Source organism: Ammodytes marinus (genome assembly GCF_949987685.1).
Source record: "Ammodytes marinus genome assembly, chromosome: 12".
In the NCBI taxonomy this organism is placed as follows: domain Eukaryota; kingdom Metazoa; phylum Chordata; class Actinopteri; order Uranoscopiformes; family Ammodytidae; genus Ammodytes; species Ammodytes marinus.
The window spans coordinates 2,259,518-2,331,606 of NC_137216.1; the positions used below are offsets into that span (position 1 = coordinate 2,259,518).

A 72,089-nucleotide genomic window follows, 5' to 3' on the forward strand; every position below is an offset into this window, starting at 1 on the left:
TGACATAATTGATGACACTTTATGACAACAGTCATAACTATTCATAATGTTCATGACAGATGTCATGGTTATGTAATGACAATGTTATGTCAGTCTTATGCATACCCAAACCCATACCAAATAAAGTGTTACCCAGTTTAGTTTAGGCTAATAGAAAGATCAGAAACTATGTATTTTAAAGGAATGGGTGCAGTCATATACTTGTCATTGGTGTTCTCAAGGAACATCAATTACCTTTTTTTTTTGCTCATTTCCAAAAAAAATAAAAAAAGGCAATTCTACAAGAAGATGTCTGAAAGACTCGACAGCAGGCCGTTTAAGATGCAAGCTTTCTTTTTCATCATTACCCAGGGTGCAAATGTACTGTATGTGAAAGTAAACTGGAGAAAGTGCTTCCTGGGAGTCAAGGAATATCTACAACTAAATGTATAATGTAACTGTTAAATTACTGACTTTTGACCTCAATCTCCTTTCTCAACTGGAGGGCAATGATGCGTACACATCTTACTCTGTTCATAGTTTTGTTATAATTATAAAGCCATAATGGTTTATTACCCACTGTTCATATGCACATTACTCTGCACTGCTTTGAGCACTTCTGGTAGATGTCTCAGTACTTGTACTTAAAGCTGCAGTTGAGAGTTTCAGCCGTTGGGATCCCAACGGCTGTTTTCCCAACGCTCTACCTGCTGTAGTTCCTCCCTCTGAACGACAGCTATGCGCGTTCATGTGAATTCAGTTACATTGACAGGAGACAAACACCATGTCCGATTCAGAGGTGATTAAACATTAGTAATGATAACTACATACGTACATATTGAGCATCTACATCTTACTCACAGACAGACCATGTATGCTAGCTTAAAATCATTGTAAGTGTGCTGGTAGGCCTAACAAAAGTAGCTGTAACAGCCAGGCAAGATAGCAAACTAATTGTAACAGAGCGGAGAGGTGTGTGTGTATCTACTATCTAAGCTCATGCTCTGACCGCAGCTGGGAGGGGCTGCTCGGGGCTGCTGCGCGAGGAGCGGGCTGCGTGTCAGTGCTCCCGCTGCTCGTTGAGAAGAGGTGATACTTGCTTTGGCGAAAAAAGTCACCAATAACACCAGAAAAAAAGCTAGATTTGTCGCTTGTCGCTGTTTTGAAAAAAAAAGTCGCCAGGGGGGCTGAAAAGTCACTAAATATAGCAACAAAATCGCTTTGAGTTGGCAACACTGAGCACAGGACGAGGGCTATATAGGGCCAGCGGACGTCCTGCTGCTAGCGGCAGGCAGCCTAGGGGCAGAGGAAGGGGACGAGGTCGCGGTCGGAGAGGTCTTGATGTGATAGGGCAAGAAGACATGGCCGGTGTACTTTTTTTCGAGCTCTCTCCGTCTCCCTTTCAGCAGTTAACTTTTCAACATTCGTCTTTCCTCGTTTTTTTGCTGTCTTAGCGGTGTTAGTTGTTGGTATCCTGGGAATGGTAAATTGAGGGTTCGTTTGTGAAGACATTGCTACTCGCTGTCCGCCGTAGTAGCCCAGTACCAAACAGTAGGCTAGTGTCAGACTGCTAGGGTCGTGAACGCTCTCGCAACTGACGCATCAACGTCGTTGCCAAGGTCCCACAGCCAATAAGAACGGAGAATCTGACCTCGCTCTGATTGGTCAAAATTAACATGAGCGGTGGCAATTTTGGGGGGCAGCACACAGAGGCAGGGGGGAGCAAAGTGATAAAAAATATTTTCAGACCACTTCACCTACATATAGCTGAATGGCAATTATGACAGTTTTGCCAAATATTACAGTAAAAAAAACTCTCAACTGCAGCTTTAAATGTTACCAATTGTTTGTTGCAGATTGTTTTCCCTGTTGACCAATTATTAAATCTACTGGATTAATTTATTGTATTACAAATATAACTCTTCAACCAATTCCTAACTATTGAATCCAGATTGCTCTGTGGGAGATTCAGTGGTTGTAGGATCAATTCTTTATACAGCAGGGCTCCAACATGAACCTAATATCTGTAGAGTGGGCTAGATATTTTCACTGGTCATACCAGTGCACCTGACATTTATCAGGTCCTATTAAATGTAATACTGGATGTAGTGCTGCACGATTAATCTAGTAGCAATCGCGATGTTAGCTAGTGCACTTACATAACCGCACAAATGGCTGCGATTGCGATTTATTGTAAAAACCTGGATGGAAAGAGAACAACGCAGCAGGATAACAGCTAGTGAAGAGGACATTTTCACTGTCGGCACTTCTCAGCATCAAGGAAGGCTATATGAACATGTTTAATAAGAAAAACATGTAGTGTGAGACTCAAGGTAGCAGCTGTCCCCCAGCAGGATGTGACGCTGCCTGCCTAAACATACCACCGTGTCCCCCCGTCCAGGAAGGTTAAAGAGGACGCGTGTCCCTAACAGAGGCTGGCCTGCAGAGCAGCTGACTTAATGAATGGGACACTCATCAAGCATGAGACACGTCGCCAGCTCAACATCTGTCAGAGCAGGAATGGATCACTGACCAACACAAGTTATGCATGCAGTGCTGTGGCAGGGACATGGACATTCATCTGTGGTGTCTCACACACACGCACACACACACACACACACATACACTGGGATGACACAGCTTCCCTCTCACTCTCTCACTCTTTTTGTCTTATTGGTTTCACATTGTACTCACTCTTTCTTTATTTATTTGTCTCCAGTGGTGGACTAAATATTTAGATTGCTCACTTCGTCAAGATCAGTTAATATCTTCTCACAATCCACTACCTGCCCGTACTGTGTGCACGCTGGAACAAAAGCAAATGACATACACAGCCAAGCTAGCTATGGTGGGCCCTTTGTTTACATAACCTCTGTTTAATTACCCGTTTACAGAGCCTAGGCTGTAACCCTGGTTAGTTTCAGCATACACACAGACAGATAGCAGATTGTGAGGAGATGTTCACTGATTTTGATAGATGTTGTGTGAGGTTAATTGTCTGGATGACATATTCCTTGCAGTGATTTGCCCGTGTCCTACTGTCCAAATCTTGTCTGTATAATCCAAACCTATACATCCAGTTGAACACATCCCAACTCCGACACCAATCTAAAAAACATTATCATCTTTATTGGAATTACCCACCAATGTTAATACTGGGATACCAAGACATATAGAAACATTTTTGCAACACTGGATAGATGTTTAATTGCAGCCTATGGCTTATACTGTATGGGTTAATTGGTTTTCATTTCATTTTGAATAAATATATGCATTAGTGCATATGTACATAGGCTATATGAATATTTTTGTGAAACAGACTTTCAAGCCAAAACATTATAACGTCACACAGTAATGTCCTCAGTATACAGGAGTTGTCTTCAAGGCCTTTTCAGTTCAGTTTCACTACATCCCTATACAGTACAACTCCACAAAATACACAGAGAAACACAGCAACATCTGCACTGCAAATATACACTGTGAATCCAACACGTCAAGCTTCTTCATCTCAAAACAATGGAGGGAAATAACTGTGAGGATTTTGGCTTTCTGAATAATTATTTAACTGGTCAGTGGAGAGAATTACATTTGACTTGTTGCTATGATAATAGTAAGCTATTGTGGACATAGGTGGACTACTTCATTATCAAGGGGAAAAATAAGAATACATATTCTATTTCGATATGAACATGGAATATGAGACTCAGTGCTTTGTTGCTCCTGATCAGCAGTGATTGGACTAAACTGATGTTTCTCTCAGGGAAGTTCTGATGGAGATTAGTCCGGGTATAACAGGAACCCGGAGAACGTGCTGTATTTGTTGTTGTTCCCACCGTGCGCCTTGCCGCCGTCCAGTTTGACGTAGATCTCGTCCCCGGAGTCCAGATGTAGGACCACGCTGTTGCTGGCGTAGTCGTAGTTCTGGTCCGCGTCCTGCGCTATGGCACTGGCTCTGACCTGAGAGAGAGAGAGAGAGAGAGAGAGAGAGAGAGAGAGAGAGAGAGAGAGAGAGAGAGAGAGAGAGAGAGAGAGAGAGAGAGAGAGAGAGAGAGAGAGAGAGAGAGAGAGAGAGATTTGACCCAGTGTTTGCCACCGCCCTGCAGGCAGACGCACCTGCTTCATAGAGCAGGACCGGCCAGGCAGAGGTGCACCCCGGACCCGTAATACTATACTACTACTACTACTACTACTACTACTACTAATAATAATAATAATAATAATAATAATAATAATAATAATAATAATAATAATAATAATAATAATAATAATAATAATAATAATAATAATAATAAAAAATCGTGGATGGATTTTTAGATTTTGTGACTGCATAATTGCTCTCCATGCGCACAGTGGAGTGCTGAAATACAAACGACCAGATAACATTAATTAATTGGTTTAATCCGACAGTTCAAACCTACACACGGGGATATTTAGCCTACCTGTCCGTTTTTGCATAGATCTGCCCACATACTTGTCCCGTCTCCGCCGCGCATCAGCACATGATAGGTGAAGTAGTAAATTCCAGACGCTTGGCAAGTGAACTTTCCGGTTGTCGGGTCGTAGTGGTTCCCCAGGTTTGTGACAACGTCGTCGAACCTTAACACTTCGTATCCCTCGTGAGGGTTTTTCAGACCGACATAAAACGCAATCTTTGTCCCGCCGATAGCAGAGCCCAGCTCTGCATCAGTGTCGCTCCGCGCTGTGCCCATCACTACCCCAGGACCCCCGCTCCTCCCAGAGTCTCCTCTGTCCCCTGGCGGCCCTCTCGGACCAGGGGGCCCCGGTTCTCCTGGTGGGCCCCTCGGCCCGGGCTTCCCCGGTCGGCCCACCTCTCCTTTAGTCCCGTGAGCAAAGGCCGGGGACGGGACGGCGCTCAGGTCCTGCATGGCCTCCAGCGCTGCGGCGCTCGGTTTGCTTTGGTAAGGGTCACAGATCATCCGACACGTTCCCATCATCTCATAGTGTGCGTCGGTTCGGAACGTGTGGATCAGCAGCGGAATGGCGATGAGCAGAGTCAATACCATGACGACACCACACACAGCGGGCACCACTCTCCGTCTCTGGAAGCTCCGAGAGGCACGCGCTAAAAAGTCCGTTTTGCTTTGGGACGTAATGGTGAAAGGTGATGGAGAGCAGAAAGGCACGGGGAAAGAAGAGCGGACCAAAGCCGAGTCCCTCAACCCAGAAGAAGTGAAGAGAGAGAGAGAGAGAAAGAGAGAGTGGAGCCTGCAGCGTTTAGCGTGGTGCCACTGTCACTCTGCTTCACACAGCTGACAGCAGAAAGATGCGTTTTGGCACATGAGTGGACGCGGCGGATCTCCGAGCAGAATGAAGCTTCCAGCGCTTTTTGTTCGTCTGGAACAAGCGAGAGAGCTTCTGACGTAACAAGTTCAGGGCCTGTTGCAATTTGGATTAAGACTGCGACAATAATCATGCTATCTTTATGGATGAATGATAAATCCCTCATGCTATCTTTATGGATGAATGATAAATCCCTCTGCACAGCCTCTACGGAGCGGGATCAGGAAGCATTACTGACACCTGGGATTTCCAGCAGACTGTGAGATATTTCCTCTTTTTGTCCATCATTTTGAGAAAAATCATTTTACTGTAATGTCTATAAGACGGGCTAAATGAATGAATTTACGTGGATCATTCAAATGTACAATCAAGTTGTCCCTTAATTTTAAACCAACTCTTCTTGAATTTTACTCTCTCTCTGTTTCATTGAAACATAACTAAAACTAGTAGAGAGTCTTGACCTGTGCAACATTAACTGTTTCCTTTGTGCTTTGGAGACATTTCTTGGAAAAAAAGGAACGGAACCTTTGCTTGTTTCAGTTCCTTTTTTTAAGTTGAATTATTCTGTATTAATGTTTGGTTGGAACGACTTTGGGAATCGCACAATAATAATTTCTATGTAGGCTTCCTGTGCTTACTGTGCAAAGGGCAATACATATCTTGAATCTTGAATTGCACATGATTATTAAAGACTATAGAATAAATGTCAATTATAGTGTTTTTCAGAGTTTCATTGATACCAGAGACTTAAAGTGGCTACGAGTAACTTTGTCGGTTGGCGGCCCCTTTGGACAAAAGCGCTAGTATTTTTATTACGCCAGCTGTCGTAAAGCTGTTTTCTAGCACGTGCCGGTGTTACGCCGAAAGCTGTGACCTGACAGAATGTGTGACCCTATGTAACAGTCAGTTTTATAACATGTAGCGCCTCCTCTTGTTTTCTGTCCGCTGATAAGTATGTCAGTACGCTGAGCATTATTTCTTGCCCTGTGAATATAATGGCTAACTTTCTACGGAGTAGTAATGTATTGCGAAACGTTAAGTTTAGTTAGGTTGCTTCTTCTACTGTGTACGGCTGAGGACAGCCCTATTATAAACAGGGGGGAATATGTAACAGTCGGTTTTATACATGTAGCGCCACTAGGTGGCTCCTCCCTTTGTTTGTTGTGGAATGTAATGTTGAACATGAAGAAGAAGAGCATGTGCTTCTCCGCACTGCTAAAAGTAACTATGCAGCCTACGAGTGAAGTCTCCGTTTTATATGCTTTATTTTATAAGGAGTTGGTGTAGGCAGGAATCTGGGACTATGTTCCTGAACCAGGGCTGTACGCTTATTTTTTTAGGTGGTAGCACTGGTGCTAGCAAGCAAAAAAATTCAGTAGCACAAAAATAAATTTGGTAGCACACAAAGTATGATCGAAAACTTGCATAACCTTAACCCTTGCATTTCGCTCTAATTACCTTTGAGCATGTCATCTTGGTCTCATTTGAGATTCTCAACTCATATTATATCCTAGTGTGTGTAGTAATAATTATGGAAAAATGAATAGGGGTGCACTGATTGCAATTTAGAAAAAAGAATCTAACCTGCCAATTGCTTGTTAATTAAAACCAAACTTTAAAACATTAAACATAGCCTATTAAATAAATAAGTATACATATTGGTACAATTTAGGATAAATTAAATAGGTTGTTGTGAATGTGTTGGGAGTAGCTTTTCAGTGGGTTATTTAAAACTTTGTAAATAGACTAGGCTACTGTTGACTGCTCGCTGCAGCTGAATGAGTTGCCTTTCAAGCTAGAAAAAAGCGCTAACTTCCTGCTCTTACCGGCTTCAAAATAAAAGTCAACTCACGTTTGGCCAGTAACAGGCTTTTAATGTGAAGGCGCACAGGAAATGTTCTGTTTGTACACGCGCTAACTTAACTGCGGTAATGTGCCGTCTCCTTCCGGTAATTGCCGTTGGTGAAGTTTTTATAGCCTACCTAGACTCGCTGCAGGAGCACAGATCCCGAGAGCACATATCTTTCACCAGCCAAAGTGAAGGGTGGACTCAATAACTTACTTGCCTAAGACTCATTTACCCGCAGTGTTAATGTAGAGCCCTCTAAGCAGTGTTGTGCAGCGCTCCTCTGTGTTTCAAAGACAGCCTCTCCTCATTATCAACCTGTCGCAGGAGTGCGAATGGATTTGTATTCATCATCGCACGTGATCAATTTCAGTAGCAAATGCGATCAAAACTGTCGCACTGTACAGCCCTGTCCTGAACGCATGTCTGCTTAATAGATATAGTGCCGTAGAGACCTGGCTTGATATGGTCAATGTGGAATTAAAGTACCGTGAGGAGAATCCCACAAATTGCCACCGAGTCTTCATGCTAACCGGAGCTGTTGCTATCAGACCATAACTACAACCCTTCCCTTCACCGTTACACCTAGAGAGCGCTGTTCTTATTAATTAACCCAGTCTCATAGTGAAATATAGCCTATGTAAAAACGTTGGTCCATTGCGCAAATTGTAGAAGTTTCTCAACATTGGCACTGAAATGGTCAGATTGTTAAAAAAAATGTAAAGGTGAATAACCAACCCAGTTACCCATCACAGTGAAATGTGTAGGCTATACTTTTTCCACTGTTCAATCATTTAAATTGGAAGCAAACAACTTAATAATCTCTTATTGCAGGGCTGTTTTTGGGTTCAGGGATGTTTGAACTGTGGACCAACATAATTATTAAAACATTTCACAGTGAGACTGGGTCGTTGTATGCCTAGAGTCTATTGAAATCAGTTAAGAAATAAGAACAGCGCCCTCTAGGGTCACACATTCTGGCAGGTCACAGCTTTTGGCGCAACAACGGCCGAGTGTCAAATGATTAGGACGCAATATAGTGCATGTCCGTGTGTTGAAAGTGTGAGGGCACGGACTCTTTTCGGCTCTGTGAGAGTAGTTAGTAGTGACACTGCATCAACTAATGCCAGTCAGTGCCACACACACCTGATTGCAATGAGTTGATGCAGGTATACTAACCACTCGCACGGAGCTGAAAGATTCCATGTCCTCACAGAAAGCAAATTAACAAGAGACGGCAGTTAGTATGGATCACGATGAGGTAATGTGTTTATGTTGTTGTAAATAATGACGATGAATAATGGTCATCTGATGATGGTGAAGCAAAGGTTGCGTTCCGAATCGCATACTTTCTACTATATAGTATGTAGAAAAAAGATTTAGGATGTCCCGATTCTTGTGGCCAGATTTAGGATGGTTAGAATACCCGGATGGTCTACTTCATGCGGCCAAGATTGTTAGTGTTGAAAAGTGCATCCTATTTGGGCGATTCTGACCCACAATCCAGTGCGCACGTGAAGTGACGTAACATCGACGAAGCCTATAGGTCCATGTTATGAAAACAAACGGGGATGCGACGGATATAAAAGCAAGAGGCAAGATCAAGGCGCAATGTTATGATGAAAAAAGAGAGAAAAGTACGTCCCAATAGTATGCCTACTGCATCCTAACTAGATTCTTTTTATCGTCAGATGTAGTATGTAGAATAGAAAAAAGAAAGAGTATGCGATTCGGAACGCAACCAAAGTAAACTTTGTTTTAGTAGGCTACCGCTCATTCATTTAGGACTAAACACTGCAGTCTAGTTCACTCCCGTGAAATTGTGTACAACACGTTGCTTGGCAACGCCCTCCCGCCCGTCTATCACTCTCCCATTTAGCTTTTCTTCATTGCAATAATTTTTTTTTCTTTGATGGTTCAGCCCCGTTATCAGTCATTATGACGACAAATAACTGTCTCAAACAAGGCTCCCGCTCCCCTTCCCTCACCTGGATGGATAGGCTTCTCAAAGCGTTGCTGCGCTACACTGAAATCTGCTACCAATACAAATATGTGACCTTAGAGCATGCATGCGCAAACCGAAAATCGGACTGGGTGTGCGACCAGACCAAATGCAGAAATAAAAACTATATAAAAACGTCTTTCTTTGCACTGATGGTCTCGTTTGCTGTTAAAGGTAATTTATGATTATCAGAGGAAACATGAGGCTGTTTAAAAGATATTTAAATGTTACTCGTAGTGGCTTTAAAATAAATAATGTATTTGTCCTTGTGGGATCACTCAAGTGCTGTTCAGATTTGCTTTGACACACATGCTTTACCTTTTGTTTTTCCCTAATGGTGCTCTGCTGACCAAGTCCCAGGCCATACCTCCTGTTAACAACAGCAGGCGTATGAATATTGTGTGATAAGTTGCAAAAGATCAACATGTTGCTGAATTAGAACATCCAGTAAGAGATTAAAGGCAGACAGACAGACCCGGCCTACCTTTGTGTTTTTGCTACACATTTAGTTTCCTTACATCTCTGGTCATCTGGGCTCTGATTTGTGTCCCTCTCTGAAGGGCTCTCCATGCCTTGCACTGCCAACTTTAGTCAGAAAGAGCCTCTATAGTTGGAACCATCAAACAGTTGGCGAGTGCCGATTTTCTGTTCATCTCATGTGTTTCAGAGGCACGGTTTGCCTTCTGTTGTCAGGATCTGCTAATCCTTATTCCACACATCTAGGACTTAACTTTTTCTCATCTCTCCCATACACACACACACACACACCTACACACACATACACACACACACACACACATACACACACACACACACACACACACGTGTGGTAGGATGGCGTCGTACTATGGCTGATCCTGCACTCTGAACCCCTCCTAGGTGGAAAACTTGAGAGGGGATATGGGAAAAGACAAATTTGAATGTGTAAAATTGACTCAATGTACTAACTTAACTTAACACATACACACAGAAAGCCACCGAGCACCCATAGTACCACACTCGAGGGACCAGAAAGATCATTCTATGTTGGTAATTAGCATGGATTGGATAAAAAGTCTAATCAAACTCACTCTCAGCTGGATTTTTATTTAATTGAATAATACATTCATTGTGTGTTAGTGTGCAGAAGGATTTGATGTCTTAGAGCAACATATTCCCCATTGATAAGCAGAGCTAATGGAGGATGACGAAGGCTTTGATTCAGTAACACACATCTTCTCTGTAGTCCAGGATCAGTTTTAGATTATACAACCAGGAATCATCACAACGTGAAAAAAAAGTTCCTTCATTTTGGAACTAAATGATATCTATTACATCATACTACATTCACTGGTTATTAGCTACACTGTTACATAAATGCACACAGTCAGAAACCAGGCACTGCTCCTGAACCGTCTCTAGCTGTACAGGTGGTTTTACAGCAGTATGCTATACTTGTGTTGAGAGGTTGTGGTTGTTTTACCATCCCTCCTCTTCATACTGTCTGTTACACAACACTGTCCATGAACAGGATCCCAATCCACAGTCCTCGTCCTGTGTACATCTTCATTCTCAGGTTGAGCTGAAGTTAAAATGAGTTATGCTGCTTGTCAGATCTTCTAACAGTGTAATCCCCTCCCTCCTCACCATCCCACCTCAGATGTTAGGGAATTATCTCTGACCATTTCTCTAACTCTGGGAAATGGACAATCAGACAATCATAGCAACTTCACGCACTGATAGGCCAAGAGTTCAGAGGTGAGGGAGTGAGCAGGACTGGAATTTCTCTCTCAAGCTCTCCTCTCTATTTCTTTACGTAAGTATTTCCAATCCCTTTGTTTGCACAATTCATCAAATCAAATCAGTTGTATTTATATAGCCCAATATCACAAATAGAAATTTGCCTCAGTGGGCTTTACATTCCATACAGTAGGCTGTGACACCCTGCCCTTCGACCGGCTGAGAAAAAATTCCCAGTAATCGGATCCACACCGTCTCGTCTCCACCAGGGAAGAGGACTGGAAGAGGACAAACAGACAGCCAGTGAGCGAAGCAAAATGAACATAAAGTGAGTGAACTTGCATGCGAGTAGAAAGAGTAGAAAGATGTGAGGCAATAGCAAGCGGGGAGCGTCCGTTCCTAGGACGGCTGCTTCCACACAGAACTCGGAGTCAGTCGAGTAGCATGGAGAGTGCTTGGTAGACAGAGGGAGAGAACCCCCGGGGGCATCGCTCAGCCAATCATGGAAGATAGACAAAGAAGCCCAAATGTTAGGGAAATGGATGGATAGATATTCTATAAACAATTATCAGTTATGCGCAGTGTTTCCCGCACGTTCACGCTGCTGTATTTTCTCCGCCGCTGCTATAAAAATCCTTCTGCTCCTCATTTTCAATTATTATAATTTTTTTTTTGGTATGTAGCTCCTTTTAGAAAATGGGCAGCGCGTAACGTAAATTGCGCAGCACGCGGCACATCATCACGTAGCCAACACATGAGCCAACATCAAAGAAGAAAAATAACCTAACAGCGAGTGAGGCAGTTGTTGGCAGTAGTACACGGTTGAAAAGTTTCATTGATTCTAGCAGCGAGTGAAGCGGAAGAGCGAAGAAAGTAGAGCTGCAACGATTAATCGACGAATCGATTATTAATCGATTATTAAAATAATCGCCAACTATTTTGATAATCGTTTTGAGTAATTTTTTAATAGAAAATTTCCAAATTCTCTGATTTCAGCTTCTCAAATGTGAATATTTTCTGGTTTCTTTAATCCTATTATGACAGTAAACTGAAATATCTGTGTGTTTTGGACATAACGATACATTTGAGGACGTCAACATGGGCTTTGAAAAATGTATCAACATTTTTCACCATTTTCTGACATTTTACGGACCAAAACACTTATCTATTAATAATCGATTAATCGAGAAAATAATCAACAGATTAATCGATTATCAAAATAATCGTTAGTTGCAGCCCTAGAAGAAAGAATGAAAGAGAGAGAGAGAGAGAGAGAGTAAGTTGCTAAAATGTGTCGCTACATGACCACCAGTGTTAAAAACCCTCTGAGCCCTATCGTAATTTTATTTTATTTTATCTATAAACCGCAACCTCTGTTCCGTTTTTCCTCTAGTAGACTACATTGTGTGTGTGTGTGTGTGTGTGTGTGTGTGTGTGTGTGTGTGTGTGTGTGTGTGTGTGTGTGTGTGTGTCGCTCTTTTTGGATCACTCATAGCCTTTACAGAAGCTTATATCCAGTCAGGAGCTTGTAGCCTAGGTATTTTCGGGAACTTTGAAAAATGAATCCATCCTGTTAGATCCGATGTTGTTCTTTATTGCCATATAAAATCCATTTTCATTGCGTATTTTAGTTTGGGATTTATGCTAATCGCCTGTAAGCATGTGGTCATTAGCATAAATGCAGGGAAAAAGCCTATGGACTTTTTAAAAGAGCATGAATAGTTTCTATTATGTATAACTTATATTTATTTTATAATTTTCTCATCACTTTTTGACTCCCAAGACTAAGAAGAAGTGTTTTAAGCAATAACAAGCTTAATACATTTGCCTTTTTGTGTCATATCAATAAATAATTGTGAGATATTTTTTGCTTTTTTTTACTGTCAAATTGATAATTTCCTACATTCAAACGACATCACTGCAGCACACATATTCTGATAGTCCAGGTTGTGACCCAAATAAATGATAGCTTGACAGCTATGCATTATAGGGGTGATGAATACAATCTCAATAAGAGAATAAATCCAGGCAAACCAAAACATCTCAAAAATGGCTTGGGGCTCAGAGGTTACAGTTTTTGCCGATTGCTTACACACATGTTGCAGACTTTGGCCCAATGTGTCAAAACTTAACACACAGCCCGAATAGGACAAAGCACATGGAGATAAACTTCTAACTTATAAGGCAAAATGAAGCTCTTGAAACAAAACCTAACAATCCCATTTCAAAACTGTTTTTAGCACCAAAACAATACACACATGCACCTTTGAATTACTCTTTCCTAGCAGCAACAACACACAGATGGGCTTTATGCAAAACACAGCTGTATTCAGTACTTTGGATGGTTTTTGACTTTAAAAGTCTCATACAGATTTTTTTTTGTGAAAGATTGATCCACTACAGTTGATCTAGACACATGAAAACAAAATGTAAACGCTTCAGATTTTTTATTTTATTTTGCCATTTCAGGTTTTTGCAAAAAAAAAAAAAAAACACAAAGACAAAGACAAACACAAAGACACACAAGAAATGGTACGACTAGAATGCTCTACAAAATATAGTGTTGTAGGGGAATGATTGGAAGAGATTTAGGCAATGGATCCTGTCTCCTGTTGGCATCTGGCCACATCACCTCTGACACCTCATCCACGTCACAGGCAATGTCCTCCCTTGCCAAGCAACGGGGGAAATATCGCCTTGAGTGCCGTATCCAACCTCTTGAAGAATTTTTTGGAAAGATTGATCCACTATATTTTCAATTAGACACATTAAAAAATACAGAAAAGCTTCTGAAAAAAAAGTGTATATTGCAATTTCATGGTTTTGGCCAACAAAAGAAAAAAACACAACAAATAGGTAGGATCACAGTTCAACAAGCAATTCCGTGTGTCACTATGAACTCTGAAACAATTACACTAAAATAAAAATAAATAAGTGTTGTAAGGAATGGGGCGAGTGGATTATGAATCCTTTGGATACCGCCTCCCGTTTGCGTCTGGCCACATCGCCTCATCGACATCACATGCAATATCATCCTTTGAGAACCAACAGCGAAAATATTCCTGATATCCAGTCTAAATGACCTAATTATGGAGCTATTGTGTAGTTGGGCTGGACTCTCTGCCCAGGCTCCTATATTGATAGGCCATGATCTATATAACATGGTCCACTATAGTGACCCTGTCTCCATCTGTTGTCTCCTTTGTCCTTGTCCTCCTACCGCTCTCTCTTGTCCTCTTGTCCTCTTCCCCTGACTCTTACTGTCTCACAAAGAAGCTGAGCTCACCTGAAGTCTATTTGTAGTGCTAAGGCTCACACTGATTTGTATTCAATTAGTTTTATTTTGTATATTTCATGTGTGTAAGTCTGTGTGATTTTCCAAATTTGGTTGTGTTTTGTATTTTACATAGCCGTGTTTTCCCGATGATTGCAGGAGATTTCATTTTTGAATAATGTGTCTTATGTCAAAAACTGTGTGTAGTGTTTTGCAAGAAGTGTTTTGGAGAATTTCAAACACAGTGCAAAGCATAGTTTGTGTTTGTGGGGTTGGTGCTTGTGTTTAGGGCATGGTCACCAAAGTTAGAGGTTGTGATGTTTTGGGCCTAGCAACCACTATTAGTGTGTAAGCATTAGGCAAAAACTGTAAAAGGCTGGTACAAGCTCTTACAGTTTTTACCTAATGCTTACACACTAATAGTGGTTGCTATGCCCAAAGCATCATAACCTCTAACTTTGGTGACCATGCCCTAAACACAAGCAACAACCCCACAAACACAAAATAGGCTTTGCACTGTGTTTGAAATTCTGCAACACACTTCTTGCAAAACAATACACAGTGTTGTACATAAGACACATTGTTCAAAAAGGAAATCTCCTGCAATCCTTGGGAAAACACATCTATTTAAAATACAAAACACAACTAAACTTGCAAAAGCACACAGATTCACACACATTAAAAGGTAACACTTTACAATAAGGGTACATTAATTAATGGTTAGTTAATGCTTAATAAGGTTTAACTAACCATTAGTTAACTGTTAACTAATGTGTCTAGTAAGCATTTACTAATGGTATTCATGTTAACTAAGGTATTAATTACTACATTATGTACTGTTTATAAATATCCTATATTAACCTTAGTTAACCCATTAATTAAGCTTGAACCAACAGTTGATTAATATAATAATAAGCATTAATTAACTGTTGACAAATGTCATTTTTGTAACATTACTTAAGCACAATTAACCATTTATTAATGCTCTTTGTGACCCTTATTGTAAAGTGGGAACCATTTATCCATTAAGTAACACTTATAAATGCACACCAGTGCTGAATAGGCATTACTGAAGCATAATTAACCATAATAGGCATTACTTAAGTGTAATTAACCATTTATTAATGGACTTTGTGACCCTTATTGTAAAGTGAGAACCATTTCTCATGAATTAACACCTAATAAAGGCATACTAGTGCTGATTAAGCATCACTTGAGCATAATTAACCATTTCTTAATGTTATTTGTGACCCTTATTGTAAAGTGGGAACCATTCATCACTTGTTACACTTAATAAATGCAAAATAGTGCTGAATAAGGATTACCTAAGTACAATCCATCAATCAACAATGATCTTTGTGACCCGTGTACATTCTCTATAATAACAATATTAAACATACTAAAATATTTCCAACTGGAAATCAATTCATGACAACAATCTGTTATCAACACAATTCAGTCACAATTTAAAAAAGAGAGAATTTTATTTTATTTTGAAACACAAATTATATCCAGTTTAATGATTTTCTCTGAAAGTAACAAACAGGAGGAAATGGATCACTAACAGCAATGGTGAAACACACTGACTCAACAGTTAGGTTTAACAGGTAAATATGTATTTTCTACTCTCTCTTCCTTGAAGTGTATATATCATTGTTGCAACATAAACAAAAATAAAATACACAAAGAACATAACAGTTTCATTTTTAATTATGGACTAAAGATAAAACAAAATAATGATCACTCTCTTGTGACTAAACTCTAGTTTAACCTGAGCACATCTGTATTTAATTTAACCTTTATTTATACTCGAAAGATCAGTTGAGGGGTAGTCTGGCATGACCACTTCCGCCAGCGTCTATTCGCTTGCGTCGAAAAGCTACGCAGCCCTGACGCAGCCCCCTCCTTTTCCGGTTGCTGGCTTTCCCCTATTGTGATCCCCCTCAAATTCGGAAACAATTCGCTCACAGTCAACCCGTGTGCTTATGTGCAGCGCTCTCTCTCACACACACACACACAGGGTGTGAGAAGTCACATTACTGTAGACAGAAATAAAGTGTGGCGATACTTCGGGATAATAATATTGGCGGCGGCGGTCCGGGATGCATCCTAGCTTAGCCTAGCTGTCCAACTTCATTGTACAACTACCCCCGGGCAGAAATACCCTCATAAACTCTGGAAAATGAAGCGTGGGGGTTTGAATTGAGCACCGGACCTTTCTTTGGTGAATTAGGGACTATGCAGCGGTGTTTTAGCGACGGGGAAAGATTCCAACGGCTTCCACTATCACCTAGCAACTCTTACGGCTACTTGCTGCAGTTGGTGTAGCGCTCACAACGTCAAAACCCTGTTCTGCCTGTAAACAGACGGACTACGGCTCTGACTACAGCGATAGGAGGTGGTGACATAAGTTCTCGAATGCTAAAAATCATACTCGACCGCCGTAGCCGTCCTCTCAACCGCCGATGATAATGTTACCAGAGATAACACTACGTGGGTGGCTAGTTAACTCCGGTTAAGTTATCCCGTGAGCTCCTCGGGGGCTAAAGTGTATGGTGTCTTGACATGCTGGTTAGAAAGTAACACACTATGTATATTCCTTTTGTCTTTAATAGTTTTTGTGTGGCGTTTGCGGGTTTAGCCATTTCTCTGACAGTCTCTGGACGTGAAGACGTTCCATCAAAATAAGTCCCCCCCCGGCACTATTTTGCAGGACACCGCTGCTGCTTCCCGGGGTTAGCCCCGCCCTAGATGATTGTGATTGGTTTAAACAAATACAAACAGGCTAGCCCAGTTTCCCCCGGTTTCCCCACCCGAATAGACGGCTCTAAACAGAGTGCTTCCAGACCCTACTACTTGCTGTAGTTTGGTCTGGCTTTGCGAGACTAGTTGAGGGGTGACCCTCATTTATAATCTCTCGCTCTCTTTAGATCCAGTTCTTGGGTTTGCTGGCCACTCCAGGCCTGGGTGCTCCTCTCCAAATGAAGCAGTTGGGCTGGAATCCAAGAATCGTGTCTAATCACCAAGTTGATGTACATGGAAAAAATTAAAATAATCAGTTAACAGTTCAGATGCATTTTTGTTTCCTTTATCTAAATCATTATAGCATAGCATTACGGTTCCACATTATGTATTATTATAACATAATGCATTGCATTGCTTAACTGAAATATCTTTGGTACCTTAATCAAATACAATTCTCACTGAACCTTTAACAAGTTGACACTATTTTTTCATTCAAAAAACATGTAATCTCTATGACCATTCTACAAAACATATGCTCAGCTTTAGCTCATTTTAGCAAGAAATAGCAACATGCACTTTGCATATGGAATAATGTTAACATTTATTCACATACGTTTTGGTGTCCATGAACACACACTTTATTTAGCCACCACTACAATTACTGCTAAAAGTTACCTGTGAAGCTAGCCAGCACAAGCCTCATGCTAACGCTGCTCATATAGCAGCACGCTAATGCTAACGTTGCTATGCTAGCGGAAGGCTGTGTCGCTAATATATTTCAAAGTATTCTTACATACACACAACTATATCATCTCACTAACACCTTAATTAACTCACCAATAATTTCATTTGGCTAATGGCAGCATAACTGTAACCACCACAGGTCTTTTGTGTGAGAATAATGGGTCGGTCAGGTCAAGCTGGCTTTAAGCACGTAGCTCAGCTGCTGCTTTTACTGTCCAGGCACACATCCGTCTTTCTATCCTCCCAGTGGCCAGCATCCAGTAAAAAAGGAGATCTATAGGTGATAATATGATCAATAAAGGGCTATTGATAATCAACAATGGCTGTAGAGGGAATGCATGTATGTATGCAATGTATTTTCAACTTTGGGAAGGTGAAAATATGTTTGGAGACTTTACTTAAGAAAAATATTTCTTTACAAACCTTATTGACATTAGGATTACCCACGTTTTTCAAGCACTTGAACTCACCCAGCGATCAGCCAGCAAGAAAGAGGATGTGTGTCTGGACATTGAAGCAGCAGGCCAGCAGCTATGTGCTTTATTCTCACAAAAGACCCGTGGTGGTTACAATTACAGTATGCTGCCATTAGCCCAACAAAATTATTGGTGAGTTAACTAAGGTATTCGTGAGATGATATAGTTGTGTGTGTGTGTATGTAAGAAAGGAATCATGTGAAATATATTAGTGATGCAGCCTCCCGCTAGCATAGCACCGTTAGCATGAGGCTTGTGCTGGCTAGCTTCACAGGTAACTTTTAGCAGTAATTGTAGCGGTGGCCGGTGGCTAAATAAAGTGTGTGTTTATAGACACCAAACCATATGTGAACACATGTAAGCATTTTCCATATTCAAAGTGCACGTTGCTATTCCAGGCTAAAATGGGCTTAAACTGAGCATGGGTTGTGTAGAATCGTCATAGAGATTACATGTTTTTTTAATTAAAAAATAGTGTCAACTTGTTAAAGGTTCAGTGACAATTTGATTTGATTAAGCTACCAAATATATTTCAGTTTCAGCAATGCAATGCATTATGTTATAATAATAATACATAATGTGGAACCGTAATGCTATGCTATAATGATTTAGATAAAGGAAACAAAAATGCATCTGAACTGTTAACTGATTATTTTCATTTTTTCCATGTACTTGGTGATTAGACAAGATTCTTGGATTCCAGCCCAACTGCTTCATTTGGAGAGGAGCACCCAGGCCTGGAGTGGCCAGCAAACCCAAGAACTGGATCTAAAGAGAGCGAGAGATTATAAATGAGGGTCACCCCTCAACTGATCTTTCAAGTAGGCCTATAAATAAAGGTTAAATTAAATACATATGTGTTCATTCAAATAACAATGATAGGGCCAGGTTAAACTAGTGTTTAGTCACAAGAGAGAGTGATCATTATTTTGTTTTATCTTTAGTCCATAATTAAAAATGAAACTGTTATGTTCTTTGTGTATTTTATTTTTGTTTATGTTGCAACAATGATATATACACTTCAAGGAAGAGAGAGTAGAAAATACATATTTACCTGTTAAACCTAACTGTTGAGTCAGTGTGTTTCACCATTGCTGTTAGTAATCCATTTCCTCCTGTTTGTTACTTTCAGAGAAAATCATTAAACTGGATATAATTAGTTGAAGAAACTATTTTGGAGTTCTTTGACGGTATTCATGTCAAATGTGAGAGCCGTGTTTCCAAATAAAACTAAAGATTCTAAATAAAATAAAATTCTTTCTTTTTTAAATTGTGACTGAATTGTGTTGATAACAGATTGTTGTCATGAATTGATTTCCAGTTGGAAATATTTTAGTATGTTTAATATTGTTATTATAGAGAATGTACACGGGTCACAAAGATCATTGTGATTGATGGATTATACTTAGGTAATCCTTATTCAGCACTATTTTGCATTTATTAAGTGTAACAAGTGATAAATGGTTCCCACTTTACAATAAGGGTCACAAATAACATTAAGAAATGGTTAATTATGCTCAAGTGATGCTTAATCAGCACTAGTATGCCTTTATTAGGTGTTAATTCATGAGAAATGGTTCTCACTTTACATTAAGGGTCACAAAGTCCATTAGTAAATGGTTAATTACACTTAAGTAATGCCTATTATGGTTAATTATGCTTCAGTAATGCCTATTCAGCACTGGTGTGCATTTATTAAGTGTTACTTAATGGATAAATGGTTCCCACTTTACAATAAGGGTCACAAAGAGCATTAATAAATGGTTAATTATGCTTAAGTAATGTTACAAAAATGACATTTGTAAACAGTTAATTAATGCTTATTATTATATTAATCAACTGTTGGTTCAAGCTTAATTAATGGGTTAACTAAGGTTAATATAGGATATTTATAAACAGTACATAATGTAGTAATTAATACCTTAGTTAACATGAATACCATTAGTAAATGCTTACTAGACACATTAGTTAACAGTTAACTAATGGTTAGTTAAACCTTATTAAGCATTAACTAACCATTAATTAATGTACCCTTATTGTAAAGTGTTACCCATTAAAAATTAAAAATAAAGCTAATTGAATACCAATCAGTGTGAGCCTGACGCGCCCCACACACATCCTACCTCTACTGCGCGTCTACCTCGCGTCTGCGTCTGACTTTTGGTCACAGACTGTGAAATCAACGTAGAGCGAGCACACATCCAACCTCAGACGCACTGCTGAGGCGCGTCGGAGGCACGTCAGCAGCGCCGCTCCCCTTCACCTCAGGAGGCTCGCCTATTTTTTTCTGAGAGCAGCGCGTCTCTCTCGTGTCTCTGTGCTTTAACTGATAGAGAAATACTCTGCTGACAGTCATACCAGCAGCATTCACTCTAGTTACACGTTTACCCGGTGTGTTTATTTCAAAATAAAACATCCCTCAGTCGTATACGCAAATAATCCCTTTATTTCACGATGTAATTGTGCAATCAAAATCCGAGGGATTCAAAACCTAATTTTCAATTAGTTCTGGCATTTCATTTTTGGATAAATGACACATATAGAGATCCAATATAGTGAAGAAATAAAAAAGATCATGATGAGCGCAACAGTTTTCCGTTGCTCTATCTGTGTCTACGGCCTTCTTCTTCCCCGACCACACCCCCCTCTCTCTCTCCCGTATAAATCAGTAAAGTGATTTTTGAAATACTCTGCTGAGAGTCATATTGACTTCATACTGGCAGCTTTCGCTGTAGTTTCACCATTTCCTGGTGTGTCCCCTTCAAAATAAAACTTCCAACAAGCAGCAGCAGCTGCTGAGACGTTGCATGTGTGTCCGAGAAAAGTCCGAGAGAGGCAGCAGTAAGGTAAGGCGACGCGCTCCAGAGGTAGACGCAGGATGTGTGTGGGGCGCGTTAGCATTACAAATAGACTTCAGGTGAGCTCAGCTTCTTTGTGAGACAGTAAGAGTCAGGGGAAGAGGACAAGAGAGAGCGGCAGGAGGACAAGAACAAAAAGGCAACAGACGGAGACACATACAACAGGGACACTATGGTGGACAATGTTATAGATCATGGCCTATCAATATAAGAACCTGGGCAGAGAGTGCAGCCCAACTACACAGTAGCCCCATAATTAGGAGATTTATACTGGATATCGGGAATATTTTCGCTGTTGCTTCTCAAAGGATGATATTGCATGTGATGTCGATGAGGCGATGTAGCCAGACACAAGCGTGAGGCGGTATCCAAAGGGTTCATAATCCACCCACCCTATTCCTTACAACACTGTTTTTTTTTCTCGTAATTGTTTCAGAGTTTACAGTATAGTGATACACTGAATTACTTTTTGAACTGCATCCTACCTATTGTTTTTTTGTTTGCCAAAACCATGACATTGCAAAATACACTTTTTTTTCAGAAGCTTTTTTATTTTTATTTTCATATGTCTAGATGAACTGTAGTGAATCAATCTTTCACAAAAAAAATCTGTATGAGACTTTTGAAATCAAAAACCATCCACAGTACTGAATACAGCTGTGTTTTGCATAAAGCCCATCTGTGTGTTGTTGCTGCTAGGAAAGAGTAATTCAAAGGTGCATGTGTGTATTGTTTTGATGCTAAAAACAGTTTTGAAATGGGATTGCTAGGTTTTGTTTCAAGAGCTTCATTTTGCCGTATAAGTTAGAAGATTATCTCCATGTGCTTTGTCCTATTCGGCCTGTGTTAAGTTTTGACACAGTGGGCCAAAGTCTGCAACATGTGTGTAAGCAATCGGCAAAAACTGTAAGGGATGCACTGTGCACAATGTAATAATATATATTACATTTGCAGATGAGTCTAAAAAGCTGGGTGAAAAAGAAAGTCAGACGGGGACAATGGAGGAGCTGAGGTTAGTAAAGCAAATTAGGGAAGCAAACTTTCAAGCTAATGAGAATTTTCTTTTGGATTTGAATGCATAATGCTAGGTGATATTATTTGAACAGTACAAATACATGTATATAGGGTAATTTGAAGGAAACAAATAAGATTTCTAGCATTTCTTACTTGTTGTTTAAGTGCTCAAGTTTATTACAGAAAATACAGGTAGACCAAGTAAGGGAGGAAAGAGAAGTGACAGAGAAGCAAGGAGAACAAGAGAGAGAGGGTGCAGTGGTAGATCCTGAGAGGTGTTTTGCCCATGATTGCAGGAGATTTCATTTTTGAACAATGTGTCTTATGTAAAAAACTGTGTGCAGTGTTTTGAAAGAAGTGTGTTGGAGAATTTCAAACACAGTGCAAAGCACTTATTGTGTTTGTAGGGTTGGTGCTTTTGTTTAGGGCATGGTTACAAAAGTCAGAGGTTGTGATGCTTTGGGCATAGCAACCACTTTTAGTGTTTAAGCATTAGGCAAAAATCTGTAAATAAATTGTGCAAAATAATTTTTGTTTAAATATTAATTTATATACAAAAATGTCAAAATCTGTAAATGAAGACACAAAAGGCAAAGTTACAACACCAATAATCCTATCTACAGTAATACACAGGACTGTGTGAATAGGATTTAAGTGCATATTCTCCTCTCAAAGTGCACCAGATTCATGGATTCCAATGTACAGGGTACCTAGAGGGTTCGGGGACCACAGCACCGCTGCTGAAAAAAATCCTGCGGGAAACACTGATGCGTATGTGTCGGCAGGACAATTTTGCAGTGGCAGGACACTGGTTTTCAGGCACAGACAAACCAAGACCGAGGCGGCCCCTCAAGCTATTAGTAATAACGCTATAAACACTGTTAAACAGTATGAACACAATTAACATTGATTAACACTCTTCCAATTTCTGCCAACACATAACCGGCACAAGCCCCTCAGTCCCAGAGCCAGCCCCCCAGCACCGCGCCGCCAGAGAGCAAGCCACTAGTCCCGAGGAGGTCCGGGGCCATGAATAGAGAATAGACAGTATAGAATAGAGAATAAAGAATACACAGCCAATGCAGCACCGCCACGAGAAGCAACCACAGCCGAGCTCCCGAACGCAGCAACCCAAACAACCCGCGCAGACCCACCGGACCGGCCAACGAGGCCAGAGAGCAACTCCGGTCAAAAATTGCCTCATTATCTCATCACATCTCATCCTTCTGTATGACAGCAGGCTTTTTCGTCCCATCTTCAAGTGTGGCCATTAAAACAATTAGAACACTTGTGCATTTTTTTAAATAATATTTTTTTCTCATTTTTCATGCTGCATTTGATAGTTTAGAACCGGGTCTGCTGCAAGGACTGTTCCGCTCCGCCCGCCCACCTACTTCCGCCCAAATTAAATTTTCCCTTCAGTAGTCAGTCTGGGGATGGGGCGTATTAGTGGGATTTTGCTCTAACAAATTTCTGAGTGTCCAATCAGTGAACAGAGGAAGTGGCTGAGAACGATGACGTCGAAGTCGCGCTCCAGTTTCAGTTGAATGCTGCGTTCCTACTCTGAACTCGGAAATTTCCGACTTTGTAGTTCCGAGTTCCGACCTGTCTGTGTTCCAGTGCATCTGCTCGGGAAAGTATGGACGCCTACAACCTTTCTCATCCAAATAACTAAACGTTAGGCTCTAACAAGTTACCGTTGCCAGGTACCGGTAGATCCATAGACTACAATGTAGTGAAGTCGGAAATTTCCGAGTTCCCAGTCCAACTGGAACTCAGAAGCCGACCAAACGTTATGCGATTGGTTGGCTAATCCAGAGTGGCACTGAGCAGATCCAATAGTTTTAAACAGACACCCGCCTCCAAGTGAGTGAACGTTTGCCAATTACAGCACTTCCAGACCTTCTGTACAAATTAAATGAAGTACGATGGTCTGGTAGCACCAGGCTACAACAAGCATCACCCACTTGTGATTTTAACTGTGGTCCTACCACACTTTCACATGACAAAAATCACATGTATTTTACTGTAAAACTCTGTCTGCTCAACCACTTCTACGTGCAAGCGAGAACTCAACTCTTCTCTCTGTTCAAAATTGAATTATAAATGCAGGATCAACATACCAAACCCCATGAATCATGTTGAATCAACATACTCAAACCAAACCCTACTGTTGTCTGAGAGTGCTGTAACCTGATGGTCCTGCACATTGACATCTGTCTGTGTCCCAACCCTTGTCTGCCTGCATGTTACTCCTCCTCTATATGCGATCAGCTGTGCCTAAGGTCAGACCTTGTTTATCAAGTGGCCTGCTCATTAGATTCAGATACTTAAAGTAGACAAATCTGTTGTATGCCTCCAGGACCAAAGCTGTGGTCATATATAGTGGCAGTTAACACAATCAGCTTGTCACATCGCATTGAGTAACATCTACATTATTCACTATCTATTTTCTTAATGATAATGATGCTGTGTGTGTGTGTGTGTGTGTGTGTGTGTGTGTGTGTGTGTGTGTGCGCGCTTCTTTCCACTCTCATCCATCATATATACCTTTGAGACATCCTGTTGATTCATCTTTGTGATAATGTGTTTTCTATTGCCATCTCTGCACAATGACTCCTGGGGAGTGGGTATAGGGCCAGGGTGTAGGGGCCGGATAGGAATGGTCTTCCATCTAAAATTGATCTTGTGTATATATAATAAACCCAGTGGTATTAACATTTCAGAGACATGGTTGAATAGTAATATCTCCGATAATGAAATGAAACTTGATAATTATGTTTTGTACAGAGCTGACAGAGGCCTTAAGGAGGAGGAGTGGCTACAGTTTCTTACAAACATGTCAGGGTTGATCTACTTTGATGTGATCCTAATAAGTGAAATGAAAGTATTTTGTTCTCCTTAACTTGGTAACTTGAGATGAGCTGCCTTTTCTATACTTTTTAAAACATGCCTGTTGGGTTTTGGGGTTAGCACTCTACTGAGAATCTCCATTGTTGAGATGCAACGTCTTTTTCCACTCAGTCTTCTGTGTGACGTTGCTGCTCCACCTAAAAGGGAACACATACAACACCATGGCCACAATATATTAAAGAGATGGAGAACATTTTGTGACCCCGCCCCCTGCTCTGAGGATGTTTTGTTCATAGTGTCGGCTTGAAATCATTTATAAAAAGCACCAGTCTTTCACCAATCAACTCCTTTAAAAATCCTGTGGAACTGACCATGTTTTTGTGCTTTCAGGCCATTTTATTTCAGTGGCTTTAAAAGAAGCTTTCTAATCCCAGGTAGCATACATTCTTAGTTCACTGTGTTAATATTCAGTATGATGTTGATATTGACATGTGGTATAATTCCTCCATAGGACTCCCTCTGCTCATAGGTGCAGTATATTGAGCATTGAACAGTACTAGAGGGACAGGGAGATATTGTTCATAGAAAGCCTGCAGCAGCATCAATGTTTAGGTCCACAAGTTGTGACTCATTATCCCACATGAACATCGCATACAGGTAAACTGCTGCACAATACACTTGCACATTTTTCATGAATAAATGATAGATTTACAAGATTTTTTTTGCAGTTTTTTGCCAGCATTCCTCTCTCATCTTATTTGAAGCAGCAGGGTTAGTTTTTGCTTTATTGATCTTTATTTTTCTCCATAGCTAACCATTATAACCATCTGTTACTCTTCAGTAAAGTAGACGGCAAGCAATCACTCCATTTTGTGAAATTATGCTAATCGCTAGCCTAGAAATCCAGACCCATATCTAGAACGATAGAGGGTCTGGCCACTATCAATAGTAATTCCCAACTCAAGGGGCGGCTCCTACTTGTGCATTTCAAATGCCAATGCACGCAATTGGATAGCACTACAACCAATCAGAGCGATGAACAAAGTGAAGTATTAAGCCCCGTTCATTTAGCGAGCAGCGGGATTACTGTTAAATTAAAGTTTTGCCGTGGTCGGTCGGCAAAACAGAACATTCCTCTTACTTGCTAATGAAAGATTTGAGTGCTGTCTTCCAAATCATAATGGATCGAGGCCAAAGCAGTCTCAAACTAAAAAAACATACCCACAGCCATCTTTGATGTTTACTATCACGGCTTCGACGGCGCACTGTCGTCATCCGTTTACGTCCGCCCCAGAGCACCATTAAGGGCTCTGGCCTGCCCATATCAGAACGATTGGATTGGTAGCTCAGGATTTCTTGACATATTTAATGAGCTTCAATGGAGAGTGTCCAGACCAACAAGCAGAGCAAATTTAATTTGCCAGCGCCTAGCGGCAGGTCTGGAGCAGGCTAGCTAATCGCTATATTTTATAGAAATGCAGACAGAGCCTGAAGAAGAAGAACAAAATAATAAGGTCCGTTGTGATAGCCATCATCTCTACATTTGGTTTTCGGTTTTGTGGAGCCAGCTAACTCAAGGAAAGGGTTATGGTTAAGGGGTATGTCCTACTCCAGTGTTGGGAAAGTTCACTTTCTACGTGAACTAGTTCAAAGTTCAGTTCACACACTTTCCTTTTTCAACTAGTTCAGTTTATAGTTCATTATTCAAAATTTTGAACTAAGTTCACAGTTGAAAAATGAACTAGTTCATAGTTATTTTTTTAAGGACAGTAGTCCTTAAGGTGCAAATGTTTTTCCATTTTAATAATTTTCAAAAACCTGGAAACAATTCACATCAAATTCCATTTCAGTCCATACTAAAAAGGAGCCTATAGAAAGCAATACTGGGGATGCCTTCATTTTCATACTTCGCATTTTGATGGGTGTTTTGTCCCCCCCAGCGGAAGCTTGAGGGCAGTGCGACTCTGTGGCTGGTGTTGCCAGCTTGGGTGTTTTCCGCTACATATTAAGGCCTGTTACTGTGTGTTTTAGCTGGTTTTCTTTCAAAGTTTTTTTTATTAAATGTCAGTAACGAAATTGTAGCACAATGAATAAAAAAATGTTCCCCTTTTTTCCCCGAACATATTACAACTATCACAGGTCGGATCTACATCGGGGAACATACGAGCTAATTTAGTTTTAGATATGTGGATACGATGTACTACTTTAAATTGCACAAGAGCATGTCGGGCGCACATGGAGGTAGAGTGTATCCGATCCAGGACTGAATCCCACATGTGATCTGTGAAGGCAGAACCTAGGTCCTGCTCCCACAGGGTTCTTATCGCTGCTAATGAGGGGCTATGCAACTTCGAAATAAGGTTGAAAAACACAGAAATTGAGCCTTTTTAACGTGGGGTTTACAGAAAGAAACAAATCGACATGATTGGATGGCGGTTTATAAGGGAATTGGGGAATTAACTTCTGCGTAAAATGCCTGATTTGCAGAAATCGGAAAAAATTAGTCTTTTCGATACCAAAGTGTTTTGTCAATTGAGAAAAACTAGCAATTAGATCATTAATAAATAAATCACCGATGCATTTTAAGCCTTTTTTATGCCAGATCTTGAATGCACCATCCACCGTCGAGGGAGTAAACAAATGATTAGCTGCAATTGGGCTGAAAAGTGAAAAATTCTGCATTCCAAAATTCTTCCTAAATTGGGTCCAGATTCGAAGGGAGTGCTTAATCACGGGACTACTGTTAGGAATAGCCGAAGAGAGTGGAAGTGAGGCGCTTAAGAGGGCAGATAGAGACAATGGGCTAATAGCGCTGGACTCCATTGTTACCCAGACTGGGGCTGAGTCGTCAAGGTGAAAATGCACCCAATACACTAAAGAACGGATATTAGCAGCCCAGTAATAGTATTGGAAATTAGGGAGGGCCATTCCACCTGTTTGTTTGGGTCTTTGAAGAAAAGCTTTCCGTAACCGAGGGTGTTTACCATTCCAAATATAATTTATCATTAAAGAGTCAAGGGCCTGAAAAAAGGATTTGGGGAGAAAGATGGGGAGACATTGGAATAGATATAGGAACTTTTTGAGTAATGTCATTTTAATTGAATTTATTCTACCTATGAGAGAGAAAGCCAGAGGAGACCACTTCGATAATATTTGCTTCGCCTGATCCAATACTTTGAGGAAGTACGATTTAAATAGGTTTTTAAAATTTCTGGTAAAACATACCCCAAGGTAACTCAGCTGATCTGTCACCACTTTGAGTGGGAGAGCTGTGTAATCAAGTTTGAGAGCGTCTTTATTAATCGGAAAGAGTTCGCTCTTACTCAAGTTAAGTTTATAGCCAGAAAACTGACTAAAGACCTCCAACACAGAAAGTGCCTCCGGTAAAGAGGTGGCTGGCTTGGCGACAAACAAAAGTAAGTCATCGGCGTATAATGATACCTTATGTTCAATTCCTCCTCTCCATATCCCCTGAATCTGTTTGTTACTACGAATGGCAATTGCAAGTGGTTCGAATGCAATAGCAAAAAGGAGCGGGCTCAAAGGACAACCCTGCCGGGTCCCACGGTGCAGAACTTTAGCTGGTTTTCTATGGAAATCTGTCACTCTATTGAACGACGAACTGAGCGCCGTTCACAAACGCCAGAATGAACGTGTTAATAATAACGTTCATCAGGCAGAAAACAGTCCGTTCAGTTCACGTTCGCCCTCAATATGAACGAGTTCATGAACGATCGTTCATTGAACACATTCAGGCACAACACTGTCCTACTCTCTCTGATAGTGTGTGCTTCAGATCAGAAAACACTAATATGATTAATTTAAGAAGACGATTACAAATATAACCATATAAAATATATTATTATTTTGACATTTATTTGGAGGGCATATCTAAAACAAACTTGCACAGGCACACTAACTCAATAGTGCATGTGTAGACACACACATCAGACCTGAGCTTGGGGTCACCACTGACTCTACTACAGAGCGCTTACTGCTAAGGTTCCTGGCTTAAGGACACAAAAAACCCTTGGTGGCGCCGTACTCACAAGACACCCTTGAACATCACCAGCAGACACAGCCAAATGTTAACAAACTGTTTCTCTCTCAACTTTTACAGAAATGTCAGTGTGACACATTGGGCCATGCAGCGCAATGTGCTTCTGGCTAAAGCTGCAGCATGTTTAGACATCAAACACAGCCACATGCCGGAAGCAAGCTCTTTGGAGGGTGAGCATGTGTATGGTTGCGTTCCGAATCGCATACTCTTTCTTTTTTCTATTCTACATACTACATCCGACGATAAAAATAATCTAGTTAGGAAGCAGTAGGCATACTATTGGGACATACTTTTACTCTTTTATTTCATCATATCATTGCGCCTTGATCTTGCCTCTTGCTTTTATATCCGTCGCATCCCTGTTTGTTTTCATATGGAGGCTTCGTCGATGTGACGTCACTTCAAGTGCGCACTGGATTGTGGGTCAGAATCGCCCAAATAGGATGCAGTTTTCAACACTAACAATCTTGGCCGGAGGAAGTAGGACATCCGGGTACTTCTAACCATCCTAAATCTGGCCACAAGAATCGGGACATCCTAAATCTTTTTTCTACATACTATATAGTAGAAAGTATGTGATTCGGAACTCAACCTATATCTATGACCTCTGTCTCTCTGACACACACATAATGCAAATGCATGCAACTCTGCAAATGCATTCCTCTCTTCTGATTGGACCATTCCCTCTCCTCTCCTGTCCTCTGATTGTTCTGTTCCCCTCCCCAAACTTGCTCTTTAATGCTACGTGTGTCGTGTGTGGGCACCTGTTTGATGATCTACATACCACCTTCAATGATTCACATGTGATTGTAGCCTGTATTGTCCTGAGAAAGTCTTAGTCCATGAGTATGTTATGTTTAAAGCATCTGAATCACTCTTGTGGCATGACAACTATGTTTCTTTAATTTCTGAATGTTTAAGCTTAACATATAATTCGCCCATGCTAATCGTGCTAGCATTTCCCATTGAGAATACATTGTACAATTAGCATTGAGCTAGCAGGACCAAACAAACTCATGTTAAAGGTTCAGTAAGCCAAATGGTTCTTTTAGCTAACTTCCTGTCAGTTACTGCAGTTAGCAGTCCCCACCTTCGTCCCTATGTCACCACATTAATGAAAGCGGCGTGTTATCTATCATCATCTCAGATCCATAAGTGTGATAAAACATGATAAAAACCATCAAAACAGACATTGGGAAGGATTTTTACCTGCTCCGCCATTGTCGGCGCATAAACATTCTCCCCTCTGTCGCTCTGCGAGTGCACCGGCAGTGAGACTTAGCGTTCTCTCTTCTGATTGGATATCAGGTGTGGGATCCCAGAAAAGTTTATTTGATGATTACATGCAGAGCGGATGACTAAGAGATCGGAGTTATGAAATCTGCACACTATAAGTGATCACTGTATGAAAATAGAGCGATTTCACACGTATATTAACATAAATATATCGCTTACTTCACTTTTAAGCACTACTCATTTGTTTCATGCTATTGTGTACTGTTTATTCATTTATATGAACATGAATAGTAGGCAATGAATGGCATGCTTATCGTGCCCTGCCTGCGCTTGGCTACAATCACATGACTAGGGATGGGAATTGATAAGAATTTAACGATTCCGATATTGCTTATTGATCCGATTCTTTAGCGATTCTCTTAACGATTCTAATTGGGTGAGGGAATAAGCACAAATTAGTTTGCTTGTATTTACTCACTTTAATATCTGATCAGAAGTGTGTCTAGTGTGTGCCTTGAAAGATTATCAAGAGTACTTTAGGATTAAGAAATTGTACATTTTTGGGGGCGCCTTTAGCTCAGTTGGTAAGGCGTCCTCCTCCTGGGCCGGGCCCAGCAGCAGACCCGGGTTCGATTCCCACCCGCGGTCGTTCTCTGCATGTCACTCCCCTCTCTGTCCCATTTCACCTCTGTCTCTCTGCACTGTCAATAAAGCATAAAAATGCCGAAAAAATATCTTAAAAAAAAAAAAAAAAATGTAAATTTTCAAATGAATTCGTCCAGACAAAGAAAATAATGTTTGGCTTTTTTAAGCCCAAATGCCATTATGTGCCCTAAAAACTAAAAACACAGACTGAAAACAGTCAAGGAAGAGCTTGTGCCTTTTGGAATATTAACAGTTCTCATTTACATTCAACTTGAAACAAAATTCAACTGACATAAAAAATACAAAGAAGTCTTCTGTAAAGATAAGACTATCTACTTTGGCAAATTAACTATTTTCGTACAGAAAAATTATCATGTTTGCCCTCTCAGGACGGATACGAGATCTTTAAAGTACATGCTGTTCTTATGTGCAGCACGCTGTTTATTATTAATATAACGGCCCGTCCTCAGACACATGTACCGGATGGTTTTATACACATCGATCGCTCCATCAAGTTATCCAAGTCAGAGCTTTTTGTATCCAGAGATCTTGTCTTTAGAAAATGTCTAGTCAAATGTTGGTGTAGGCTACTGTTTCCTTATCACCGGACTGCCTAATCCCGCTGTGTGTTGTTTTGGGATTGTTTCCACCGCCGTGCGTAAAGGCAGCATTAGAACAGCTGACGGGAAGAAAAAGAAAAAGACTCTCGCCTTTTTATCTCTCTCCCTCTTTTATTAGCCCACACCTAGGCCTACACACATTCATTCTCATACATTTTCTCAGTATGTTGAAGTCCAAGTGATGTGCATTTCTGGTGCCGACTAGTAAGGCAGCAGGCGTTTAAACGTTTCACCATCAGGATCGCCGGCAGTGCGCTTGCTTGTGCGACTGTCGTCTGATGTAATATAAACTTTACAATTGTTGCAAGTGGCAGTATTGTCGTCTTTTCAAGTGAAATACAACCAACATTTAGAGCGCTTCTGTCTCGACGCCATGTTGGCTGCGTTCTGAACCAAAACAAAGCAGCGCGTGTGTGAAGTCATGATGCATTTGCAACGAGCGAAACTGTCAAGCAGAATCGTTAAGCAGGCATGATGGCGATTCCATGGAATTGATTGACTGGGCACCGGGTCTGAAGAAGAACATGACGGTGAATCATTCAAGGTGGTATGTAGATCCTCAAACAGGTGCCCACACACAACACATTGAAAGAACCTGGCATAGGTTAAAAGAGCAAGTTGAGAGACAAAGAGGTAATCAAACCGAGCGCTTATTGTCTGACCATCTTTGTCTCATTGAGTGGTCTGAATGGCTGGGCAGGAAACATAGAGATGGCCCTGTTGGTAGGCTCCTACATGATGTTGCTAAGCAGTACTGAGTAGGCTAAAATGGTGACAAGAAAACTTGTTTAATTGTTTTTTTATTCTTTTTTATTTACTATTTTAAATGAATAGTCCAGTCTTAATCATTGCACACTGGAATCGATGTCAGACAGCAAACACATTTTTACAATTGCACAATGCTGTGTGATTTGTTTTAGATGAAGAAGAATATTGAAGTTCTGAAGTTGTTAAAAAGTAAATAAAAATATATTTTTTCAAAAGAGCTGTCTTAAAGTGAGTTTTGTGCTTCATCGCTATAACATTGTATTTACATGTAGTTTTTTAAAGGTGAAGTAAGCGATTTATTTATGTTAATATAAGGGTGTATTCACACTGGGAAAGTCCGCTAGTGCACTTGCTTTGGTCCAGACCAAATAGAGTTTTGATTTTTTTTGTTTGGTGTGGTCCACTTTCATATTGCCCCTTTTGCAAGTGAACCAGCATTACGAAGCAAAACCACACGTGATCTGAGGTCATTCATTCATTGGACAGACATTCTGGGGTGGAGAGAAACAGGAAGCACGAAGTTTAACTGCGAAATATATATCATTGATATAATATGGGGCTAAAAATAATAAAAGGGCCTACATCTAACCTATAAATAAAGAGGAAAAACATCAAATTATTGTTGTTTCATATGGTCATAATGTGTAGCCTTATGTCATGTGGCTTGTAGCCTACGATGTGAAACATCATTTTTACTGTATTTTTGGTGCTGGATGCGCGTCACGCGAGAAGAATAGGCTCAAGCTGACACTCAGCTGATTAAGCTGTGTATCAGCTGGGTCGGCGCAGTTCAGCTCCAAACTGACACGGGGATAGTATTGACGGTCCCGTACATGGGAAGCAAAATAAAAACACACACTTCTTGCGCAGCGTGAACCTGTTGGCACTGTGCGAGAGACGCTCCCCTCTCCTTCATCTGATCGCTGAACACATTCAGCATTTATATTGTTCTGGGCTCCCGGTCAAACCACAACTAATCTTCCTAATAATGGTGACAACAACACTTTCCCATAATGTGAAGCTGACGGCTATTTATTAAAAAAGAAAAGAAAGAAAAGGCACAGTGCCTCCTGCATTTGGGTCGGATCGAGTCCGAACAAATTCACACCACAAACGAACTGCAGCAGAGTGCGTTTGGAAACGCATCGAGACTACCTCTTCAGCTGGGTCTCGGAGCGTTTGTTTGGTCCGCACCCGAGTGCGATTGCTGTATTCACACCTGCCTGAAAGATGCGCACCGAAGGCAGAAGTGCATCCGAGTTCGTTTCAACCGAACTAAACACGGCATGTGTGAATACACCCTAAGTGTTAAATCGCTCTTTATTCAGACAGTGATCACTTAAATAGTGTGCATAAAGCCGATCTCTCAATCACCCGCTCTGCATGTAATCGTCAAATAAACTTTTCGGGGATCCCACTACTGATAACCAATCAGAAGAGAGAACGCTACAAACCGGCACCCGTCTCATTGACGGTGCACGTGCAGAGCACAGATGGGTGAATGTGTATGTGCATACAATGGCGGAGCAGGTAAAAATCCTTCCCAATGTCTGTTTTGATGGTTTTTATGATCTAAGATGATGCTAGATAACTCGCTGCTTGAAGACCGCAGTGCATTAATGTGGTGAAGAGAGAGGGGACTGTTAACTGCAGTAACTGACAGGAAGTTAGCTAAACTGACCATTCCGCTTACTGAACATGTAAATTCACATTTTATCAACCTTGACAAAATGTAGTACTTATTAACTGTTAAAAAGTGTATATTAAAGGATTTATTAAGCTTTATAAGCATTGTTCCCACTTTAGATCAGGTACTTGCATAATGCATAATTAACTGCTAATAGATCCATAAAGCAACAAACAATGCTTAGTAAAGGTTTAACAATGACATCATAGGCAAGTTAATAAGACTCAATAAATGGGTTTGTAATGCTTTTATTAACAACTATAAGAAACTCAAAAGACTGTTATTAAGCTATCAATAAATAATTAACAGGTTTCTTATAAGTGCTTATACAAGTCTTATAATCTCACAATAAACATGTATATTATTATTATATTATTATTAACACTTATATATAGTCTTATTAACAGAAATGAATGTTAATAAGCAGCTACTAAGGTCCTTAGTACATATTAACTAAGGCTTATTACAAGGACCTTAATATAAAGTGTTATCCAATATAGTAGTGGTGTCCTTAGAGCAGAATGGCAAGGGATAAAAACAATGGCATCCATCAACCAGTGAGACCAGACAACTCATCAGCGTGACTGGTTGACTGGCCAAATGCCAAATTAGTTATTTTCTTGGTTTGAAAGGTCAGACTTCTCGTCTAATGTAACCACATTAAGGGAGAACTTACCACCTCAAAATGAGGCTGTGAATATCTCGAGAATGGGTCACAACTGTATCTAAGACGGTATAAAGACCCTGATGCCATTTGTGGACGTACATTTTGTTGCTAATCAGCTAAGGGAGGTCTTCTCAACTTATTCCAAATACCAACAGCGTGGTAAGTATCCACTATGATACCTATATGGAAATAAAAAAATCCTAAAGGACTAAATGAATTCAGACCAGTGGCACTTACCCCCCTGTGATGAAATGCTTAGAAAAAATCATAAAATACAAAATCATCTCCCTAATTGATGGCAAATTAAAAACGCTGCAGTTTGCCTAGCAAGTCGGTAAAGGGGTGGAGGACGCAAAGCTTTTTATCCTGGAAAGAGTGTTCAAATATCTTGAAAACCAAATTTTGTCGATTTTAGTTCAGCTTTGCAGCCACACATTTTAATCGAGCGATATGATACCCATTTTATTTGACCAGATTTTACTGTGACTTTTTTACTTTTTAACAGATCAAATCCAGCAGGTTCTCATAAACGGACACATGTCCACTGTCACCACATCAAACACCACACTCCTCAGGGCTGCTCTACCCCTTTGCTGTTTACCATATACAGATAGCTGCCGGTAGGAAGGAAAGCTATCTCCTCAAGTTCTCTGACAACACCGCCCTGCTGTCTCTGCTTCAGGGCCCCCAGTCTGATCACAGTGGTGCCCCATCTGCATCTGTTAAATGGTGCGATGATACAGTAGATTTCAGGGAAGGCATCGTGGAACCACAAGCCAGTTTCATACTAAAATATTTTTGCTAAGGAAGCTAAACTCCTTCGGAGTCTGCAAGACCACTTTATGTAACTTTTATCAAACTTTTATGGAGAGTAATTTGTGTGCTGGTTCAATGGGTTGACTGTAATAGACAAAAAACTGTCTTAATTACATTGTTAAGGTCTGCTCCGAGAACACTGGAGTCCAACAGAAAGACCTCAGCTGTCTGAAAGTAACAAGCAGTCCTGAAAGCTGAAAAAATAACTCTTTCTGCTTTTACCAGTGAATTTGTCACTTGCGTGTTGATGCTGATGTTGAAGTTTGATTGTTGTTTTTAGTTATGTATTTATTCATTGTATTAACATGAATGGGATAGGCTGTAAAAATGATTTGGGGGATAAATAAAGTATTCTAAATCTGAATCAGGCAGCACAACTCACCACTTCCCTCCTTTGCAGGTCTACTATAGAAGGCCTACTAGGCTACAGTATAACACTGTATAGCATTGGTTGACACTCTAATGGTCTTCGTATCTGTGTCACTCTTGTACAACCTTTGCATTATCAGTTGACTGAAGGGCAAGCTGCTGGCATTATCTATAGCTGTCAGTTGTGATGCTTTCAGTTGCTGTCGGAAATATTTTTGTTGCGCATAAACCTTTGGAATTACATTAGCTACATCTATGTATAATTAATCCACGACATGTGGTCTGATCTTCATCAAAGTCACCATAATAGACAGGTGCACTCTATGTAAACTAACAGCAATCACTTTTTTTTTTAAATTGGCACATTTAATAAATAAACTCATTATTACAACTCTAAATATAAAACCTTTTGTGAACAACCTTTCCAAATCACCTCAAAATAATTACAACTCAGATAATGCCATCAGTGGGTTGAAGTGCAGTGAGTGATTAGTTGTGCCTTGATCTGTATAGGCCTAAACCATTAAAATATTGGTTACATCACAAGCTGAGATGAACCATCCCATCTTCACCCTTTATCAGAGCAGCTTTAAGAAGAACCCCTTTAGGTCTAGTTTCTAAAACAAAGGGTTCACTTTCTTTTTCCAAACTGACTTTGAATGTTAAAGCAAATAGTTCAAGGAATAGGCTACGCACACACCGTCCTAACATGTCAAGAGTCCGGTCAATGTTATAAAGCTTAGAATCCTACATAATCAAACACCCTTGGGCCATGGTGCGATTAAAGAAAACTCCCAAAAACAACTTCAACAGAGAAAAAACGGAAGAAACCTCAGGAAGTAGGCTACAACAGAGCAGGGATCTCCCATGACGGACCGCCGTGCCATAGACGTCTCCCATGTCCATGCTCAGACCCCTAAAAAATCAAGGTATGAAGATGTAAAAAGAAGAAAAGAAGAGACTCACGCCATGAGGTCGGAGTTCATTCGCAGTACGTGAAGGCAGCAGTGGGCGGGGCATACGGTCACGTAACATGCGTCTCTCTGTCCTCTGATATGAACGTGAAGCAGTTACAGAAGAGTCGTTACATAGCCTATATGGTGAACTTTATGGACGAGGGAAGAGGTAAGCCAGATAGGCTATGTTGGTATTGTGTAGCCTATATTTTGAAATGGCGACGTATTTATTATTTAATATTTGGACTCTTGCGTGCTGCTAGGCTGCTGACACATCTTACCAAAGATTCACCTTGCAACTGCTTGCGACGAGACGGTTTTAGAACGTCGCAGGGGATAAATCGCAGCAGTGTGAACTGCTCGTCGCAGCGCGTTGCAAGCCGTTGCAAGGCGTCGCAGAAGATTTAACATGTCAAATCGCAAGGTCCAGTTTTAGAACGTTTCGGCGGTCTCGTCGCAAGGAGTTGCAGTTGCAAGCAGTTGCAAGGCGAATCTTTGGTCTGAACTGGGCTTTACACACATCGGTATTTTGAATTCTGCTTGCCTTTATGCCGCCGCTCATTTCAGTTTACTTCTTTATCGACTTTCACAGCATTTATTGATATACCCTCTCTTTGACGTGAACTTCTTACAAATAGGATCAGTTTCTAACATCATATGTCGAGGCGAGGGAATACAGATCAAAATGAGCTTTAGCATTGTGTAGTCTCCGTCAGAACTGTAACTGTAGGTCAACAACATTGCCGAAAATACACTGCCATCTTGTGACATGATATGGTAGCTACATAGGCGTAGGCTACCCCCATTTAAACTGAACTCTTGTACTTCTTTGGTGTTCTTTATGTAGGTTAACACAGAGTAAATAAAGTGAAAGTGAGTATGGATGGTTGAATAGAGGTCTCTTTCTGCTTGAAGGTGTTACAATGTGCTTTTATCCACCTTATTCTCTTCCCATATCTAATAAAGTCATCATCAATGTGGAACATTTGGAAACGCTGTTAAAATATTGTGAATAGGCCTACATTTGACTACAGATCTATATAGGCGATTACAATAACAGCTTTTGGTTATATTGTTCCAAGATCATATTTTAAAGAATGGTGGTAGGTTAAATATTGCTCTTTGATGTGGCATTTCTGTTTGAGAGTGGACTATTTCATTATATTATTCATAGCATTCATTCATATTGACATTAACATAATTTCACAACTACAATGTCCCCATTCAGAATAGCTGATTCATTCTTCTGAGAATAAAAGGTGAATCTGGCAACATCTTACCTTACCTTTCCTAGGACTAAAATGTTATCTCAAATGAAACTGTAAATAATATCATAAGATTATTAAAAGCATACCAACATATTTTATTTTAAAAACACATCTTCCTGGCTGACTGACTTAAATCTAAAATCCTTTCCCTCTCAATAAATGGATGATGATAAGAAAGCTTATTTTGTGTTGAATACTTTAATATCAAATTCTTTATCCATTAATGTGTCCTGAATGTATTAAGACACTAGACTTATTGGTGTTTTATGGGAGAACTAGCACTGTACTGCAAATCACTGAAGTAAAAAAGAAAGAAAAAACCACTGCACATTATCCATGCCTTAGAATTATTATCTGCTATCTTATTCTTTATTCAGTACATTAAGTTACTTTGCTATGAGAGTTGGTAAGGCCTGATCCTCATCATCACACCTCCATACTAGTGAGCTCATGACAATTATCATTTCATTATAATTACAGTTCCACTAACCAGAGGCATGATTTGCTATCCAAATACATGTGTGTTACACTCCTAGCAGGCTTTGTGTCCATTTTAAGATTCTTCTGTCCTCTCTCCCCTAGCAAGCCAGCATGCAGAGTGAGATGGAGACCCCCTTGTTGTGCGGTGCCTCCTCCTCTCCCCGGGGCCCTGTGGTCTCCATCATAGGTTCAGGAGACCTGTCGCGCTCCCTGGCCGTGCGCCTGCTGTCCTGTGGGTTCAGGGTGGTGGTGGGGAGCAGGGACCCACAGCGTGTCCCCAGGGAAGGCTTTCCTGAGGGGGTGGAGCTGCTGTCCCAGAGGGAGGCAGCACACTCTGCAGAGAGGCTTGTGTTTGCTGCAGTTTACCCAGAGCACTACCACACCTTGCTGGGGCTGAGAGAGGCGCTGGCCGGGAAGGTGCTGGTGGATGTGAGCAACGCCAGCACACTGAACAGCAGAGAGCCGTCCCATGCAGAGACACTGGCTCAGCTCTTCCCACAGAGCAGTGTGGTGAAGGCCTTCAATGTGCTGTCTGCCTGGGCACTGCAGGTCGGAGCCCATGATGGAAGCAGGCAGGTGAGGTACAGGTGACATAGGATTCAAGACAACATTTAGGTCAGGCTGAGAAGATTAAAGGCCCACTCACACTAGGGCCGTTTGCCTGTTCCGTGCTGCAGGAAGATTCAGCACGATTCCCCCCTCCCCACTCCCCCCACTGGCCCGTGCTCACACTGCTCGTGGCCTGGGCACTAGGGGTGTGAACGTTTACAAAAATGTCTAACCGTGTACACGACGGAATTTTTTTCGTGTACACGGTTAACCGTGACGTCATTGTCTTCGCGCCCGCCGTCTTGTAGGCGCACGCGCACACACACACACACATACGCGTTTGTTCGCCTGTAAACACACAGTTGACATGAACTACGCTCGTTTACACACCTCTTATAATAGGTCCATGGCACAAACACAAACACACACACACACGTTCGCCTGTCATGTGCGCCGTCATTATCGCGCTTCATTAATTTCCTGATTAATATAGCCTATCGCTTTCTACATGTCCACGTTCATGCAGGTTGAACAGGTGTTATAAAGTTCGGGCTACTTACGAGCTTAGTTCACGTCAACCGAGAAACTTTAGATTATCTTTCATCACTCTTCCGTGGCTGTGAGTCGAGCCCCAGCACGGCGACTCCCCGTGTGTGTGTGCGCCGATACACACACTCACAGACTCGCCGAGGGACAGACCGATTCGGCAGACTAGCTTTTATCATCCCCGATTAGTTTAGGCCTACTAGTGATGTAAAATCAATAAATGCGTGTCTCCAGAACATATTTAAAAACTTTGAAAAAAATTAAATTTTAAGATTTTTTTTTTAAACGGTTTTCGTTTATTGATTTTTCCTAAACGGTTATGACTTACTAAACGGTTACACGTGTACACGTGCACACCCCTACTGGGCACGTTTGCACCTTGCCTACGTCACCGTGCGCGTTTAGGATTTGGAGCGTAGTCTTGTAGGCTATACGACTGTTTGTGAATATTTTCATCCAGCCAAATTTGCATCATATATTCCACTTCCACATTAGAGCAACGAGAATCCTTAAGCTATTGTTTTTTTTTAAATGTAGCCTTGACGTAATAGGTCGCGGTGGACAGTCTCATATTTGTGCAGCACGCTGTTTATTATTAATATAACGGCCCGTCATCAGACCATACGTACCGGATGGCTTTATACACACATACATCGCTCCATCAAATCCAAGTCAGAACTTTTTTATGGGCAGAGATCGTTTTTTTAAGTGTCTTTATAAAGTTTCTTGTTAAACCTTAGTGTAGGCTACTGTTTCCTTATCACCGGGCCGCGGTGTGTTGTTTTGGGTGCGTCTCCACCGCCATGCGTAAAGGCAGTTATGACAGCTGACGGGAGGAAAAAGAAAAAAATCATCTGACGAACGTGAGTAAACACGAAATACTTTTTGCTTTGCTTTCTGCGCTCACTTATTTAGCTCTCTCCCTCTTTTATTAGCCCACACCTAGGCCTACACACACGTTAATTCTGACACATTTTATGTAGCTACAAGTCCAAGTGGTGGGCAATTCTGGTGGACTAGTAAGGCAGCGGACGTTAACGGACGCCGCCTGTGCGCTTGCTTGTGCGCGTGTCATCTCATTAGCATCTGTACTCTCCCAGGTGTGCCGTGGCCAAGGGGCTGTTCCGTGCTGGAATACAAGTTGGCGTGGTCACACTAGCCAAACGTTCTAGACTTTAGTATGCAAATGAGCTTTGGCACGGGGCCGCGGCCCTAGTGTGAGTGGCCCCTAAGACCAAACTAAAAAAAATATTTTTATGATGATTTTATAGGATTTACTTAAATATCTATATGGTGGTATGGTATATAGAGTAGGGGTGTGAACGTTTACAAAAATGTCTAACTGGTTACACGTCGGATTTTTTTTCGTGTACATGGTTAACCGTGACGTCATTGTCATCATGCGACCACCGTCGGATGCGACCACCGTCGTCATGCGACCACCGTCGGCGGCCGCGCGCACACACACACACACACGTTTGTTCGCCTGTAAACCTAAACACACAGTTGACATGAACTACGCTCCTTTACTCACCTCTTAATAGATCCATGGTACACACACTCACATACGTTCGCCTGTCATTTGTTCGCCGTCATTATCTCCTTTGTTAATGTCCTGATTAATATAGCCTATCGCTTTCTACATGTCCACGTTTATGCAGGCTGAACAGGTGTTATAAAGTTCAGGGTACTTACAAGCGTAGTTCACGTCAACCGGGTAACTTTAATCTTTCATCACACGTCCGTGGCCCGACAGTGACTCCCCGTGTGTGTTTGTGTGCATGCGCATGTGTGTCTGCAGTGCCGATAGACACACTCACACACACACACACCAAGGGACAGACAGATCCCTAGTTTTTTTTTATTTTTTTTATTAGATTACATTTTCTACCAATATCGAATTTACAGTCCTAAATATAAATAATCTAACCCCATGAAGATGGAAAGATGCCTGTGTAAGTGAGTAGCGTAAGTGTGTGTGGTAAATTCACAAGTGTGAGTGTGTGTGGTGGAGTGACAGAGTAGCGTATGACTACGGCTGTGCAGAAAGCCAGAGGAAGAAGATACGGGCTATCAGAGGAAATGTACAATGTGTTTATAGTGAGTTATTGTCGCTCTTCCACCTTATTAGCGTGTTCACCCCAGGTCTAACGTTTTAACACACATCCTGTGTCCCCCCCCCTGTAGGTTCTGATCTGCAGTGACTGCTCCCAGTCTAAAGCTCTGGTGGTGGGGCTGGCCCGGGGCCTGGGCTTCAGCCCTGTGGATCTGGGGGGTCTGTGTGCATCCAAACACATAGAGCAAGTCCCTCTGCTCCTCTTCCCCTCATGGGAAGGACCCATTCTGGCCACCTGCCTCCTCTTCCTCTTCTTCTATGGATACAACTTCATCAGACACGTACTGCTGCCTTACCTCCAGCATGGAGAGAACAACTTCTACCAGCTCCCACTGGTCACAGTAAATGAGACACTGCCGGCCGTCGCCCTGGTAACACTGGCTCTAGTCTATCTACCAGGTAAACAATAGTTATTTACGGCAAGAGGTGAATAGGGATTTTTTTTATCTTATAGAGATCATAATGAAACTTTGCCAGTTGATTACTAACATTAAAGCGACTACTTTTTGTATTACAATTTTTTCAGGAATTAACAAGTTTCGCAGTACCTTAATAATTATGAGTACAATTCATGGAGTATATAAAATGGATATAGCATCCGGGCTGACCTCAGTTATTCCAACTGCATCCAATTCTCCTGGCTTATGCGCGTCGCCATCTTGTGAGATTTTTACCCCGCCTTTTCCTCTTACCGAAAAAGGACATTGATGTGACATCGGGGGGAGGGAGATACGCCCATCTAGCTGACGTATACCTCCGAGGAGAAGTGAGGGACAACGGGTGGATAGCTGACACTCAAGAGATCGCGCCCCTAATTATTCATACATTTTAACCTCCAAAAGAATAAAAACTAGCCTGCTAGAAAAAAAAATAGCCCCCCCTCAGTGTTGTCATGGAGATATAACCTAAACAGACTAGAATAGCTTTTTCGACCAGACCTTAAGTTTAATAATGCTGTGAAAACGGCATATTTAACATGGAAGTCAACGAAATTGCTCTGTTCTGCAAACTGCCCTTAGTAGCCACCCGGTGCTACTGCAATTTTTGTCACTTCCGCATTGGATGCTGGTAGAACTCGCTGTGGTTGGGGCTTGGTACAATTGCATATTTGAAAAACAAACAAAAATCTAGACGTTGGATAAATTGGCGGGCTATTTATATTTGAATACAGCTGTAGTCAAAGCGGGAGGTGTGCGTTGTCTGGGCGGCTGCCTGAACTATACAGTGCTGCAGGAAATTAATCTGTTTACATTTTTTTTCATTCATTCATTCAAACTGATGAAGGCTAAATATTACCACTGAATAGAACTCAGTTAGTATAATGTATTTCCCTGGAAATACCTGGGGCCGTATTCACAAAACATTTTAAGGGTTAGGTCCTAACTCGCTGATTTAGGAGTAACTCTTCAAAATAAAGGGCATTTCACTCCTAATTTTAGGACTCCTAACTTTTTAAGATAAGTGTAATTCACAAAGCATTTTAGCGCTAGAACTAGCTCCTAAATCTATGAAAAGCTAGGACTCCTCGAGAGGACTCTTAAGTCACTAAGACCCTGTTTCCACCTGGCATTAACATCTGACTTTTTGAATCTGGTTACAAGTGGACAGCTCTCAGTCCGTGTGTTCCCACTTGTATTTTCAAATGTGACTTCTCTGTCTACTTGTGATCGGATTCCATTTACCCGCGCTGTATTTAAATCAACACGTTCATCATTTCCGTTTGCATTGGTGTTTTTAACCGGTGGGGTTCAAACAAGTAAACATACAGTGCCACAGTTTTAATCGCATTTGCTATTAAAATGCATTACATGCGAAGATAATGACCAGTCTAGGTTGACGAGATATGCTACTGTCTCATTTGGACAAGGAGGCGCGATGCACAACACTGCTTAGAGGGCTCTCGCCAAATGCGGGAAATATCATAGATAGTAGCCTATATAAAAGTAAAAACTCTTAGGCGAGTAAGTTATTTCGCCTCTTTGGCTGGTGAAAGATGTGTGTTTACCGGGCGGCTTTTCTAACGTTTGATACGCTCTTGTCACCACCACCAGTAGGCTACACGGGCGGCTTTCTGTATGCAGTTAAGATAGGCTACTGTATATGCGAACAGAATATTTCCTGTGCGCCTTCACATTAAAAGCATGTTACTAGCCAAACGCGAGTTGACTTTTATTCTTAAGCAGATAAGAACAGGAAGTAGTTGCCTTGCAGCTCTCCAGTCAATAGCAGCGATTTCCATGTTTTTAGATTTACGCAGTGAAATGAAAACAGAGGAGTAAACTTGTCATTTGCAACTCGTTCATGAGGCTTCTATAAAAGCTGCATGAACGCCAGTGATGCATTTTCAACGTATTTACTCCCAGGCAGGGGGCAGCAGTTGAGTAGGAGGTCCCTAATGTGGACACAAACCACATTCGTGTTTCCACTACCAAATGAATGCGAACACAAGCAACACAAGCGACGTAAACCACCTCCGAATGTGGTTTTTGTGATCCGATCTCAATGCGTCTTGAGAGTGTTTTCACCTGTAGTTAGGGCTGTATTCATGTGATCGGATCACAAAAACCACATGTTAATGCCAGGTGGAAACGGGGTCTAAGAGTAAATCACAGACAATCATTTGATGGAGTTTGAGAGATTTAATGATAGTGGGCTTTATACAAGGTACCTTAATAACTGTGAGGGTTTAATGATCTTAGTAAAGCTATATTTAGAAAGTATAGACACATTTATATATTTTAGGGATGCACCGAACATTCGGCCACCGAAAAAGTTCGGCCGAAAATGGCAAAATAAGTCATTTTCGGTTTCGGCCCGAAACAGTTAAAAAGCCGAACAACATAACCGAAAATTGGCGAACTAAATGACACTAAGGAAATATGTTTTTAAAAGAGCTGCGCGCTTGTAAACCAGCAAATGGCAGTAAAGAGAGACGTAACCGTGTATGCGAGTCCACGTCTCTTTGTGAGCGCGCAGCAGGAGCAGTCTGTAAGGTGCGTGCATGAAAATGTCAGAGTCCAGGATGAAACACGGCGCAATGCTTTATGCAGCATAAAGTTAAAACGCTCATCCAAGACTGTTGTTAAATCACCTTAGAAACACAAAAGCCTTGCGCGAGCGAAGCAGCGATTCACCCGGTGAAACTATGACAGTTGGTAACGGTGTCATTCACAGTGACACCTCGCCAGTGAGGGCCACCGCGCAAAAGAAACTTTAGTTTGACAGCTAAAATGATAACCGGAGATATCCTGTCCGTTAGCGCTGTTGGGGGAAAAGGCTCCTACGATCTGATTGCATTTCTCGAGCCTGAATACACAGAGCCATGTCGGCAAACTGACAGCGCGACTAAATATATGTCCAATGAGCCGCATCTTTAGTTTCAGTCTACAGACGAAAAAGTTAGAATCACCTCCTAAGCATGGACATCGTTTAAAGCCTCTCATTGTTATGATCAGGGCTTTGATGCAAATTCTGAAGTCTGAACATTACGGTGGGAGCTGTGGTGCAGTTTTTTTAGAGCAACTCAACCTGCACTGCACTGCAAAAAATGAAGTCGATCTTTTTGTAGATTCATCCTCATATAAGTCAAGGTAAAAATCAGTGAGTGGTTCACAAATTAATTCCTAGTAAAATATTAATTTTACTCTTAGATTTGAAGGTTTTACTGTTTATTTATTTATTTAGGCTTGCTTTTTACTTGTAGAATATGTTTGAGGAGAACATTTGGGAGTTCATATGCAATGTTGAAAGAATTGACTAAATAATAAACAAAACTGCAAGAGCCTCTTTCGGTATTCGCTTTCGGCCAACTGTTTAATTTTATTCGGTTTCGGTTTCGACCAATAATTTTTATTTCGGTGCATCCCTAATATATTTAGTGTATTTATATAAAAAAATATATTTATTAAAATTGCTGTAAGTGGAATGGTTCTTTTAGTTAACTTCCTGTCAGTTAATGCAGTTAGCAGTCCCCTCGCTCGTCCCTACGTCACCACATTAATGCACTGCGGTCTTCAAGCAGCGAGTTATCTAGCATCATCTCAGATCCATAAGTGTGATAAAACATGATAAAAACCATCAGAACAGACATTGGGAAGGATTTTTATCTGCTCCGCCATTGTAGGCGCATAAACATTTACCCATCTGTCGCTCTGGCGTGCACCGGCAGTGAGACCATGAGTGAGACGGGTGTCGGTTTGTAGCGTTCTCTCTTGTGATTGGATATACATTTCGGGATCCTCCAATACGTTTATTTGATGATTGCATGCAGAGCAGCTGACTGAGAGATCGGCTTTATGAAACGCGCACATTATGAAAGTGATCACTGTATGAATAAAGAGCGATTTAACACTTAACTTAACATAAATAAACCACTTACTTCACCTTTAACTCCGTTTCCTGCAGTTGCTTTGGGATTACGATGCACTGAAAGTTACTGTTGGTGTCACATTTGGGTTTAATTTCCTACTAGAGTAGGCCTATATGTGGCGCTTCGGACCATCTCCTCCGTTCCACAGGAACTGTATAGTTGCGCGTCTCGCCTTTTTCCTTCCGCATGCACTTTACGATTTCATCGGCTGTTGTTTCTTAATGGTGAATTTCCCTGTTCGTCGCTGTCTGGCTATTGCTGCATAGTCGCCGTTGAGAGAAATACAGTGAGAGTGCATGGCGTGCAGCTCTTCAATGAGGATATGTTATCCAATTCAAATCATTGTAAAATTTAAAATGAAATTACTGGGCTGCTAATATCCGTTCTTTAGTGTATTGGGTGCATTTTCACCTTGACGACTCAGCCCCAGTATGGGTAACAATGGAGTCCAGTGCTGTTAGCCCATTGTCTCTATCGGCCCTCTTAAGCGCCGCACTTCCACTCTCTTCGGCTATCCCCAACAGTAATCCCGTGATTAAGCACTCCCTTAGAATCTGGACCCAATTTAGGAAGAATTTTGGAATGCAGAATTTTTCACTTTTCAGCCCAATTGCAGCTAATCATTTGTTTACTCCCTCGACGGTGGATGGTGCATTCAAGATCTGGCATAAAAAAGGCTTAAAATGCATCGGTGATTTATTTATTAATGATCTAATTGCTAGTTTTTCTCAATTGACAAAACACTTTGGTATCGAAAAGACTAATTTTTTCCGATTTCTGCAAATCAGGCATTTTACGCAGAAGTTAATTCCCCAATTCCCTTATAAACCGCCAGCCAATCATGTCGATTTGTTTCTTTCTGTAAACCCCACATTAAAAGGCTCAATTTCTGTGTTTTTCAACCTTATTTCGAAGTTGCATAGCCCCTCATTAGCAGCTATAAGAACCCTGTGGGAGCAGGACCTAGGTTCTGCCTTCACAGATCACATGTGGGATTCAGTCCTGGATCGGATACACTCTACCTCCATGTGCGCCCGACATGCTCTTGTGCAATTTAAAGTAGTACATCGTGGGGGCGCCTTTAGCTCAGTTGGTAAGGTGTCCCCCTCCCGGGCCGGGCCCAGCAGCAGACCCGGGTTCGATTCCCACCCGCGGTCGTTCTCTGCATGTCGCTCCCCTCTCTGCCCCATTTCACCTCTGTCTCTCTGCACTATCAATAAAAGCATAAAAATGCCCAAAAAAAAAAAAAAAGAAAAAAAAGTAGTACATCGTATCCACATATCTAAAACTAAATTAGCTCGTATGTTTCCCAATGTAGACCCGACCTGTAATATCTGTAAGAGCACACCGGCATCACTCTTTCGCAACCCTAATGTCATGTATGAATTTAGAGAAAATACGTTACTACCCAGGGATCTGAGAATAAATTTGACAGAATTTGGCGCCCCTTCCTAAATTATTTTAAAAAACCAACAACAACTATAGAAGAGTAGCTACCTCCTCCCCTCTTTTATTTAATTTTATTTTATTTCTTTGTGTTTTTTTTTTGTTTTTTATACTGATTGTTTATTTCTGTTTCTTGTAGTGTATATTTCGTGTTGTTGGGTGTGAGGGTGGGATGTGGGTGGGGTATGTTCGGGAAAAAAAGGGGAAAAAATTTGTATTCATTGTGCTATAATTTTGTTACTAACATTTAATAAAAAAAACCTTTGAAAGAAAGAAATGTATAATGAATAGGCCTATGTGGCGCTATTGTAGGCTAATTGTGAACAAATGTGTGGGAAACCCTGCAGTATCTTGGTTTCATGTTAAATCAGTGTCACTTGTCATTAATTGTATTTAAAAACTCTTTACTTTAATACAGCGACACAATATGGATAACAGCTGTTAAACTGTTAAATTAAACGTTTGCCGTGGTTGGTCGGCAAAACAGAACATTCCACTTACTTGCTAATGAAAGATTTAAGTGACGTCTTCCAAATCGTAAAGGGTCAAGTCCAAAGCCGTCTCAAACTCACACAACATATCCGCAGCCATCTTTGATGTTTACTATCACGGCTTCGACGTCACATGCACGTCACTGTCGTCATCCGGTTACGTCCTCCCCAGAGCACCATACAAAGGGCTCTGGCGCGCCCATATTAGATAAAACCAATTGAAACGTGATCCCGGATTTCTGGTATTTTTGAAAAAGCTTCAACGGAGAGTGTACAGACCAACAGGCGCAGCAAATTTAATTTGCCAGCGCCTAGTGGCAGGTCTGGGAATGCCAGGCCAAGTCTTAGCAGCTTTGTGAATAGGTTTTAAGAAATTACTCCTTACTAAGAACTTTTAGTGCTCCTTGGGAGTACTCTTAGCGCTGTTTTGTGAATACGGCCCCTGATCTGTATAAACAGTTCAGCATGTTAATACAAAGTTTCATAACTTTCCTTTTATTGTTGATCAATATTACATATATCTATATTTTACATTTCCTTTGGCACAGCAAACTCTGTTCCTTTGTTCCCTGATTGAGTCCTTGATTAGGACTCATACATACATCTCTCGTCATTATGAATATAATTATATAATCAAATAAATTCAAAGGTCAAAGTTCTTTATTGTCATGTGCTCAACAGTTAAGATAGTGGTCATTGGCAATTCATTTCTTTGTACTCAGATTATCTCCTACAGTTCTAATGATTCATTCTTCTCCAGCTTCATATATATATATATATATATCTTTTTTTTTTACCTTTATTTATACAGGTAAATCCCATTGAGAACGGAGACTCTTTTTGAAGGGAGACCTGTTCCCATTCCCACATTACCGTTCACACACATTCATATACTGATAGCAGGCTAACTATCGATGTTCACAGGAGGCAATGTGGGTGAAGTGTCTTGCCCAAGGACACAACGGTTGCGTTCCGAATCGCATACTCTTTCTTTTTTCTATTCTACATACTACATCCGACGATAAAAAGAATCTAGTTAGGATGCAGTAGACACACTATTGGGACATACTTTTCTCTCTTATTTCATCATAACATTGCGCCTTGATCTTGCCTCTTGCTTTTATATCCGTCGCATCCCCGTTTGTTTTCATAACATGGACCTATAGGCTTCGTCGATGTTACGTCACTTCACGTGCGCACTGGATTGTGGGTCAGAATCGCCCAAATAGGATGCACTTTTCAACACTAACAATCTTGGCCGCATGAAGTAGACCATCCGGGTATTCTAACCATCCTAAATCTGGCCACAAGAATCGGGACATCCTAAATCTTTTTTCTACATACTATATAGTAGAAAGTATGCGATTCGGAACGCAACCAACAACTATGACACAGATGGCAGGACGGGGATCGAACCCTTTGATCATTGGCCGACCCGCTCTACCACCTGAGCCACAGTCACCCCAACTCCTGCAGCTGTATTACATCAATGATTCCATTCTGTTTCCTCAGGTCTGATAGCAGCAGTGTTCCAGCTGGCCAGGGGAACCAAATATAAGAGATTCCCTCATTGGCTGGACTGCTGGCTGTGCAGGCGGAAGGAGCTTGGCCTGCTTGCCTTCCTTTGCACTACACTCCATGCAGTGTACAGTGTGTGTCTGACACTGAGGAAGGCTGCAGGGTACTCACTGCTGAATGCAGCTTATCACCAGGTATACACCATGGATCTGTTTGTTCATATGTGGCTCTCTTCTTATTGCATTGTACCAGGGGCGACCGTGGGCCTGACATCTGACATACTTAGCTCTGGTACTTTTTTTAATTGAACATATTTCCAATCACTTGTAGGTAAAAGCCGGTGTTGAAAATGCCTGGGTGGAGCAGCAGGTCTGGAGGTCTGACCTTTACCTGTCCTGTGGAATTCTGGGATTCGGAGTCCTCAGTCTGCTGGCTATTACATCTCTGCCCTCTGTCGGAAATGCCCTCAACTGGAGGGAGTTTACATTTGTTCAGGTCAGAAGATAATTCTATGATTTATTGCATAATATTTGTGGCCGTAATAATTTTTTTACCTAAACTTCCTATCCCAGTAATAAAAGTCAACCTCTTCAATAATACAGCAACTTTTAAAACTCTGTCGACCTCTTGGGAAGCTAACAAAATCACAAAATCATTGCTAAATACATACACCCCAAATTTAGCATAACCCTGAATTCCTGTCTTGCAATACCGACCTTTATAACCTTTGAGGTAACCAATTCTTCATGTTGAACATACCTATCTAGAATTACAGAGTAGGGAAAAATCAGGTCTTCAGGTACAACTAAATTCCATGGTTAAACCTTAGATTAATAAAACCAACAACCCACTTCATATTTTATCATTAATGCTGGGTTTACACAGGTAAGCCCAGCATTACCTGTGTAACACTGGTCTTTTACAGGACTTTTAAAAGACTTTGAAAAGACTGAAGACTGAAACCCTCTCACAACTAAAGACAATCAACTCACACCTGAAGACAACTAGTCATTAGTTTTTAGTCACAGAGTGAGATTTTGAAAAGACAGGGGGTTTCATATTGCAAGACTACAACTAGATTCCTTTTGAGATTACTATTATTTCCGCGATTGTGATTATTTAATTAAAAACAAATTAATTCAATATTCCGAGCGGGGGACTCGCTTTAGTTATTTGACCATCTTTATTTGCTGATCTTGTCCCCAAATAACATTAACTCCTAACCCTGTATTTGACGGTAAAGTGTTAAGGCTGTCAGCCTGGTTGTCCAGCCGAGGCTGCTAGGAAAAAGTGTCTAAAATAAGTGCCTCACAGGCGGACACAGGTCACGACTAATGCCGCTCCTCCTGCGTCGTGCTTGGTGCATGCGAGTGTGACAGTGTTTACGTCATTTTGCTTGAGCCAACCCCTGAAGACTAACGATAATATCAAACATGTTTGATAATGTCGGAACGTCAAGACGGGAAGAAGACTGGCTGAAATCGGGTCGGTTGACCACCTTACACCAAACGACTGAGATTACGTGCACGCGCCACAACTCCAGCAAGACTCCTGTGATTTCAGTCCGACATTGGAAGATTGTCTCGACTGTCAAATCGCGTGAAAAGTTGTGTAGTGTAAGCCCAGCATTAGTTGTCAAAAAGCTGATTCAAGCAGCTTTCATTCAAATGCAATTTAAGCATACTTACTATATGTGTTTTTATTGTTGTACCACCTATTATGTCTAATCTTTGTTCAGATATTATGATCCATGCTGACCCTGTTGAACATGAGACGATGCATCTCAAGAGGCTTATCCAGTAGACATGAATTTATTCCAATCTAAAATCTCCTTGTAATATTGTGTCATCCTAAATGCTCTTTTTGTGTGTCTCCAGTCAGGACTTGGTTATGCTGCTTTAACTCTGTCCATAATGCACACCCTATTCTTCGGCTGGGACTTTGCCTTCTTCCCCGTGGCCTACCCTTTCTACCTCCCTCCGGTCTACCTGCTGGCCCTCATCCTGCCCTGTGTAGTGCTGGTAGGACGGGTCCTCTTGGTCCTGCCCTGCCTGACCTCAAGACTGGCAAAGATCCGCAGGGGCTGGGAGAGCACACGACACAGGCCCCCAAAGAACCAGGAGCCAGGCTCAACTCAAGAGGGATCCCCTCAAAACCTTGGTGACGTCTAAGGTTCTAGATAGTAAGGGGAAGAACCCAGATGTTCCTTTTCTCTCTGTGAGAGTCCAAACTCTACCCATCCGCATAAAGCCAAAAATGTGCTGCGCAAAAAAAAAAATCTGATTTATAAAACTGTGCGGCGCACACTTGCACGCAATCTTCCCTTTATAAATACCCACCTGCGGTGAATTGTGCGCAGAGGATCTCCGCCCCGTGTCATCCCACTTCACCTCCCAGTTTCATCCGACATTCTACCATACATGACAAATGCTAAATAGCTCCTGAATATGATGACGCTGTTAATAAGCACGGAATTTTGACTGACATGAGGAGAAAAGGGAGGCAACCGGCCGCAAAGAAAGCGACTGTGAAGGAAGAAAGCCCGTGACGTGCATGTGCTGCAGAAACTGACACACACACACACACACACACACACCCGCGCGCTTATCACATATCATGATTGGCACAGTCGTTATAGTCTTTGTAAAGCAGTTTCGCCCACCTTTGTGCTGTATGCCATATCACGTATTAGCGTACCTGTATTACTATATGTAGGCCTATATAAAATGGTGTGACAAGTGAAATAATGCCTATATTCTATTCGAGAGAATTGTTTATCTCCCGTGAGATCCACACATTTCCAACAACGTCAGATTATAGTTATATCTTCCAGGGTGAATTGTTATGGGAAAGAGATGTGTGTAATGATTTGCTAAATTCATAACATGATTTTATCTAACGAAATATACAATTTAATTAATATCTGTTGGGCTTAACTTTGTACAAAACTACTTTTTACACACCTCTTAAAATTTGCTCTCCCGCTGGCCACTCACGGAAACACCTCCCGACGTATAGGATATTATTCTAAAGTAGCGCTATAAGATTCAACGTATAAGATATAACCAAAACATGTAGACCTAGGCTACTTAATAAGTAATTCAACCTACATCACAACTGCATGCCATAGACTACAGTAGCCATATATTCACAACTATAGGTAAGCTTATATATTTTATTGACTAAATATATTGGGTGCCAAGCATCATTTGTCTGGGTTTTTCTGATGACTGAGCTTTATTTCATGGTGTTGCCATTGAGTGTCGCTGATTCCCTGAGTCAGGAAAACCTTGCGGTAGCTCTACACATGGTCGAAAGTTGGCGTAGGAATACGCACACTTCTCCGCAAAGAATGTTTTTATAAATACCAACGTTTGTCACCGCACATTTTCCTGCACATTTCTGTCCGTCTACGCAAGGTTTTTGTGCGCCGCAAGCTTTATAAATGAGGCCCCTGGTCCTTTGTGTAGTTATGTGCCTTTTGAAATATATGATAAGCAGTAGATTGTTCAAGAGGGGAACTGTGTTTCCACAGACAGTACATGTTTGTGCCACAAATGATAAAAGGGATTCAAACAGTAGACATTTGGTCACACATAAAATCATGTCCCTACATATACTTCCATACATGCAAACTACAGGAACAAAATTATGACGATCGGCTTGCTGAGCACACAACATTTTTCCAGCATTTTTGTTGTGCGCTCAGCAAGACGCGCGTCATAGTTGTGCAGGTTTGAGCAAGACGGCTCCAAGTCGAACGAGGCTACTTTCTTTGCGGCCGGTCACCTCCCTTTTTTCCTCTTGTCAGTCAAAGTGCCGTGCTTATTATAGGGCTGCAACTAACGATTATTTTGATAATCGATTAATCTGTCAATTATTTTCTCGATTAATCGATTAGTGTTTTGGCCCGTCAAATGTCAGAAAATTGTGAAAAATTTTCATAAATTTTCCAAAGCCCATGTTGGCGTCCTCAAATGTATTTTTATGTCCAAAACACACAGATATTTCAGTTTACTGTCATAATAGGATTAAAGAAACCAGAACATATTCACATTTGAGAAGCTGAAATCAGAGAAGTTGGACATTTTTTATTAAAAAATTACTCAAAACGATTATCAAAATAGTTGGCAATTATTTAAATAATCGATTAATAATCGATTAGTCGATTAATCGTTGCAGCTCTAGCTTATTATAAGCATCAACATATTCGGGAGCTATTTAGCGTCCAGTATTTATGGTAGATTGTGGGATGAAACTGGGAGGAGAAGTGGGAGGACACAGGGCAGAGATTGTGTGCGCACAAATCACTGCAGGTCGGTATTTATAAAGGCAAGACTGCGTTCAAGTGTGGGCTGCATGGTTTTATAAATGTAAAAATGTCTTTGTGTACGTACATTCTGAGTTTTGGGAGAAAATAGGTTTTAGGATGTATTCTACGCACAGTTTTATAAAGGAGAGCCTGAGACTTTGTTTTTCACTTTGCTTTAAGGTTCATCAGAGAAGATGCTTATGACATACAACATTGTGTTTTTTTATGGAATGGTTGGGTGGTCCTCTCTTAAAGAAAGACCTGCCTCCCATTGGTATATTTTTATTTATAAAGCCCTGACCGGGAAGCTACCACATTTAACAGCAATGCTGCAAATTTCAGACGGGCTTCATCAGACCCGCTCCACTGACTAGCCCGGTCTGAGATGGGAAAGACAGCTTTGAGCTTCAGTGCCCCTGAGTCCTGGAACAACTTACAGCAACACATTTAAATAATTACCTTCATACCCTTTAACAAATGAATACATATTATATTAAATCTGTAAAACTACCTGTAGCTGTTTTAAATAGGCTTAGTATAGGGAGGCTATATTGAAAATAACTATATTGTACTTTTAGCCACGTCATTTTCATTGTAGCAATTCTACCTCGCTCTCTTAATGTTTCAATGGTTGTGCTGTTTTTGCTTTGCATTGTTTTGTTTGACTCAACATAATTTTAAATGATCTATCTATTGCAGGATGTCCTTCCTGGGAGAGGGATCCCTTCCTCTGTCAACTCTCCCCGAGATTTCTCAATTTTTAATCCTGATAAAGGGTTTTTTACTGGGAGTTTTTCTCAGCCGAGCTAAGGGTCTAAGGGCAGGCTGTCATACTGTATGGAATGTAAAGCCCACTGAGGCAAATGTCTATTTGTGATAGTGGGCTATACAAATAAAACTTATTTGATTTGATTTGGTAACCCCTCAATGATCTCTCAGGTATTGATAAAGGTTGAATGAATGAATACATAAATCAAATCAGTTTTATTTAAATATATATCCCCTATCACAAATAGCCATTTGGCAGTGGGCTTCACATTCTGTAGCCAGTAAGACACCCTCTGCACACCAGACCCTTAGCTCCACTGAGGAACAACTCCCAACAAAAAACCCTCAAGTATGGAAATAATGTAAGAGAAAGCAACAAAGGAAGGGATCCCTCTCTCAGGAGGGACAGACATGCAATAGATCAGTGGTTCCCAAACGTTTTTGACTCGTGTACCCCCTTAAGCTGGTTGCCATGTTAAAAGTATGTGTGATTTTTCGCCTTAATATGTACTCATAATAAACAATTTTTCTTCGTATCTAATCCAGCTGCCCATTAATTTAAAACCATGTGTACAACTCTCCCTTAATACAAACACATTTTGCACTTGAAAATTCCAATTATTGTGAGGAGGAGTGCAAAGTCAGGAGCCATGAAAAAGGTGACATGACATCTAAAAACAAAACTCCTGTATGGGTCTCTGGGGGTTTCTCCCCCAGAAGATTTTTTTGTGATTTGAACATGTAATAGAAGCCGTTTTGGTGTATTTTTTGTGAAAAGACTAAAGGAAAAACAACATTTATTTAAGTTCAGATGAGTACTAAAATGAGCAAAACAAGTTAGTCTGCCAACCATCTTGACTTTGCTATAATAAGTGTGTAGTTATTTACTAAGAGAAATGGTAATACACTGCTCAGAAAATTGTGAAATGGCAAAAACCAGCTTGTTGATAAAAAAAAATTTTGTATGCTTTATTGCGCATGCATATTTTTTCAGAATGCTTTACCTAAATAAACAAAATAGGCAGTTTATTATAGCTTTACATTATAGCTACCTGACTGATGTGCTGCTTATCCCCAGACATCTAAAGTTCCATTCAAGTTATTTCAGAGTAAAATGAATACAAGTGAGACATACCTTACATTACCTACTGTATATGTATCAGGGGTGTCAAACTCATTTTCACAAAGGGTCACTCTACAATATGATAATCAAACTAAGGGCCAGACATGTAGTTTATTGACATGCCTTTTTTTTAATCCAAAAAGTAAAAACACATATGATTATATTGTTTACAACCTGCATACAGGGGCATAGACAACGTTAGTTAGTTAGTAAGTTAGCTAAATTGTAACTTAATGCAAAAGTTAGAAGCCAGATAATGTTAGCATTCATCCTTAGACACTTGACACAATCATCAATATTAGCATGATATTTAAGTTGAGTTACTTTATTAGTCAAAAGTTACATTGAAATTTGTCTCGTGGTTACAGGCTCATTCAGATTAATTTTGCTATTAGAAATTAGTCTGAAAATTAATGATACCTTAATAATTTATTAAAGTTCAAGTTTGGGGCACCAGCTCTCCACTTAGGAGTGCAAAATAGCAAAAATTTCTTGTTTTATCAATGGTTTAAAATTAATGTTGATTAAGTCTAGTGATCAGTTAAAATAAATCAATAAAACCTAGTTTATCACTCTATAAAATCTAATAAATATATTATTGTTGAGCTTACAAATCTGATAATATATCCACATTACTGAAGGTTCTTTCAAAGGTTTTTTTATTAAATGCCAGTTGCAAAGGAATTGCAGCACAATGGGTACAAATTTTTTCCCCTTTTTTTCCCCAACACACCCCACCCACATCCCACCCTCACACCCAACCACACGAAATACACACTACAAGAAACAAAAACAAACACGAAAAAAAAAAAAAAAAAACACAATTAAATCAAATAAAAGAGGGGAGGAGGTAGCTACTCTTCTATTGTTATTGTTGGTTTTTTAAAATAATTTAGGAAGGGGCGCCACATTCTGTCAAATTTATTCTCGGATCCCTGGGTAGTGTAACGTATTTTCTCTAAATTCATGCATGACATAATGGCCCTCATTTATCAATCTTGCGTAGACCAGAAAAATGGGTGTACGTACATCTCCACGCAAATCTCGGCATTTATCAATATGGACGTGAGCGTAGGGTACGCTCAAATCCCACGCCAGCTCTCAGCTCGTGTACGCAAATTTGAAAACAGCTTAGACTCGCAGTGCAGGCTGTGCCGGGTAGCCGATGACTTTGTTGGACAATTATTAGAAGATAATACAAATGCAGTGCAAATAAGACCGAAATAAAGATATTAATCACTTAAAAATGAGCAGCTTATGGTGTGCAACTGAGTAGGAGAGCTGATTCAATAGTGCGCACACGTAAGGGCAGTTGTCTCCGTTTTGGAGCAGCTGGGGGGACACTGAGGCACGGGGGCTGCATTCATTCAAAATGTTAGCCTAAGTATTAAATATGTAGTAGGCCTAAACTGCTCTTTATGATACAAAAAAATACACGGCACAACAATCAGCTTAACATTTTATTTATTTGACGCACTTTGTAGATGTTAGTTCCTCTTTTAATGTGTCATTGATGCTAAAGCGAGCGATTTATTTCCACCTTAACCGGCACGTTTTTCCGATCTGCTGGTGGAGCAGCTCAGCAGGACAGTGGGCGCTCTCACAGCTGATCGCTGCCGGGTCGGCTTGTGCAGCTGACGGCCGGGCTGACCACTCGTGCCAAGCGCATGCTGTCATACAGTAAAACGCTAAATGTGTTATTTTTAGTTTTTAAAACCCTTTTGAGTAGTGCTATCTAAAAGGGCCAATACATTCTAATCATTCAAATCTCTGCAGACCTCTATTTATTTTATGGGGACCATTATCGGACAGTTGGTGCGTCTTTTTCTCCTCCACCACTTATATTATGCCCGCAGCCCCGCACCCCCAGTTGGTTGCATTTCAGAACAGCAACACGCTTTTTTTAGTGGCGATTTTGAGTCAACACCAACGCTGTTGACCGCAGCAGTTATTTCCTTCCTAACTGCTGCCTTCTGTCGTTCTTTGATGCTGCTTGTAGGCTAATGCTCCGAAATGAAACTCTTTTTTTTCTACTTTCGCTGTTATTCTGTCAATTTCTACTTCAGGGAAGTGCCGTATTGCGCATATCCATGTCGCAAAACCTTTGGGCGAGGCCTCTAAACTGAGAAAATATAGGGGCGTGGTACGATTGTTTTCAGCCGCTGCATTTATCAATAATTGCGTGGCGTACGCCGAGATTGGCGAGATACGACTGTTTGATAAATCCCACGCGATACCTGGCGTAGGGAGGTATTTGCGCCAGAATCTGCACCAGTTTCCACGCAAGTTTGATAAATGAGGGCCAATGTCTCTAATCCAATGTGAGTGGGAAGGAGGAGCAGGATCTTTCCACTTGAGTAAGATAACCCTATGAGCAAGTAATGAAGTAAAGGCCAGTACCTTCAGCTTCACTTTAGGTAAGCCCGGATTTGGAGCAATGCCAAACATTGCAGTGAAAGGGTTCGGCTCAATTTGATGCTGAAGTACTTCAGAAATTGTTTGAAAAACTGATGTCCAGAACTCAGTCAAGGTGGGACATCGGGGAACATACAAGCTAATTTAGTTTTAGATATGTGGATACGATGTACTACTTTAAATTGCATGTCGGGCGCACATGGAGGTAGAGTGTATCCGATTGCATTACTGAAGGTTAAATGAATTCTTGATGTGCAGAGGTTGACATACCACAAAATATTCACACAAATGAATGACAGAAACTTCTAGTTACAAAAAGAAAATGCATGTAATTTATTAACAGAAAGTAAATAAAAACACATCTAAAAAGCAACCTAAAAACTAATATAAGGACACACGTGTGTGTGTGTGTGTGTGTGTGTGTGTGTGTGTGTGTGTGTGTGTGTGTGTGTGTGTGTATGTGGATGCAAATTGAGTGTGGAGGTGTGAAAAACCTTTGTTCTTGTCAGGGTTTCAGGAAAAAGACAGACAAGAACCCAATTGCAAGACACAAAACAGTTCAGGTGCAGCAACAAAGTTTAATAGGAAGTGGATGACAAACCAGGTAGTAAAACAGGGGGGGGGGCTTGAGGCTTCTGTGTGTCCCCCTAAGGTTTCAGTAGGAAAGTATGTAAACCCAATTACAAAACAACAATGAACAGTTCAAATCAGTAAATATACATTTCCAAGTTAACAGTCTTTTAAGCCATGTGTTCTTGTTTATACGATACCAGATCATGTACACGGCGTTTGTTGCAGTGTGAGAGGTTCTTGATCCTTGCAGTTCGGATGAACTGTTGCTTTCTGGATCTTCAGTAGCGGCGTGCTAACTGGCGTTGTTGTCTCTGGGCTACAGTTGTAGCTCTTAACTTGGTAGTTCTTCTTCTTCTTAAGGGTCTGGCCTTGGTGGGAGCTTGGTCTGTTCCCTGGTTCTTCTGGTTCCTCTTTGGTTGCCTGGAGCAGCAGGTTGGATCCTTGTTCCTCTTTGGTTAAGAGGGCCTTCACGGCTGTTTGGACAGGCCGGAAGGCTTGGATCAGGGAGAGCAGAGATCAACGGGCCTTGCCTGGGTCCAGGAGTTTGAGAGTAGCACCAGGTCTTTCACTGTGGAGAGGCTGATTGCCGGCTCCAGAGAACTTGGTGGATTCCTCCCCAGTCTGGAAGTTGGGGAAGAAGAGAGCTGTACCTCCACACCGTTTGGTGGTGGGTAGAGAAGAGGGAGCTGTACCTCCACCTCGGGGTGGATTCAGTAGAGAAGAGAGCCTGGGATGGTGCTTAAAGAGAAGGGAGCAACTGGCACCCCCAGTCTGTTGGGTGGTGCGTAGAGAAGAAATAGCCCCTTTTACACAGCTAGTGAAAGCCGGGAATATGCCGGAATTTCGGCCCTCCGCCCTGCTGTATAAATGCGACCGTTGCAGAACAGGGGAAGAAAGGTGCGAGAGATTGTTTCGGGAATTTTACTACCTCGGGGGTTAGTAAGATTGCCGACACAATCAGTTCCGCCTCTCTGTATAAATGCGGCCAGCTTGTTGATGCGGAAAAGGGGGGCGTTTGACGTTCCATAGCCTACGTTCTAAACAAGCGACCATGTTAGCAGTTGAAGGACGTGTGTTAAACATTAACCACGGTGGCCTGATGTCCCGTAAAAATCACCAAATAAAAGGAACGGCGTATAATCTATCTGATCATAAGGTCCGCTGCTCAATCCAAACCCCCACGCTTCATTTTGCAGAGTTTATGAGTTTATTTCTGCCCGGGGGAAGTTGTACAATGAAGTAGGAAAGCTAGGATAAGCTAAGCTAGGCTGCGACTGGATCGCCGCCGCTATTATTATCCTAAGTCTGAGCGTATATCCACACTATATTTCTGTCTACAGTAACGTGACTTCACACACTGTGTGTATGTGTATGTCTGAATGGCAGAGCACTGCCCCCAAAGAGACTCGCTCACAGCCAACCTGTCACACACACACACAGACAGTTGATGCAGTGAGCCGAGTGATTTTGTCAGTTTGGTTAAAGCTCCCATATTATACACTTTTCGGTACTATTATACACCATATTATATGGTCTTAGTGGTCCCTAATACGTTTTTCTTTAATTGTTTGCTGAAAAAAACTTTCAGATAATTTATTGTACTATGCTGATGTTCAGCTAATCTCACAATGACCTATTTTTTAAAAAAGAGTTGCAGGTCCCCTCGTAAATATACAATCTTTGAGCTCCCCCCGCCCCCTGTCCGGAAGCGAAGCCAGATACGCCTCGCCCTCTGTCTGTCAGGGCCGTGGACCAATAAGAAATAGGGGTGTGGGCTGCACAGTGGAAGCTTCTGGCTTTACGGTTTGTGAGGTCAGAAAAGGGGATAATTCTGACTGGAGTGTTTTGGGGGGGAGGGGTGGGGGTTTCAGAAAAGGGGAGAGTGAGAAAAGGAGAGATTGTTATTTTTTTTTATATTTTGGCAGTCTCTAGACACACCGTGGACGCATGGATATGTTGGAACACATTTAAAAAGTGCATTTAGCATAATATGGGACCTTTAACAGTCCCAGAGATGTTGGACTCAGTGCGTAGCGAGATCAACCGGCACACCACAGGGACAGTAAAATACGGCCCTCTTAGTGCAAGCCACAGCACTCCTGCTCTCAATTCACCGGCCAGTGTTGTTGTTGTAAAGCAGCTGACCGGCGCGGCGCTAAATGTTTACGTCACACCTGACGCTGCTTACAAGCACCTCTTTCATTCCGGAACGCTGTGTAAAAGGGGCTACTGATGTGCCAACATGCCGGCGTTGCTTGGTTCTGTGTAAATAACACCTAACCAAGCAGAGCCGGCAAATTGCCGCTCTTTCGTTGCGTCAATATGCCGCAATCTCTGTGTAAAAGGGGCTAATGTGACTGTAGCCAGCTCACTAGCTGTTATCAAAAAGCAGCATTAGACTTCTTGACCAATGACAGAAGAGAAAGGGGGCCACATCCTGGCTGGGCTGGCTAGGTGTGAACCCAAGACATTAGGCTCGTTCGACCTGTCGCCGTCTTGCTAAGACCTGCGCAATTATGACGCTCGTCTTGCTGAGCGCACTGCATTATGGTTAGACTTTTTGTCCCACTTGCACCCGTGGCTGGCTGCGGCTCGGCTGCTTGAGACTTTGAAGTCCCGCGGTATCAAGACGGACACAGACACTGGAGCAAGTCGCTGCAGTTGCTCCCCACGGGCTGCGGGAGCGAAATGTCTGATGGGAAACGTCTTGCTGACAGGCGGAGCTGAGCGCTAATTGGGAGTTTAAACCTCGTGCCTTTGATGCGTTTCCCCAATTGGTTAGGCAAAAGTCTGACATCACCGCTCAAAATTAAATTACGATCCATTCTTTTTGATTTTAATTTATGTTTAATCATTAGGCCGCCACAATATGCATTTAAGCAGAAATGTACTTAATCAGAGTTAAACCTCTGAACCCTTGACATAGAAATAATTTGGATGTGTAACTCTCCTGTATAGATATATTTAAAAGTGAACACAAACTTGAGTCACATAAGATCTTGGTGAAGTGATTTTTATACCATTAAGATTAAATCATAGGCTTATTTCAAGTGATCTAAATGGTCTGGGAATTGTATTTTACATGTAGTGTCGCAAAGCCAGACCAAAACTACAACAAGTAGTTTGTTTGTTACACATCATAATACAGTTCATCATATCCATCTCTACAATAATAATAAGGGATCTTTTCTTAGACCTTCTTTATTTAGGCCGATCATATTCGTTATGTGAAGGGAGAAATACTAAACCTCCTTTATTTGGATTTGTAAATTATTCTTGTAAATTATTCTTTATCACTTAAAAGTAGGTGTTCTAGTAAAGTAACAAGAAAGATAAAGATGTGTGGGGAATGGGGATATTAGCTTATATCTCGTTTCTTGTTTTGAAAATGCCCCTCGCTTTTAAAGTGTTTACTCGTCTTTGTGTTGTGTTCTGCTTCTAATCGGTTGTAGCATGTGTGACTCTCCTGCGAATATGTTTCTAATAGGCCTTCAAAATAAAACTAGAAAACGAACTGCATCCGCAACAAGGACGCTACTTCCGACTCGGAGCTGTCCGGCTTCAGTCAGGCATTTTCGTCACTCCCCCGACTGCACTCGGCTACTCTCGTCTACTTTCCAGACGAGCTGAAAGTTAGGTCGAACGAGCCTAATGGCCTAGCTTCAGGCAGAGCAAGGTGTGAAACACAGACAATGCCTTGGCTCAAGGCAGAGGAATGTTCCGGGGGTTTTGACACCAACATTCTGCTGTAGAGTCAGAATCACGTAATTCACCTCAGAGTCAAAAGTCTTAATGAATGAATGAACGAACCCATGTACACATTCACTACATATGTCTTCCCGCATATCCCCTCTCAAGTTACCACACTTCGGAGGGGGTCAGAGCGCAGGGTCAGCCGCAGTACAGCGCCCCTGGAGAAGTTTTGGGGTTACGTGTATTTCTCAAGGACACAATGGTAGTGATGGTGGGCACCGTAGACGTAATACCAGCCACTGCTAGTTTTACAACTCAGAATCAGAATCAGATTTATTTGTCATTGCACCGTTACAGAACAACAACATTTAATTTCAGTTCACACCCCGCCAAGAAACATAGAAGACAGTGACAATAACATGGGTGGACAGGAGAGAGTGTAACTGTAGGTTTGTCTAGCGTGCGCCACGCTCCTATTTCATAGAAGGAAAAGGAGAACAACAGGGAAAGACAGGTTAAAAAAATGCCAATCTCGAACTACGTTCCTTATGGGAGCGCAGTGTGTGATCAGTAAAAAACCACCTTAGCACAATAAGCAACATGATAAACACCACAGACAAATAGGACTCGTAGACTTGCACATTAAAGGGACGGGTTAAGGGTTTATGGGATGGTAAGTGTCACAGCCCAGGCACCAGGGGGCGTACGCAGCCGACAGGCGCGTCTCGCCCGCAGCATCCGGTCTGCAACGAAGGAGGGAGAGGGGGACGGATTCAAGAGGGCTTGAGTGGTCAGGGTCATGTGTGATATTTGTTTACGTGTGTGTGTATGTGTGTTCCGTGTATCTATCTCTGTCCAGACATAACGGGAGTCTTCAGGCGCCAGGTGGTATGAGCGAGTCCATGGAGACGACCTCGAGGCCCAGCCACAGATAGAGTTCACAGGAGAGGAGGTGGGGGGAAGAGGGGTGGACAGAGCGTCTTTCTGCATAAACATCCCGGAGAGAGAAGAGATAACACCTCCAAGGTCGGTGTGGGGAGCCGAATCGAGAGATAGTGAATTTGTTTTGAGATTGAAACTGGCGCTGGAATTTTTTAGCCGGTCTTAGAGTCACTGGTGGTAGTAAATCCAAAATAGCCCAAATCCAGTGGCCTTTTCCTGTGCCTACAGTCTACCCATGCTCCCCCAGATCGCATCCACTTTTCGAATAAGTCCGGGAATCACTTCCAGCTTGCGATTCACCTTCGCATATTACTTGAGTCTGTGCATTGACAGCCCGGCACAAGCCCTCAATGACGGGCAGCTTTTCAATACCTGGATGTGCTGCCATCGCCTTCTTAACATTGCGGTAGAACAGGAATCCGCCAACTCCAAACCCTGTTACCATAATCCCGATAACGTAAATATCTTCCACGTCCTCAATGGAAAGTATTGCCAGACACATCGGGTTCCAACTCCCCCAAGCGTATCCAGCCGCAAAGGTTCCATCGGGGCAGGGGGCTTCTCCTTTGCCCACTTTTCTCTACACCCTATCATCCTATCTGGTGCTGGGGAATGAACCAGCGACCTCATGGTTACTGGTCAGCCACCTTTCCTAGGCCATCCTACCACCCAGCCACATACACTCAACAAAAATATAAACGCAACACTTTTGTTTTTGCTCCCATTTTTCATGAGATGGACTTAAAGATCTAAAATTCCTTCCAGATACACAATTGTACCATTTCTCTCAAACATTGTTCACAAATCTGTCTAAATGTGTGATAGTGAGCACTTCTGCTTTGCTGAGATAATCCATCCCACCTCACAGGTGTGCCACATCAAGATGCTGATCTGACATCATGATTAGTGCACAGGTGTGCCTTAGACCAGGGCTATTCAATAGGCGGCCCGCGGGCCAGGTGCGGCCCGCGAAGGAATATTTACTGGCCCCCGCCTTGACTACCGACCACTAATTTTTTTTAGTGGTGCACAATCAATGTACTAGCACGTGTGATGTGTGCTTTTGCATGGTCATAACTGCACGAAAGGCCGCGATCTGCAGTAAATAAATGTGCACGTGTCTCCAAGCTTTTCTCTATCAGCTGCTCTGTGTATCCAGCTTTGCGGGCGCGATTGTACCGCATTGTAAGTGTATGGTCCATTATTTGTATTTAGTGTGTCTGCATAATATTGCACCAGTAGAACTTTGCATGTTTGCACAAAATTTGTACCTTCACATAGCAAACAAAATTGCACAACTGTAAAGTCAGTGTCTGTAGTTTTTTGTATTCAAATAAGCAGTTTATTTCTGTACTGTGCATTGGCATCTTTGAGCAAAATACAGCCAATGCGCCGCGCCTCCCATGACCCTGGACAGTGACCCCTTGACAAACACATTTTTGGGGGGAACCACTGTAAGGTGTTGCACTTAGAGTAGCCTACATTTATTTATATGTTTTTTGATAAGCTGTTGCACTCTTAGTAAACCCAGGCCTACCTGTATTTTGATAAGCTGTTGCACTTAGAGTACATTTATTTCTATGTATTTTGATAAACTGTTGAAGAGTTAACCTATTGTGTTTTCCTGAACTGATAAGATTGTTAAACACTTAAACAACAGGCAACCTATGTTAATCAAATAGGGATTTTTTTTTGATAAGCTGGTGAACTCTATTTGATAAAATAAAGACAATATATGCACTCCTATGTTGTTGTAGTGTTTTATAGTATATGTAGCTATTGATGTGATGCTCATCAATTTTAGGCATTTTTTTCTGGCCCCTCATTTTGGATAATTTCCACCAACCGGCCCCCATTCAAAACTAATTGAATAGCCCTGCCTTAGACTGTCCACAATAAAAGGCCACTCTGAAATGTGCATTTTTTTGCTTTATTGGGGGTCTGGGGACTCAGAACCAGTCAGTATCTGGTGTGACCACCATTTGCCTCATGCAGTGCAACACATCTTCTTCGAATAGAGTTTATCAGATTGTCAATTGTGGCCTGTGGAATGTTGGTCCACTCCTCTTCAATGGCTGTGCGAAGTTGCTGGTGGAGAAACTTATGGTGGAGAAATGAACATTCAATGCACGAGCAACAGATCTGGTTGACATTCCTGCTGTCAGCATGCCAATTGCACGCTCCCTCAATGCTTGTGGCATCTGTGGCATTTTGCTGTGAGACAAAACTGAACATTTCAGAGTGGCCTTTTATTGTGGACAGTCTAAGGCACACCTGTGCACTAATCATGATGTCAGATCAGCATCTTGATGTGGCACACCTGTGAGGTGGGATGGATTATCTCAGCAAAGCAGAAGTGCTCACTATCACACATTTAGACAGATTTGTGAACAATGTTTGAGAGAAATGGTACAATTGTGTATCTGGAATGAATTTTAGATCTTTAAGTCCATCTCATGAAAAATGGGAGCAAAAACAAAAGTGTTGCGTTTATATTTTTGTTGAGTGTATTAGCTTTGTTTTTATATGTCATGTGTGTGAGTCTGTGTGCTTTTCCAATTTGACTTGTGTTTTGTTTTTTACATAGATGTGTTTTCCCAATGATTGCAGGAGATTTCATTTTTGAACAATGTGTCTTGTGTGAAAAACAGTGTGTATTGTTTTGCAAGAAGTGTGTTGGAGAATTTCAAACACAGTGCAAAACACTTATTGTGTTTGCAGGGTTGGTGCTTGTGTTTAGGGCATGGTCACCAAAGTTAGAGGTTGTGATGCTTTGGGCCTAGCAACCACTTTTAGTGTTTAAGTATTAGGTAAAAACTGTAAAGTAGCAAAGGTGTATTTATTGAATTGATGCCCAACACGATACAATATAACTTTAATTTGATGTATATTAAATGTAATTTGACAAAGTGTTAGTAGTCTAAGGTATACAATTCAAAATTAAATGTCCCTATAATAAAATTCTTAAATACTTGTACTTATATTTATTATATATTTAATGTCATAAAACAAACTGAGGAACCCTTTAGCACAGAAGCGCTTTGCTTGTCCCTGAATCCCTTTAACAGAAGTACATTTGAAGTCATAGCTCATGTTGTATCCAGAAAGTAATACAACATAAAGGACACCAGAGACAGCCACAGAATGTGTCAGTTATGCTATGTTAGGTCTGGCCAAGCAGCCAGACAATGAGAAAGAAAATACTTTAGCTGTGTTGCTTTTAAGAGACACATTATGACAAAATGCAGGCATGCACACACGCACGTGCACACAAACACACACACATTTTCACATTCAACACAACAAAAAAAAACACCTTATGTTTGTGTAACACTGTCATTTGAAAAGCGGTTTAATTCAGGATGATTGCATTGAAGGCCTCATGGTAAAAGTCACGGCCGGCCACTGAGGCCTATATATAGCCTAATAATAGCTTTTATATATATATATATATTTATATATATATATATATATATATATATATATTTATATATATATATATATATATATATATATATATATATATATATATATATATATATATATATATATATATATATATATATACACACCGATAAGAAGAAGAAGAATCTTTTATTCTGAAAGTTTCCCGGAAGTGCTCGTGTTGTAACCTTTTCCTCTAAAACCGATTTTTATTCTGAAACAGTTTTCCGGAAGTGCTCGTGTTGTTTTCATGGACCTGTTAAGAGAGGTTGTATTTCCTCTAAAAGCGCAAGCAGCGTAAAAGAAGCGGAATAACAAGTGGCAGCAGTCCCCTGTTCCCCTGCGGAGATGGACCGGGACACGGAGCCAGAGATGAAGCAGCCCGGAGAAAGTGAGTTCCGGCTGTGTTAACCGCTCTGCTAACGATGCTAAGCTAACGTTTGCTGCTCCCAGCTAATAATCCAGGACTAGAGGAGTGTCGTGTGTTTATCTTTTCTTTATATGTCCATGGTTTTACCTCTAGACATCACCATGGTAACCGAGTCTGTAGACTCATATATATTATACACACTCACCACTGTATTAGGTAAACCTTCCCAGGCTAGTATCGGAATGATGGACATGTTAGCATCACGCAGTTGCTGCAGATCTGGCAGCTGCACATCCATAAAGCAAATATCTCGTTCCACCACATCCCAAAGGGGCTCTATTGGGTTGAGATCTGGTGACTGTGCAGGCCATTGGAGTACAGTCAACTCATTGTCATGTTCAAGAAAGCAGTTTGAGATGATTTGAGCTTTGTGACATGGTGCATTATCCTGCTGGAAGTAGCCATAAGAAGATGGGTACACTGTGGTCATAAAGGGATGGACATGGTCAGCAACAATACTCAGGTAGGCTGTGGCGTTTAAACAATGCTCAAATGGTACTAAGGGGCCCAAAGTGTGCTAAGAAAATAATATTCCCCATACCGTTACACCACCACCACCATCCATGCTTTCATGTTGTTTACACCAAATTCTGACCCTACCATAATCGAGAATCATCAGACCAGGCAAGATTTGTCCAATCTTCTATTGTCCAATTTTGGTGAGCCTGTGCGACATGTAGCTGACAGAAGTGGCACCCAGTGGGGCTTTCTGCTGCTGTAGCCCATTTGCTTCAAGGTTGGACTGAGAGAGATGGCATTCTGCATATCTTGGATGTAATGAGTGGTTATTTGAGTTACTGTTGCCTTTCTATCATCATCTATCAAAATGTTGGGGGTATTTTGCTCAAAGATGCCAATGCTCACTAAAGAAATGGACAATTGTTAATTTGAATACAGAAATACAACAGACACTGACCTTACAATTGTGCAATTTTGTTACACATTTTGTGCAAACATGCAGATTACAAAATACAATTTAAAAAATAAAATAAAAACTACTACTTTTTTGGTGCAATACTATGCAGACACACTAAATACAAGTAATGGACCATACACACACAGTAAACAGTAAAGTTAATTTTTGGATGGGGGGCTGTGCGAATACACTCACCGGCCACTTTATTAGGTACAGCGGTTAATTTTCTTGTTAACCCATCTAACTAATCAGCTAATCACATGTCAGCAACTCAATGCATTTAGGCATGTAGACCTGAACGGGACTTATTGAGGTTGAAACCGAGCAACAGAATGGGGAAGAAAGGGGGTTTAAGTGACTTTGAACATGGCAATGTTGAGGGTGCCAGGAGGTATGAGTATTTCAGAAACTGCTGATCTACTGGGATTTTCACTCTAAACCATCTCTAGGGTTTACAGAGAATGGTCTGAAAAAGAAAAAAATATCCAGTGAGCGGCATTTGTGTGGATATAAAATGCCTTGTTGAAGTCAGAGGTCAGTGGAGGATGGGCAGACTGGTTCGAGATGATAGAAAGGCACCAGTGACTCAAATAACCACTCGTTACAACCAGGCTATGCAGAATACCATCTCTGAACGCAAAACACGACCAACCTTGAAGCAGATGGGCTACAGCAACAGAAGACCCCACCGGGTGCCACTCTGTCAGCTAAAAACAGTCAAATGAGGCTACAATTCCCACAGGATCACCAATATTGGACAATAGAAGATTGAAAAATCATGTCTGGTCTGATGAGTCTCGATTTCAGTTGCCACATTCAGATGGCAGGTTCAGAATTTGGCGTAAACAACAGAATCAGAATCAGAAAAAGCTTTATTTATCCCAAGAAGGGCAATTTAGTTTACAGTTCCAGTTCGCAGTAAAAAATCATTTGAATAAATACTATAAAAAGCAGTACGAGGTAGAAAATAACATAAATAGACAAACAGCAGTCCAACACACAAATTCAACTCATATTCATTTCAACTCAACCTGTCAGAACAACCACCCAGCTACACTGGGGCTCTCCACCTACTCCTGACCCTTGTGATCATTCAGTAACCTGGGGCAGTGTTTCCCACAGAATTCTTTGAAAGTGTGGGGGGGGTTGGGGGTTGGGGGAACCCCGACCGGGTCCGGGGGTATGCTCCCCCGGAAGAAAATGTTGTACCTTTTTAAATGTTAAATGTATCAATCTGGTGTACTTTGAGGAACACTATTCCTATATGGTGATTAAGATGGAGATTAACACACTTATCAATGGTTAATGAATAAATAATTTTCTATGATACACATTTGAGCCATCAAAAAAATGAAGCAAAGGTGGTGGTTACCTGTGGTTCAAAAGAGTGAACACAAGCGCCCTTTTGTTTTATTAGATTGTTGAATTACTAGTACTCAATTAACTGTGACTACAATCACGAAGGATAGCTCACTGGAAAGGCAGCAGGCACGCAAATTACCCACTCCCGACTCGGGGAGGTAGTGACGAAAAATAACAATACAGGACTCTTTCGAGGCCCTATAATTGGAATGAGTACACTTTAAATCCTTTAACGAGGATCCATTGGAGGGCAAGTCTGGTGCCAGCAGCCGCGGTAATTCCAGCTCCAATAGCGTATCTTAAAGGGGTAGTTCAGGATTTTAGACATAGGGCCTTATTCCCAAGTTAGCCTTGGTGTTCTTTATCATTGGAGACAGTTTTCAACACATTTAATTCAGTCATTCTAGTTGCAGAGTGCGCTCGTGCTAAGCTAGCGCACGGCATCGGGGGAATACCTAGCCTGCTACTAAAACAGTCTTACCCACTCCACAGTACACCCGAGGCCAATCAATTATAACGCCAGACTATCGATGTAAATGTCTGTGTTGATAGAATAATTTTAGAAATAAAACCAACCTCGAATCGCATGAATTATCGCATTTTGAGGGACTACTTTCTTAGCAGCAGCGGACTTTTACTTTGCTGTGTAACCGAATCACTACAGCAGAAAGTAAACAGAGCAGCGTGGGACAGAAACTGAAACTGCACTGCCACCAGTCTACCGTCATTCTGTCCCGGTTCTCTGCTGCAGCTCCAGCGGGGGCTGTCTCTACAGACGCTCTTTCTCTTTCTGCCCTTTGAGCATCCCTCTCAATTCTTCATCAGTGTATTCCGGCTCGTAGCCTACAGGTACGGGCAGCAGCAGGTAAACAAACTATTATAGAGCCTGTAACCTAGGTATTAGTCCGCCGCTGCCGCAGCCTACAAGGAATAAAGTCCCTCAAAATGCAATATGCGAGGTTGGTTTTATTTCTAAAATTATTCTATCAACACAGACATTTACATCGATAGTCTGGCGTTATAATTGATTGGCCTCGGGTGTACTGTGGAGTGGGTAAGACTGTTTTAGTTGCAGGCTAGATATCCCCCCGATGCCGTGCGCTAGCTTAGCACGAGCGCACTCTGCAACTAGAAGGACTGAATTAAATGTGTTGAAAACTGTCTCCAATGATAAAGAACACCAAGGCTAACTTGGGAATAAGGCCCTATGTCCAAAATCCTGAACTACCCCTTTAAAGTTGCTGCAGTTTAAAAGCTCCTAGTTGGATCTCGGGATCGAGCTGACGGTCCGCCGCGAGGCGAGCTACCGTCTGTCCCAGCCCCTGCCTCTCGGCGCCCCCTCGATACTCTTAACTGAGTGTCCCGCGGGGTCCGAAGCGTTTATTTTGAAAAAATTAGAGTGTTCAAAGGCAATACAGTCACAGCGCGTGTTGACACCGCAGGGGGAGGGGCTGATTGACTCGGGGAGATTGAAGCCTCGATCCCTCAAGTGGCGCTTTGATAATACTAGGGGTGTAAATTGCTGCTTTCATCACGATACGATATTAAATCGATTCATTAGACAACGATATGATATTTGCCGATATCTAAAATCTGCTGCGATACGATTTCGATTCGATTCAGGGGCCTGCGATCGATATGAGACGATATTATATGCCCATTTAACACAAGATGGCCTATCTCGTTATCTAACAATACATGTTTATAATAGAATAACCTTCTTAATTGTTTGTATAATTTTAATCCATTGTATGCATTCTGAACACTAAAGATCTTGAAATTATCAGGATAAACAACAAATTTAAGCTGCTACCTCGGCTATTTCCCTCTTTTTGATGACATTGTATTTAATGTCAAGGGGACTTCCTTATAAAATACCTCTATCTATGTAAAATACAGCTAAAAAATATTAGCTTGAATTATTTGATTGAAAGATTAATATATTTCATAAGCTTAATATCATTCATAAGCTTAATATCATTCATAGGATTAATATCTTTCATAATATTAATATATTTCAATCTCTTACTATTATTCATATCTTAAGGTGTAGTGGCAGTAAACAATGCTTGGAGTGACATTTGAGTAGTTTTGGGCCGTGTAGGGTTTCAGGGCACAGGACTGAATTGGTGGATTCCTCGCTAGTTTAGCTCATTAGCCTAATAGAGCTATCCTCTTTAGCTGAGGCTGCGGTGGCTTGTAAATTCACCCCGGGGAGAGGGTGACCGCCCCGGGGAGCGCAGGAGCTTCTCACCGCTGAGAGAGCAGCCGAGCCGCGCATTCTTACACTGCGAGCCGGGCAGCGCTGTGCTGGACAGCCCGCGGGGATAACCCGAATAGCCCGAATGCCCCGCTAGCTCAGCTGCTAACCCCGTGAGCCTGTCGACCGCCCCGGTAAGCGCCGGCTCGACTGCTCTGTCAGCGGGGATATATGATCCTCTGCCCATGGTGCAAACACCGACAGGTCTGTTACCGATGGTTTCAGTGTCCAAAATGAACTTTGATAATCATAACAAGCGTGAAAAGCCTGCTGCGGTCGGGCGGAAATGGTGTCACAAACATCCGGGCAAGGACATTGTCAAAATAAAAGCATATACAACATCGATTTGTATCGATGTTTGGACGTTGTATCGATTCAGTTGGATCGTTCGCAAATCAATCGATGGATCGATCTACATCGATGGATCGTTACA

The 72,089-nt window shown here is 41.4% G+C and overlaps 2 protein-coding genes across 2 annotated transcripts; one reads left to right on the forward strand and one right to left on the reverse strand.

Annotated features, from left to right (window-relative positions):
• Nucleotides 1-3,756: 3,756 nt before the first annotated feature.
• Nucleotides 3,757-5,003, reverse strand: LOC307258197 (complement C1q-like protein 2; the record flags this gene model as incomplete). Its single annotated transcript, XM_080037648.1, has 2 exons — nt 3,757-3,936; nt 4,419-5,003. The coding sequence occupies 2 exons, from the start codon at nt 5,001-5,003 to the stop codon at nt 3,757-3,759; spliced, it is 765 nt and encodes a 254-aa protein (XP_079893774.1).
• A 23,953-nt stretch (nt 5,004-28,956) lies between these two features.
• Nucleotides 28,957-51,869, forward strand: steap3 (STEAP family member 3, metalloreductase; the record flags this gene model as incomplete). Its single annotated transcript, XM_080037928.1, has 7 exons — nt 28,957-29,041; nt 35,070-35,236; nt 38,486-38,959; nt 41,666-41,993; nt 49,413-49,612; nt 49,749-49,913; nt 51,296-51,869. 7 exons carry the CDS (start codon nt 28,957-28,959, stop codon nt 51,587-51,589), a joined length of 1,713 nt encoding a protein of 570 aa, XP_079894054.1. The 3' UTR covers nt 51,590-51,869.
• Between the last annotated feature and the right edge of the window lie 20,220 nt (nt 51,870-72,089).